Source organism: Vigna umbellata, chromosome 8 (genome assembly GCF_029865625.1).
Source record: "Vigna umbellata cultivar VRB3 chromosome 8, Vumbellata_1.0, whole genome shotgun sequence".
Classification (NCBI taxonomy): Eukaryota; Viridiplantae; Streptophyta; class Magnoliopsida; order Fabales; family Fabaceae; genus Vigna; species Vigna umbellata.
In genome coordinates this window covers 21,926,540-21,998,628 of record NC_142172.1, presented here as the reverse complement: position 1 = coordinate 21,998,628, position 72,089 = coordinate 21,926,540, and the positions used below count along the sequence as shown (strand labels likewise).

At 34.9% G+C, this 72,089-nt stretch overlaps 5 protein-coding genes across 7 annotated transcripts; 3 read left to right on the top strand and 2 right to left on the bottom strand.

The window, feature by feature from the left end:
- The first annotated feature begins 15,968 nt into the window (after positions 1-15,968).
- Positions 15,969-18,601, top strand: LOC148194268 (uncharacterized). The gene is made up of 6 exons (XM_088097429.1): positions 15,969-16,235; positions 17,160-17,251; positions 17,327-17,405; positions 17,503-17,597; positions 17,761-17,856; positions 18,121-18,601. Exons 1-6 carry the CDS (start codon positions 16,061-16,063, stop codon positions 18,196-18,198), a joined length of 615 nt encoding a protein of 204 aa, XP_087953555.1. The 5' UTR covers positions 15,969-16,060; the 3' UTR covers positions 18,199-18,601.
- A 10,982-nt stretch (positions 18,602-29,583) lies between these two features.
- Positions 29,584-30,416, top strand: LOC148194267 (uncharacterized). Its single transcript, XM_088096041.1, has 5 exons — positions 29,584-29,747; positions 29,822-29,926; positions 30,027-30,075; positions 30,158-30,253; positions 30,339-30,416. The coding sequence occupies exons 1-5, from the start codon at positions 29,584-29,586 to the stop codon at positions 30,414-30,416; spliced, it is 492 nt and encodes a 163-aa protein (XP_087952167.1).
- Positions 30,417-32,889: 2,473 nt separating this feature from the next.
- On the bottom strand, positions 32,890-35,912 carry LOC148194266 (ras-related protein RABC2a-like). The gene is made up of 7 exons (XM_088097631.1): positions 35,776-35,912; positions 35,438-35,652; positions 34,976-35,044; positions 34,778-34,843; positions 34,540-34,661; positions 33,268-33,396; positions 32,890-33,179 (listed from the first exon to the last, which is right to left on the bottom strand). The coding sequence occupies exons 1-7, from the start codon at positions 35,808-35,810 to the stop codon at positions 33,069-33,071; spliced, it is 747 nt and encodes a 248-aa protein (XP_087953757.1). The 5' UTR covers positions 35,811-35,912; the 3' UTR covers positions 32,890-33,068.
- A 10,508-nt stretch (positions 35,913-46,420) lies between these two features.
- LOC124820675 (phosphatidylinositol 4-phosphate 5-kinase 9-like) lies at positions 46,421-66,926 on the bottom strand. Of its 3 annotated transcripts, none has more exons than XM_088097538.1 (9): positions 66,683-66,926; positions 64,282-65,663; positions 63,367-63,534; positions 56,991-57,156; positions 56,195-56,305; positions 53,855-54,042; positions 53,275-53,423; positions 47,553-47,718; positions 46,421-46,845 (listed from the first exon to the last, which is right to left on the bottom strand). In XM_088097538.1, the coding sequence occupies exons 2-9, from the start codon at positions 65,529-65,531 to the stop codon at positions 46,569-46,571; spliced, it is 2,475 nt and encodes an 824-aa protein (XP_087953664.1). In that variant the 5' UTR covers positions 65,532-65,663; positions 66,683-66,926; the 3' UTR covers positions 46,421-46,568. The 3 variants fall into 3 exon arrangements, with proteins under 3 accessions (XP_087953664.1, XP_087953665.1, XP_087953666.1); XM_088097539.1 differs by lacking the exon at positions 66,683-66,926 and adding an exon at positions 66,567-66,583; XM_088097540.1 differs by lacking the exon at positions 66,683-66,926 and having other exon boundaries at positions 64,282-65,476; positions 65,627-66,407.
- On the top strand, positions 57,217-61,111 carry LOC148194265 (uncharacterized). Its single transcript, XM_088097541.1, has one exon. The coding sequence runs from the start codon at positions 58,797-58,799 to the stop codon at positions 59,799-59,801; it is 1,005 nt and encodes a 334-aa protein (XP_087953667.1). The 5' UTR covers positions 57,217-58,796; the 3' UTR covers positions 59,802-61,111.
- Positions 66,927-72,089: the final 5,163 nt, after the last annotated feature.

Genomic DNA, 72,089 nt, shown 5'->3' with positions numbered 1-72,089 from the left:
AAACAAGATGTATCTCAATCTTCCACCAATCCATACAATGATTCACCACATTCAAAACTCTTTCTTTCAAAACAAGTAATTACTTAAATCAGCTCATCACAAAGAATTTAGTCAAGATGCACACATGCTTTGGTGTTCACATAATCACATAATATCCAACAAATTATATTCTCATGAATGATCAATTAACTAAGCATAGATGTAATCATGTGCTCATGGAATCTTACCTTACCAGATAAAGTGTTTCACTCAAACACACAAGTGTATAAGAGGTCACTCATTCACTCTACTATCACAATGTCACATGAATCAACTTTGCCTTTCATTTAACCACAATCAAACACACTCACAAACAAGTATCATCACATGGGCTTTTCTGTGGCTTATAATGTGGCTGGGCTAACAAGAAAATTTGTTTTTCTGGATCACAAAATCCTTGAGTTAAGTGAATCATCTAAACACAACCATTCTTCCTTCTTCCCAACTTTCTTTTGCATTGAGCCTTTCTTTTTCTTTCTTTTCTTTCCTTTTTATTTTACTTTTCACATGCTTAGCTTAATGCTTTTTATTTTCCCCTTTTAGACCTTCCAACAACCCCAAACTTGAACATTTATCAATACCACCAGATATCTTCAACTCAACTCAAGGTAAAGCTTTTCACAAAGGGTTTTCTATCATGTTCAAGGCTAAGGGTTCAAAAGATAGAACACATTGTGCTCTCTTTTATTGGGCTAAAATCATGCATTTGGCTAATAAAGGGTTACCAACAAATGGCCTTGATCATATGACACACACAAGCAAGTGATTCAACCATAGAAACCTGGGCAAAGTCATTCATGCTTTCAATGTAATAACACTCAATCACAAAAACTCTAGATTTCAAAACCTCACACATAAGCTCATTCAATCATTCTACCTACACATCCTTCTGAGCATCATAATCACAATCACAACATCATGCATCTGTTCACATAGCTTGTGAACACCCACCTGTATATCAGCATATAGTGCACAATCTCAACATCAGTCAATATCTAAGCATCATCAAGCAATACTCATCATGCATAAATCACAAGCAAATCATCATAGCAGATAAAGTTTCACACTGAGTACATCGCACCCTATTCTAAAAACATAAGCAAATGAGTAAAAGAGTTTAGAACACTAGGATGTCTCCCAGTAAGCGCTTGTTTAACGTCACGAGCCTGACCCAATAAGCTCAAGGATCAACCAACTTCATCACTGTGGACAAACGCTCCACTTCTCCTTCCAGATAATGCTTGAGACATTGACCATTCACTACCTAGCTTCTCTGTGGATCACTAGCAGCTTGATCAACCAATTCAATTGCTCCATGTGGACGCACACTTTTCACTATGAATGCTCCTGACCATTTTGACTTCAACTTTCCAGGAAAAAGCTTCAATCGTGAATTGAACAATAGCACCTGTTGCCCTGGATTAAAGACTTTTTTTATCAACTTCCTGTCATGATAGAATTTTACCTTTTCTTTGTAATTCCTGGATGAATCATATGCATGCAACCGCATCTCTTCAAGCTCCAGCATCTGCCTTCTACGCTTGTGCTAAGTTTCAGAAGGATCAAAATTCAAAAATTTAAGAGCCCACAAAGCTTTATGCTCCATTTCCACTGGCAAATGACATGTTTTCCCATAGACTAGCTGATAAGGTGATAAACCCATAGATGTCTTCATTGCAGTCTTGTATGCCCAGAGAGCATCATCCATTTTCTATGACTAGTTCTTTCTTGATGCAGCAACTATTTTCTCCAAGATGCTCTTGATCTCTCTGTTAGACACCTCAGCTTGCCCATTGGTCTGTGGATGATAAGGTGCAGCTACCTTATGTCCCACACCATAATGTTTGAGTACTTTTGTCAGCTAATAATTGGAGAAATGAGATCCTCCATCACTAATAAGTACTCTTGGAGTTCCAAAACGTGAGAAGATCTGGCTCTTTAGAAATTTAATCACAGTGCTGGCATCATTCTTGGGACACGCCAATGCTTCCACCCATTTACTCACATAGTCCACCGCCACCAATATATATTCATTGTTGAAAGATGGTGGAAAAGGTCCTAGAAAATCAATACCCCAGCAATCAAAAACTTCAACCTCTAGAATGCCCTGTAATGGCATCTCATGACGTCTTGAAATAGTCCCAATTCTTTGACACTTATCATAATTCCTGGCATGGTTATGAGCATCTTTAAACAAGGTAGGCCAATAAAATCCTAATTAGAGAACTTTTGTTGCTGTTCTTTCTCCATTGAAATGTCCTCCATAAGGTGAGTCATGACAGTGCCAGAAAATTCCTTCTACTTCTTCATTTGTCACACACCGCCTCAGAAGATTATCTGCTCCAATTTTGAACAAATAAGGATAATCCCAGATAAATTGCTTGGCATCATGCAAAAATTTCTTTCTTTGTTGCCAATTAAGATCTTCTGGAATTACTCCTGCAGCTTTAAAATTGGTCATATCAACAAACCACGACCTTTGTTGAATGTACATGAGTGTTTCATCTGAAAAAGATTCCCAGATTTATGCTTCCTTGCTAGTAACCTCAATGTTAACCAACCGAGATAAATGATCAGCAATCAAATTCTCACTCCCCTTCTTATCACGGATTTCCACATCAAATTCATGCAATAGAAGCACCCATCTAATTAGACGTGGCTTAGAATCTGGCTTTGTCAACAAATATTTTATAGCTACATGATATGTGTAGATAATCACCTTAGACCCACTGAGATAAGGTTTAAATTTCTCCAAAGCATAAACTATGGCCAGGAACCCCTTCTCAGTAGTAGCATAATTCAACTGGGCATCATTCAAGACTTTGCTAGCATAATAAATTGTGTGAAATACCTTCTCTTTTTTCTGACCAAGCACAACTCCTATTGCATAATCGCTATAATCACACATTAATTCAAAATTTTGATTCCAATCTGGAGCTACAATTACTAGAGCCGACACCAATTTGCTTTTCATGATGTCAAAGGCTTTCAAACATTCTTCATCCATCACAAAGGGCTGGATGAAGAATCTTTAACAAGCACATTAGTCAATGACTTAGCAATTTTTGAGAAGTCTTTAATGAATCTTCTATAAAATCCACCATGGCCTAAAAAACTTCTGATTCCCTTCACATTTGCTGGTGGAAGAAGTTTCTCAATGACCTCTACTTTGGCTTTATCCACTTAAATCGCCTTAGTAGAAATCTTGTGACCCAACACAATTCCTTATATTACCATGAAATGACATTTCTCATCTACCACAATTTGATTGTATGCAGAGTATCCATCCAGAAAGCAATAGAAAGCCTGACCTGCCAATCTCTCCAACATCTGATCCTTGAAAGGAAGAGGAAAATGATCCTTCCTAGTGGCTTTATTTAACTTCCTGTAATCAATGCACATTCGTCATCCAATAACAGTCCGAGTAGGAATAAGCTCATTCTTCTCATTATAAATTATTGTCATCCCACCTTTCTTTGGAACTACCTGTACTGGACTCACCCATTCACTGTCAGAGATTGGATAAATAATGCCAGCTTCTAAGAGCTTCAATACTTCTTTTTTAACCACCTCCTTCATTATTGGATTTAGCCTTCTCTATGGTTGAGCACTCGGCCTATAGTCATCCTCCATAAAGATTTTGTGCATGCAATAAGTTGGACTTATACCTTTGAGATCTGAGATTGACCACCTAATAGCTTCTTTGTTGGCTTTCAATATTTCTACCAACTTTTCTTCTTCTTCAGGAATCAAAGAATTACTAATGATGACTGGCTTTGTTCCATCTTCTTCTAAGAAAACATATTTCAAATGTGATGGTAACATCTTTAATTCTAACTTCTTTTCTTTGACTTCTTTGGTATCAATCGTCTCAAACTTAGCATCCTCCACTGGAATCTCCTTCAATGTCTCCAAATCCGTCATACATTCATCAATTAATTTTTCTTCTTCTTCACTCAAGTCTTCACAAGCATCAATAAGAGTTTTCTCTAATAGAGAAGAATAACGTATCATCCTTTCTTGTACCATACAAAATTCATCAAGTATAACAAATTGAAAACATGTTTTATCATCTTTAGGATGTGTCATGGCTTTGAATACATCAAAATTCACTTCTTCATCTTGAACTCTTACTTTAAGCTTACCAATCTCCACTTCAATTAAAACTCTAGCAATCTTCATAAATGATCTCCCAAGAATGAGAGACACATCTCCATTCTCTTCCATCTCCATTATAACAAAATCCATTGGGAATACAAATTTGTCAACCTTTACCAGCACATCTTCAACTACCCCATACGAATATTTAAGAGACCTATCTGCCAATTGAAGTGCCATTCTAGTAGGTTTGAGTTCCAAACCCTCAATTCTTTTGAACATAGAAAGCGGCATTAAATTAATGCTAGCTCCCAAATCAATCAAAGCCCTTCCAACTTCCAACTCTCATATGGTGCATGGAATAGTGAAGCTCCCTTGATCTTTAAACTTAGGAGGTAATTTTTGTATGATTGCACTGCAGTTACCTTGCACTTCAATGGTCTCCTTCTCAATATATTTTCTTTTATTTGTAAGGTGTTCCTTAAAAAATTTTGCATATGATGACATCTGTTCCAATGTTTCAGAGAAAGGTATGGTAATCTCCAGTTTTTTAAACATCTCCATGAACCGCTCCAGCTATTTTTCTTTCTCATTCCTTGAATAAGTCTTTGGATAAGGAAGTGGCTTTCCAAAATCTCTTTCTTTTTTTCTCTCATCTACCTCTTCTTTCTCTTTTTCTTTTTTCTCTCATCTACCTCTTCTCTCTTTTTTTCTTTCTCAACCCTCTCTTTCCACTCAAGTGTTTCTTTCTCACTCTCATTTTCTCTCTTTTTTCTCTCTATTTTTCTTTCCTATATCACTTTACCACTTCTTGTAACAATGGTTTTACATTCTTCTCTCAAATTACCTTTTGCATTCTTCACACAACCCTCCATCTTGTTGACCAATTGTCCAATATGCATCTTCATACTATCAAACGACGCCTCTACATTCCTGTAATAAGAAACACTTATTTTCATGAATTGTTGGAAAGTCTCCTCAAGCTTTGTAGTCTTCTCAATTGGAGTAGGTGGTTGATGCCACTGTTTTTGCTGCTTTTGAACCATTGAAATATTATATATCTCTTGTGGTAATAAAGAAAGCTTCTTTGTCACTTCTTCCAACTGTTGAGTAATGATTTTGTTTTGCGCAAGAAAGGCATCATTTGATTGCAATTGTAGAACTCCCTTATGTTGAATTGGAGCTCCTCTCTCATTATGCATCTCATTATCATTAGTAGCCATGTTGTCAATCAATTCAGTGGCTTCCTCTGGAGTCTTGCATTTAATATTACCTCCAACTGAGGCATCAAGCATTAACTTGGTTTGTGAACCAAGACCTCTAAGGAAAAGAAGGACTACTGATGCTTCGTCAAAGCCATGAGTGGGCGTCTTTCTCAACAAGCTCTTGTACCTATCACATGCTTGACCTAGCGTCTCCTCCATGCCTTGTCTAAAAGAAGAAATCTCTTGCTTCCCTTTGTTGATTTTGGACTGCGGGAAGTACTTGTTTAAGAACTTTGAAACCACAGCTTCCCATTCAGTAAAGCTATCCTCCGAGAAAGAATTCAGCCATAGCTTTGCATTGCCTCCCAATGAGAAAGGAAACAAGCTAAGCTTTATTGCATCATCTGGCACACCATTGATCTTCACAGTGTTACAAATCTCGTTGAATGTGGTTAGATGCTCATATGGACTTTCATGTGATAGCCCATTAAATTGGTTGCTCTTTACCAATTGTATCAACGCCGGTTTCACCTCCATGTTTGCAGCATTGAGCCTCGGCCTAGAATTGCAATTAAAGTGATGAGGGCCAACAACTGTGGTATAATCCGCCAGACTACGTCTAACATTGTTCTCTTCGGCCATATCTTCCGTGCTCTGGTTAGACCTTTGTGGTTAAGGTTGTAGAAGTGTTTATGGAGAAGGAAATAATTCTCTAGAAGTTCGGATCCTCCTTCTCCTCCTACTTTCGCCCAATCCTTCAAGAAGAGGTTCTGAAATTTTCTTGCTCCTAGTCCGAATTATGTCCTGCATACACAAGAACACAAAACCCTAGAAACAATTGTTAGCACAAAAAGATAAAAAAGATAAACTAAAAAGATAATAAGATAAAAACAAAAAGATAGAAAGATAACAAGATAAAAAGATAAACAAAAAGATAAAAAGATAAAAAAAAATCAAGTCAAAGTTAATCAATAATCACACAAATAGAATAGTTAAACCACGAGTCCCCGATAACGGTGCCAAAAACTTGTTAACACTCGGCAAGTGTACCGAATCGTATCAAGTAATAACAAAATGGTAAGACCAAGTATCATTTCCCAAAGGACTCACGGCCTAAACAGTTATGTGATTTGTTGATTAAATTGGACTTGTAAACGAAATCTTGTACGTTTAGATGCAAATATGGAAAAGTAAATATGAATGCATGTGTTGATCAATTGGATCGAAAGAAGCAAAAGTGATTGATGTAAAATATGAATGATTATGTTGTTGGAGTTTCCGATTCATCCTATCCACTCTCATGTATTCAAGAATTCATCTTTCTTCATTAATGTTAATTCCACTTTCTAATTTACCTTAAACCCGATGTCTCGGTGAAGAAAGCCTACTCCTAATCACTAGTTTACAATGTCTTGTCTCCCTAGCAATTATTCATGCATTACATTCGCACAAAAGCTTAAAGGCAACCAATCCTCATATCCCTATGTCTAGGTAATATTGCTCTTGGGAGAATTTCCTCAGTTCTAGATGTACCTATATGTGTCCATATAGATAACATCAATGATCATGCAATTTTGAATGAGTTAAACAAAGCATGGATAGAGTATAGAAGAAAAACCTTAACAATTAATGAAGAAAAGCATATAGAATATAGAACCAATTCAATACATGAGAGTTTTAAAGGATTACATCGGTTCCCCAACAACAATAAAGGTTTACTTCACCATAGCCATGGTGAAACTAGATGAAAAACAATGAAAGAATGAAAGATATAACCCTAGAAGTTGAAGAATAGAGCTTGAGCATCCAAAATCCTCCTCGAAGGGGTGAAGAAAGTGTGATTTCGCCTCTTTCTATTCAAAGATACTAACCCTAATTCGACTAAAACCTTATATAATTTCCTAAGGATTACAAAAAATAGGGCCAAGCCCAAATTAATGGCGCTCAGCAGCACTTTTACCGCTCAACGGTAAGTGTGGGTCTTTAGAATTGACGCTCAGCTGCAGTTTTGGCCCTCAATGGTGACTGCGAGACTCCAAAGTGCCGCTCAGCGGTAATATTGGCGCTCAGCGGTGACTGCAGCTCTTCTTTTAAGCACTTTCAATTTCTTTCTTGACTCCAGCTCCTTACTACTTCAACTTATTTCATCTAATTCATCTCAATTCCTGCAAAACAAGGAAAACTAAACATAAAACCCATCCAACTCTCTTATTTCCAAAACATAAGCAAAAGCATGATTCCAAGCTAGTTTCCAAATCATAAAGGTTGTTTTTGATGTCAAAATTAAGTATAAAAATAAATTTTTTTCAACTGTTATCATAACTATAACAAAATTCTTTCATTCATCATAAGTATTTGTATGATTGATTGTAAAATGCATATTTGCTGTGAACTTATCTGTTTGGATGAACTGTGTGAAATTCTGGTTATGCGACTTTTAATCGATTGTATTAAGTGTTGAGTCGAATATTTTACGGGTATGTGTTTCTCTATTTTTGGTAACACATTGTTAACACATTAAGTCGACTTTCTTTTTAATGAAACCGATTAATAGTCTCTATTTTGGGCTTTATTTTCTTTCAAAACTTAAGTGGGCCTGATTGTATGTGATGCTTGTTCGTGCCCTCATACCTATCAAACTTTTAAATATGTGTTAAAATTTAGTGTGTTCAGTCTGTGTAATCTTCATAACCCTAGAATGGAAGAAGAGTGTTCAAGAGTTCAATATCATATGGCATCCTCTAATCGTCGCTCAGGAGAAAGCAGTGGCAACTGCCAGAGATCCCGATCCCTCAGCCTGGATCAGTGATGATGAGACAAGAATAAGATTTTTGAATGGAAGAAACAAGATTGTAGTTTCCCCCAAGTATCTAAACTTATGTCTGTTCGAAAGAGAAGGCTTTATGTTTCCGGGATGGATGGAAACTTAAGAACTCTCTACACTGATTGAAATGAAGGGTGACTGGTACCCTGATCTAGTTAGGGTGTTCTATCACAATTTGGAAATCGTGAATGGTGATATTCGGTCAAAGGTGAAATGTTTGAGTATATGCATTGATAATAATGTATAACAACAAGTTGTTGGGCTAAAAGCTAAGGGAATATTCTCTCATTTACCAAACTCATAAACAAATCTTTGGCTAAAGAAAGAGATCTTTACAGAAGATGGCTGAGATTTCCGGGAAAATACACTATTGAAAGACTATTTGTACATGAAGGCTTAAACATGGAAGAAAAGATAATAACATATCTTCTTGCATGGGTGATTCTGCCTGGAAGATTGCTGCAGGATAGAATGACCACAAAAGATGTTTATCTGTTACATGATATTAATAATGATATTCCCACCAACTGGGTGGAGGTTTTAAAAGATCACATGACTGAAGCTACCCTAAGTCAATCACATTATCTGCCATATGCAGTTCTGGTCAGTAGGATATTAATTCTTCAAGGTGTGAATGTTGATGGAGAGAAGAAATGCTCATGTAACTGCACAAATGTGGTTAACCGAAACACTGTTGCATCTCTTGGGTTAGTAAAGACAATGAGAAGATGGTGCTTCAAAGGGGAAGAAGACTTGGTCCATAGTTCAGGTAGCTCACCTATTGTAAATGAAGACATAACCAACTTTCTTCCTGAAACTAATTTTGAGAGGTTTGTGGCTAACCAGTTCATAAATCTAAATGAAAGGGTGACAAACCTTGAGAGAAAACTTGACAATGCTCAACATCAGAAAGAAGATGTATCTTCTAATAAAGACTCTAAGAACTCTTTTGATTCGAAATAGGGCTCTGGGATTACACATCTTGAGTCTTGTGTTTTTGTTTTAAGTCTTTTAGTTCTTTAGTGTTCTGATTGTAATGTTTTAGTTTGTGCTGGTTGTATTGATGACTCCATAAGTCATCATTGTCTTTTGTTTTTATCTGATTGTACTTTTGATTTAATATCAATGAAATCAGAATTTATGGTTAAATAAATCTGTGATTGAATAAATCTGATAACATGAAATCAATTACTTTGTGCTTGTATGCCAATGAATTATTGATTATTGTTACTTCCATACATTTGCATACTCACACATTAATTCCTGTATAACATTGATTCTAAAATGCTTGATCTGGAAAGACTTTGAAAGGTTTTGCAGGAATATCACTTGCGGACTGGATGGAACTGGATAATCTGAAATATGCTACAGTAAGAAATCGAATTTGGCTGAGATCAAATCGATTAAACATCAATAGGGGTTTAAAGATTCCAAAACTGGAATATTTGATATCTTTAGATCTTGTTTTTTTGATGATTGATTGTTTATTCTTATATCTCTATGCTTATCTGCTGCATAAAATATCTGAGATGATATGAGATTAAAATGTGTTGTTTGATTGAATAAGTATCACCATGTTATTAGTGTGATATATCTGATCTGATACAATGTTATTACATGTTGATAAATGCTCTAACATATTCTGATTACTGCATTGTGCATCTGTATTTTGAGATTGAAATATGAATAATGACAGGGGGAGCATTACATATCATTGATATATTTCACATATCTTCATTTAAGGGAGAAAAATATCTCATTTTCTTATGAATATCTTTGACATGGGGAGCATCATTACTTGTTTTATGATTATCTGATGCATCTATATATGCTTGATTATCTGTATATCAATATCATTGTGCTTACCTTTTTTGCTAATGCCCAAAGGGTAAGAATTATTGGCTGGTAATTGATTGAGTTGTGCAATATGGTTGATTATTAATCATGGTTGTGCATCATCAAAAAAGGGGGAGATTGTTGAGATTGTTGATAGGGGGAGCACTGGTTTAGCTGAACCCACAATCCAGTAATATCTGAGTTTTTGATGATGACAACACATAATTAATAACACATGTGTATCTTGTGTTACATGTTCTGTGCTTACATGTTATATGAGTATATGAGAACATGATTGTGTTGATTGTTGTGTTGTTCATTGCATTTCACTGAGTTATATATGTGATTTTATACATGAATGCATGACACATTTTTTGGATGAAAAACCACAAGCACTAATGTTGAACTTTAAAATGTGTGGCAAAACAACAATTTGAAATTGATTACATTATGGGGTGAATCGATTAAAACTCGTGTATTTGCACAGACTTTTTCAAGTGTGCTGCGAGAGTTTTTCAAAGAGAAAAGTTTTCAAAACTTTGCACAACAATGTTGCATAATATGCGATATGTATTCAATTAAGTTTGTTACTGTTTTGAAATCTATTAATGCTTGATATAACTGTTACAACGACTATATTTTTTAAATAGGTTGACCAAGCATTAAATGTTATTCGACTGCATTAATTGTGAATTCAATTAAGTGCTTTGACTGCTATTATCTGTTATAACTAAATTGGTGTATTCGACTACATTAGTAGCAAAGTCGATTATGTTGCGTCTGATAAGAGTTCATCTATATATTGACGCAAATTTGATTTCTGTAAGAGACTTTTGTGATTCTAACATTTTGATATTCTTTTACAGAAAAGTGCAAAGCTTGCAAAAGGAGAAAGACCTCCAAGAAACTAGTTTAACCATGGTGACTAGGTGTGATTTCTTGAAGAGCAAGATTGTTGAGTTTTCAAAGTCTAATTTATCTGCACACTTAGGTGTCTATTGCAAGATCAAGTTCAAAAATCTGCTGAAGATTGGGTTGAGTTCCCTGTTGTGATTACAAGATGAAGGACGTGTTGCGTTCTTGACTTTGAGAGTGCCTCAAAGGGGTTGAACTACAGGAGAGGGGATTTTTGCTGCTAGTATGTTTGTATACTGCCTATATTTTGATTAGAGGGTTATAGAAGTGTTATATATTTTTGACGTCAGGTCTCTATAAAATCTTGTTGTAAAAACCTTGATCATTATAGTGCATTGGCTTCCTGTGGTTGGAAGGACACTGGATGTAGGCTTAGCCAAACCAATATAAAAACTCAGTGTTTGTTCTTTCTTATCCGTACTCTATTACATTCAATCAATTATATTTTTTACGCATTCGATTAAATTTTCGCTGCATTGAAAATCTTTTAACTTGCGTTTCAAGAAAATTATAAAGACATATCTTTTGGTGAAAAACGTTTTGAAAGTTTTAAATTTTATACTTCACCAATTCAACCCCCTCTTTGTGTGAGAATTTGAGTCATTCTTTTTTAATATTTTTCTTCTTCTTCTAATCTTCTAATTTTATAATATTCTAATCTTCTAATTTTATAATCTTATAATTTTATAATCTTATAATCTTTAATCTTATAATTGTGTAATTTTATAATTCTATAATTTTATAATTTGGTAATTTTATAATTGTATAATTTTATAATTTTATAAATTACAAATTTATAGAGTTAGAAAATTATAAAATTGCCAAATTATATTTGAAATTGTAAGACCCTTGATATTTAGCAAAGATAATTTCTGACATCCTCACCATTAATGCACGCCACATCATTTCTCAGCCATTAAAAACCCGCTACCTAATCTGATCCCCTCCCTCTCTGGCATACACGGAAAGCCACGCCCATCATTTCTCTGAAACATTAAAAACGTACCAAACACTGCATGCACACACGCAACCTGTCGCGGGAGAAGCTTCCCATTTCAGAGTTGGTGTGCAGGTGTCAACTTGGGAGACGTTCGTTCGAACGAACGTGAGTTTAACACAACTAGAACTTTTGAAGACTCTCTCTCTCACCTGCACCATTCAAGAGAAAATCCATCAGATGGGTGAGAGTGTTCTGGAACGAGAGAAGTTGAAGATTTGCAAGCAGAGACAAAGTGTTCCCGCCTACCCTTTAGTATCTCTTGATTTTCGAGGACGTGTGTCCTAGATCACTTAGGCGTCTGGGATGGAGTCTTGCCACTGGTGGAATTCGCGTACAATAATAGCTTTGAGGCTAGCATTGGAATGGCACCGTTTGAAGCTCTCTATGGTAGAAGATGTCGAACGCCACTCTGTTGGTTCAAGGAAGGAGAGAACGTGCTAACTGGACCTGAACTTATCCAACAAACGACCGAGAAAGTGAAGTTAATCCAGGAGAGGTTGAAGACGTCGAGGAGCAGGCAGAAGTCCTATGTCGACAAGAGAAGAAGGCCGTTAGAATTTCAATCTGGCGATCGCGTATTCCTTAGACTAAATCCAACCACAGGAGTCGGCAGAGCTATGCGACCAAAGAAATTATCCCCGAAGTTCGTCGGACCCTATCAAATTCTGAGGAAAATCGGACCAGTAGCTTACGAACTTGCACTGCCGCCTCAACTGTCGAACCTCCATCCAGTCTTCCACGTTTCCCAACTTCGGAAGTAGATAGCAAACCCATCACACGTGCTGGAGTTAGAAGACGTTCAACTTCGTCCGGACCAAACGCTGGAGTTGCAACCAGTCCGTATAGAAGATAGCCGCACCAAGTACTACAAAGGAAAAGACATTCGTTTGGTGAAAGTGTTATGGGACGCAAGAACTGGTGACTCAACGTGGGAAGTGGAGAGCGCCATGAGGGACTTGTATCCACACTTGTTTAAGGGTAAGTTTTTAATTTTCGAGGACGAAAATTTTTGTAGTTAGGGAGAATGTAAGACCCTTGATATTTAGCAAAGATAATTTCTGACATCCTCACCATTAATGCACGCCACATCATTTCTCAGCCATTAAAAACCCGCTACCTAATCTGATCCCCTCCCTCTCTGGCATACACGGAAAGCCACGCCCATCATTTCTCTGAAACATTAAAAACGTACCAAACACTGCATGCACACATGCAACCTGTCGCGGGAGAAGCTTCCCATTTCAGAGTTGGTGTGCAGGTGTCAACTTGGGAGACGTTCGTTCGAACGAACGTGAGTTTAACACAACTAGAATTTTTGAAGACTCTCTCTCTCACCTGCACCATTCATCTTCTTCCTCAGAACCCAACCTTTCGTTTTCTCCAACTTCTCTCTAGAAGCCTTCACCTTCTCTTTACTGTAACTCATCACCTTCTTCTCCGATCACGTTTCAGAACCGTAGAAACGTTCCTGACACCGTGAGCTTCAATCCGAACCGAACAGATCCTAGTTCTGTAACCGGTAAGTCACTCGACTCTGGACGTTGATCTGAACGTTTGTTCTGTAGTACATGCAAACTAAGATTCAGTTGCAGGCATGGGGTATAGGTCTGAGTTGTTTCTGATTTCTGGTGTTTTAGATTAAGGGAAAGTCGTTGAGCGAAACCTGAGGGTAGAACGCTATTAGAGGTAGAACAAAACCTTGCTTTTCGGGAGTACACTGCTATCCAGGTAAGGGAAGCTTAGTAATTTAATTTATACTTGTATGTTGTATGTAAACATGATATGAACTGAATGTATGAGATGTATGTCGATTGAGTATGCATGGTCGAACGTTGCTTTACTGAATGAATATGATATATGTTGGTTGAAATGTATGATATGAGTGATACGTATGAATACGAAATATACATGCTTAGGAACGAGAGAATGTAAGTGAAACTTGAATGTCAACTTCCCTATGATAACGTATATCCGACATTAAACGGTTCTCGACCGTTTGGTGTTCTAGTAAACTTCTTTGAATTGGAATACTTTCATTGGGAAGGATTCTGGTCGAGCATGAGCTATGTAGGTCTTTTACTTAGAACTTATAACCAACAGTGTCGATCCACAGTGTCGAACACCCTTATACAGATCATCCATCTGTGTCGACCGACAGTGTCGAGCATCCTTGAATTTCAGATCATTCATCTGTGTCGATCAATAGTGTCGAACACCCTTATACAGATCATCCATTTGTGTCGACCGACAGTGTCGAGCATCCTTGAATTACAGATCATTCATCTGTGTCGATCAACAGTGTCGAACACCCTTATACAGATCATCCATCTGTGTCGACCGACAGTGTCGAGCATCCTTAAATTACAGATCATTCATCTGTGTCGATCCACAGTGTCGAACACCCTTATACAGATCATCCATCTGTGTCGACCGACAGTGTCGAGCATCCTTGAATTACAGATCATTCATCTGTGTCGATCCACAGTGTCAAACACCCTTATACAGATCATCCATCTGTGTCGACCGACAGTGTCGAGCATCCTTGAATTTCAGATCATTCATCTGTGTCGATCAACAGTGTCGAACACCCTTATACAGATCATCCATCTGTGTCGACCGACAGTGTCGAGCATCCTTGAATTACAGATCATTCATCTGTGTCGATCAACAGTGTCGAACACCCTTATACAGATCATTCATCTGTATCGACCGACAGTGTCGAGCACCCTCGATCATACAGATCATTCATCTGTGTCGACCGACAGTGTCGAGCAACCTTCTTAATACAGGTCGTCCATTTGGGTCGACCGACAGTTTCGAGCACCCGTGTTAACACAGGTCGTTCATCTATCTGGTAGTCGGTATTACTTTATTTTGGAACGGGGTAAATTCTTCAGTCTCGTTCCTCACGTTTGTCCTCGTTATAAAAAGGGCTGAAAGTTCAATATTTACGTACTCGGATTGAAAGACAAAAATGAAAATAAAAGTGAAAGATTTTGAATGATGAACATTATATGAGATGAATAAACGTTTATGAATTTTTGTACGAGCGTTCCAGGGAGGAACGACTCACATATGTTGAATGTGGAATTTGGTAAAGTATGACTATGGGCATGCTAATGCTGGCTTGGTCCATCCTGATATTCCGTGACACTCGTCTTCAAGTAGAAGAGAGTAGTTCATGTGTGGGAATGGCAGGAGGTCCTTAGTCCATAAGTTAACATGGGCGACGTAAGAACGGACTAACCTCGAGTGGCAGCTGATTAGGTATATCCCGGCTACTACACCACTCGGGTGCGAGGACGCCTGTAGCTACACAGATCATACAGTCCGGACGGTCCGTCTAGAAATAGTTGATGGATATTTGTTTATTTAATTATGTTGAATCATTCTGGTATGTTTGACTTGATTGAATTGATACTTTAATGTATGAATTAAATTACATAAGCTTACCCTGTGTTCTCTTCTTTGTGTTGTCGATTGTCTTTGTACGTCCGTCTTGTCCTTGCGATGATCATCCATGTGGATGGGAGCAGATGGAAGTGAGCTGCTGGAAGAGGCGCTGGCAGAAGAAATTTCGGAAGATGTTGGACCGGTTGAAGTAGGGATTAAGGTCGAGCCCTAGAGTGCTCGACATGTAGTAGCTGATAGTAATTTTGTTTAGTCTTAGAATTTGGATACCGTCGGCTACATTACATTTTTGTATTTTAAAACGTTCGACGTTTTGGACCTCGTATCTTTTTGTAAAGACTGCACTGTTTTAATGATTAATGTAATTAATTCTGATTATGGTTATCACTATATTTTGGGATGTTACATAAATAACTAAAGAAAGTGAAAAAATTAAACCGTAAATATCTCAATAAAAAATGTAACTTTAAATGTTTAATTAATAGTAAAATTTGATGAAAATTCAATTAATTTTTTTTAAATTTATCCGAAATTCAAAACTTAATCAAACCTTTTAACAGTTAAGAAATAAAAATTCAACGGAACAAAATAAAAAATAATTTGAGCCAAAAGAATAATATTTAACCATTCACGTCTCAATTCAACAAAATATACTGTGACACAGCCCCACCACTGCGAAGCCCACGATTTTTACTTCCAAAAACTGTGTGCTGAGGGCGGAAGCAACTATCAATGGCGGTTCCAGGGAGGCGCAACGGCATGAACGACGACGAAGAGGACATAGACGATCACGCCCTTTTCGAGGAAGAAGGTTTCGTCGAAGACTACACCGATACCCCTCCTCACCTCCGCGACCTCTCCGCCGCCGCGCAGGTTGGCGACATCAACGCCCTCCGCCTCGCTCTAGGTTCTCTCACCGTCACTCTCTGTCCTCTTTTTTTTTTCTTTTTTTTTATCTATAACTCTGTAATAATTGATCTCTGACCTGCCCCTGCCTGCAACCTTTCTGTTGCTTCTACAAAGTTCAATCCAAACCCTAGCGAACTAGAGAATACGTTTTTTATATCTTATGTTTGAAAATTGATTCATGGAGAGTTACGAGTTTGGTCGACGTGAATATTTGTCACCCTCAAGTAAATTGTAAATTTGAGTGTCGTAGCTACGATTCTGTGTTTTCATCAAGGAAAAAGTGTTTGCATCCACGATTTCGGCCGCAACCATGTTGATTTTAGGGTAAAAAGGGGCTGCATCAACTGAATATTCCGCAGCATGAATAAACTGTTAATGTAGTCCTTAAAGTATTGAAAATTCATTACTTTAATCCCTACGTAATATTTTGCTAACATTGATATGCTAATTTGAGGGATTTTGGGATACTTCAAAGCTATGTAGTATGATTTATAATTCTAGGGACGACTCATATTATTTCATTACTTTAAGGACTTCTTAGAAGGGAGTCATAGGATTAAATTGACAATTTATTTCAATAGGGAGGATTCGATTGCCAATGCAATTTAATACCTTTATTCTCATGGCTTTTGAATTTGTTAGGGTCCTATGTCTGTTACATTAGCAGTAAAAATTTAAATTTTTTGAAGATTGATGTATAGTTTGTTTGCTTTCATGTCTCTCAGAAGTGGTTCTCTCTCGTACTTAGAAGCTAGTAGTTATAGCTTCTTTGATTCTTTGGTGAATGTGACGTGATTTCTTTCTTTTCAACATGTTTCCAAACATGCGTGATTTGTTGAGTTATCTTAAAAATTATCCTCACTTGGGTGCTGATACTGGGTGTCATTTCTGTTGATGCTTACCCTCTTGCTATATACTGCAGATAACCTGACTGGTAGTATTGATGAGCCAGTGGAGGATGGGGATACTGCTCTTCATTTGACATGTTTGTATGGCCATTTGGCTTGTGCCCAGGTATATTATTTTTGCTTATTCTTAGATGTTTTTACTCCAATTGTATGGACATTGATCTTGTTTGATAAACTGCAGCTGCTAATAGAAAGAGGAGCAAACATTGAGGCTAAGGATGAAGACGGTGCAATTCCTTTGCATGATGCTTGTGCTGGAGGTAGTTTGATTCTCAAATCATATTCTATAAATTGAACTTATATTTTTTTTATTGGGAGCAAGATTTCAATGTCGTTTTCTTTAAATGGTCTTAACAGGATTTACTGAGATAGTCCAACTGCTACTAAACAGAGCAAATAACGCAGAACATATGAAGAGAATGCTGGAATCAGTTGATTCTGAGGGTGATACTGTGAGTATTTATTAACCCTTCAAAAAAATTGAGTTCCTATACTTGGCTTCTTTCTTGATACCAATTTCAATAGGCATTCCTATCCCTAAATGTCTTTCTATCATGTTTGATGAATTTCTCCTGATTTGTTCTCAATCATTGTCTTGTGACTATTTTCTCTCAGCCTCTTCATCACGCAGCAAGAGGTGAGCATGTTGATGTAATTAGGTTGTTGCTGTCTAATGGGGCATCGTCCACAAAGGAAAACTTATACGGAAAGGTAACCCTTTAAAGAAATTTAGGGGATTTTGGTTTGAGAAAACATTTTTCTTTTTACTGGTAATTTAAAACTATTATCCGTCCACTTTGTTCCTCCTTTCAAAGATTTGTCTATGAAATGGTGGAAATATTTAATTGTTTTTGTTTTTAAATGACAATGTTGCAATTATTAGTGGAAGTCTAAAATGAATTTCTCAACTTAAAACAGATCACTGGGAATTGCCAATTTCTATTATTGATCAATTTCTAAAATAATTTTTGGCAGACCCCGGCAGATTTACCTGATCAGAACACAGATGCTCGGAGTTTGCTTCACGCTGCCGTCCCTGCCATGGCATGTTAATCGCCTTATGACGTTGGTCAGTAGAAGCATTTAATTTCATTTTTAGAGAGGTGCAACACTTTTTGGACCATAAAATCTGTATTACACACACTATACTCTTTCTTCGAATTCAAAATCAAAATGATTTATCAGAGGAACATCTTTGGAGTTTTAACATTGGCTAGAGGAAAAGGAGGATTCCCTTATTACTTATATTTGAAATATATTTACCCTTCAATGTCGGTGAACTATGACTGGATGGATATATTCCTCATTTCATTACTTGTTTAAGCAGTTAGTTTACTAATTTGATAAACCTGACTGAGATATATACTAATTTTACTATAAAAATACTTTTTGTCTATTTGTTATATGTATTGCTTTCGACTTTTAAAAGTCAAGGGATATTGAAATTATTTATTTATTTTGAAATATTTTTTTTTATCAAAATTTGATAGTGTTTTTAATTACTTAACACGTTGAACTCAATTATAATCAAACGGACTTGTTAAATAAATAAGTAAATACGTAAAAGGATAAATCTAATTCATTAATATAATTGATTAAAAAAAACTAAATGTTATTAATATAAGTCGTACCATTTACACTCTTTAATAAAAATATGAAGGAAAGATGCCTTTCTTTAGGGGCTTTTTTTCTTGCACTTCCAAATTTTCTTTTTGCATCTGTAAATTTTACTGTCAACTTTCGAAATATACATATAAAATATAAAATAAATTAGGTAATCCGATATTACTGCTTACCAAATATATTTATTGTGGTTCAGTCTATATTTATTGGAAGACTATATACTCCTAAGTTATTTTTCAAACGTGTTTTTTCTTGTCTTTCTTCTTTTTCAATACCTCTCTTTGTTTTACTTCATTTTCCTTTCATCTCATCATTTACATTTTCATTTTTGTTCATCTTTCGGATATACATATTATTTGTTTTTGTTGGTTAAGTTTAGTTTAAAATTTTATATTAAGTTTTATTATATTTTGTATTTATCGAATTTTAAAATTTAGTTTAAGAAACTTATTAAATTTCAAAATGTGATGAAAGTTTTTTCGGATTTCAAAATTGAGTTAATGTTTCTTTTAGATTTTGAAATTTGGAGAAGATTTTTTTATATTTCTAAATTTGGTAAACATTTTCTAATTAAAAGGATTTTTGAATTTTAAAATTTGTTTCAAATTTCAAAATTTAATGAAGATTTTTCTTGAATTTCAAAATTCCATGAATACTTCTCACGAATTTTGAAATCTACATTGATTTTACTTTTTTATATTTTTTTGTTTTAACTTTTTAAGTTATTTTAATTGTTTTATTTTAATAATTTATTGATATCTAATTATTTCTATTATTAACTAAGTGAAATATTATGCTATAAGAGATTATAGTATAAAATGAAAGTTTATTGATTCACAGATAAATTTCAGTTTAATTTCATTTTTTTTATATAATAGAATAGTGAGAAAGACAAATAATTTTATAATTAAGTAAATTCTTTTAAACATGATAAGCTAATGGACTCAGTTTATCTCTGAAAGATTATTTTTTATTTTGATTTTGTTGTTGTCATTATAAAATATGATAAAATTAAAAGTCAATCCAAAATGTTTATTTTAGTGTATCCGACACGATAAAATACAAGTATATTTTTAAATTAAAAAAAATAAATTACTAAAAATAAATTAAAATAGAATTTAAAAAATATTAAAAAAAATTAAAATATATATATATATATATATATATATATATATATATATATAAACTCTAAATCCTGTAATTCTTAATATCTAAATCATAAATTCTAAACTCTAAAAAAAACCTACAGAATAAATAAATATTCAAAAAAATAAGAAAACCATAATCAATTAAAAAGAAATTAATTTTTTTTTAAAAAAAATCAAGTTAAAATTAAAATAAAACAAGAATGAATTAATGCTCTTCAAAAAGTTCAGTTTAGGATTTATAACATTTTCTTACATGTAAAGACTATTTCAGAGCTATAAGTGATTAGATTTATCATTAAAGATTGCGTTTTCTAAAACAAATCCAGTTTAGGATTTGTTATGGAATAGTCTTTACAAAATGAAAATGCTTATTAAGTTTTATGTGGATGATAAATTTGAAAATTTTTAATTGAATTTCTATTAAATTTTTATGATTTATTGAGTCTTCAAAAATTTAAAATTTCTTCCTTTGAAATTCGTGTTAATTAGGTGATATGATTATTAATTAAGTGATGTGATTGATATTTGTTCTTGTCAATTTCTTAGTTTTCACAATATGTAATTTTATAGGATTTGTGAATAATTAACTTTTGACACCAATTTTTGACAATATTTTGATACAATCACGTGCCGCATTTTGATTGGTTCATGTGGAAGAGATTTTAAAAATTGAAAATGACGTGGAAATAGAAATAAGATGGAGTTAAGAGATTTTGATTGAGCAAAATTCCTTTTGTGATTTCAAAAATTAGAAATCTCATTTTCCCGAGAGAACCCTATAGAGAGCTCTTCATAGCCACAAGTGTCGCCTGAGCAGAACCGACTGTTGGCCAACTTTCCACCATTCATCGGACTCCTGTGTTAACCGGAGCCTTGTCCGCCACTGTCAGTCATTCCGAAGCACCAACAAAGGGCGAAACCACCATTGACGGGGTTTTTTAAGCTTCTCGTCGTTCCTTTTGCCAATTATTTGTTGTTGTTCAGTGTGTTTGATTTCTTTTTTAATTTTTTTTTACCATTTAGGGGTTGTTGTGTTTTTTTGGTGTTATTATGATATTTTTGGACCTTATTTGGTAATTTAGGTATTGTTGCAATGAAGGAAGTTGTTCAAGAGGGTGAAGTTTATCAAGGTAGGAAAAAGGTATGTTGGGTTATATTATATTTCCATAAATTTAGGGTTTTTATGTGTTTAAATAGAAACCATATTTTTGAGCTTGATTATATTGATATTGTTGATCTGAAATTTGTGAAAGAAGAGAGATCTTGATTTCCAATATATGATATGCTACAAGTTCTTCTCTAAAATTGTCATGTTGTTGTGATACCTCTCTGTTAGCCCAAAGAGAAGTGAAGGGAATTGTCTTTCTCATGTTTTATTACTCATTAGATGTGCATCTTTTGTTAGAAGATAGATATGACCTGTTGATATCTTGAATTATTATATGAATATTGTAAGGGTAAATTAGGTTTTCTAATACTTTAGTGATTCACCAAAGTTGAAATATTCTTGGCGTTATTCACGTTGCTATATGAATCATAAGTTTTCAAGGGAATTATTTATTCATTGGATCATACCTCTTCATATGTATTCTAAAGCTCCTGCAAACGTGTTGGAATTTAAGAGTATTAGAGACAGTTTTCAGATTCATGAAGAGTTACAATAGTCATGAAGAGTTACAACCATTTATGAAAAGTTACAATCAAGAAATGTAACTAATCAGAATCTGGTATCTCTTGGATTTGAAAGATGCCTGATCAACATCTATATAAAGGGATCATGTGCTCTACTGAAATTTAATTCGCTCATTCTCTTAGCACACAAATCAATTCCTGAGAATCATATTCTTGTTTAACGTTAATACTAAGAGTGAGTATCATCGTTGTATTTCTTCTTTGTATCTCAAAAGTGGATTTTGTGGTCCCCTTCACTCTTATAAGGGACGAAATATTGCTTTTAGGAAAGTGTGTGTTCAAGCCTAGAAGATTATATCAAGCCTACATTGTTGTTCATCTTGTTTCTCTAATTTATTGGAAAATTGTTCCAACAGTCTAAAAGCAATATTTTCTCTAAGATGACAACAATTCATGAGATGTATGCAAACTTTCACAAATTAGACAAGTTTGAAGGCGTTGGTTTCCGACGATGGCAAAAGAAGATGCATTTCCTTCTCTCGGCTCTAAACGTGGCATATGTTCTAAGTTCTCCCCAACCCAAAGAAAGCGAAAACGAGACATTGGAGGAACAACGGAAAAGGAACAAATGGGAGAATGATGATTATGTTTGTCGTGGTCACATTCTGAACGGTATGTCTGATCCTTTATTTGACATATATCAATATGTGGATTATGCAAAAGAACTTTGGGATCAACTTGAAAGCAAATACATTTCTGAAGATGCATCAAGCAAGAAATTCCTGGTTAGTAATTTTAATAATTACAAAATGATTGATGTTAGACCAATAATGGAACAATTTCATGAAATCCAAAGAATCCTAGGAAGTTTCAAGCAACATAATATTGCAATGGATGAGACATTCATTGTTTCTTCTATAGTTGACAAACTACCACCAAATTGGAAAGATGTTAGAAATTCTCTAAAACATAATAAAGATGATATGAATGTTGAACAATTGGCTGCTCATCTTCGGATAGAAGAAGGGATCCGTCTGCAAGATGGTCAAAAGGATTCAAATCATCCTAATTCTTCTACTGTTAATATGGTGGAAGATGAAAAAACAAAAACAATACCAAATAACAAGAAAAGGCCTCATAATTTCCATAAAGGAAAGATGAACAAAAAGCCAAAATTTGGTAAAGAAAGTCAACAAGTAAATTGTTGGGAATGTGGCAAGCCTGGTCATTTAAAGAGGGATTGCACAATCTGGAAAAAGAAGATGGCCAAGAATGGCAGTAAGCAAGGTCAAGGCGAGTCTAGCCAAGGCCAACTGAAAAAAGGTAATTGTACACAAATTGCACATAATTCTGTTTTGAATTTTGTGGAGATGGTTTCTGAAATCTTCTGTGTGCAGACTGATGATTCATGGTGGATCGATTCAGGGGCTTCAAGACATGTTTGTAAAGAATGTTGTTTATTCAAAACTTTTAAAGAAGATGACAATGGAGAAGTTCTTTACATGGGAAATGATTCTATGGCTAAAGTCCTTGGTGTTGGACAAGTAGAATTATTACTTAGTTTTGGAAAATCACTTGTTTTAAGAGATGTTTTATATGCTCCAGAATTAAGAAGAAATTTAGTGTCTGGAGTAATCTTGAATCGGTTGGGATTTAAATTGGTATTTGAATCTGATAAATTCATATTATCCAAGGGTGGTGTATTTGTTGGACTAGGATCTTTGTAATAATATGTTCAAACTAAGTGTAATAAATAATGTGAAAGACTCTATTTATGTTGTGAATCATGATTCTTCTTTATGGCATTTTCGTCTTGGGCATGTTAATTATAGTAAATTGGATGACAACGGTAATGGTGTCATAATCTGCTTATATGTTGATGATATACTAATTTTTGGAACAAATTTAGACCAAGTTAATTTGACCAAAACATTTTTATCATCTTATTTCTCTATGAAGGATATGGGAGAAGCAGATGTTATACTGGGTATAAAGATTAAGAGAGAAAATGAGAAATTAATTTTGTCTCAATCTCATTACATTCATTCAACAATTATGAATGCTCTCTTGCTTCAACCCCTATGGATCCTAGTTTAAATATATTACCTAATGGTGATAAAGCAGTTTCACAACTGGAATATGCAAGGGTAATAGGATGTTTAATGTATGCAATGACAAGTACAAGGCCAGATATTGCTTTTGCAGTAAGCAAATTGAGTAGATATACTAGTAACCCTAGTCTATCACATTGGCAAGCAGTACGTCGAGTACTTAAGTATTTAAAGAAAACTATTAATTATGGATTAACATATAGTGGTTATCCTTCAGTTATGGAAGGATATTCTGATGTAAGTTGGATTACAAATGTAGAAGATCACTCTTCAACTAGTGGTTGGATTTTCCTCCTTAGGGGAGGTGCAATTTCTTGGTCGTCCAAGAAACAAACTTGAATTACAGATTCCACTATGGCTTCAGAGTTTATAGCTCTAGCCTCGGCAGGAAAGGAAGCCGAATGGTTGAGGAATCTCATGTTCGAGATATCATTATTACCAAAACCAATATCACCAATAGCAATACATTGTGACAATGTTGCAACATTGGCAAAGGCTTATAGTCAAATATACAATGGCAAATCAAGACATATTGCTGTGAGACATAGTTATGTCCAAGGACTCATCAAAGATGGAATTATTACAGTAGATTTCGTACGAATGAAGTTTAATTTGGCTGATGGATTTACTAAGGCATTGGCCAAAGATTCCATTTTTAGAATGACAATTAGAATAGGAATAGAGCCCACAATTAATCACAAGTAAGGGAATCTTAACTTAACACTTAATATGACATTGAGTCTTAAGTTCAATAAGATTAAATCTCTTATTTGATGATTGAAAGCACAAATAATTATTTAAAGAGTGCTTTAGATCTGTGATGCTTAAGAGGTTGAGTAATTCTTAATTGATTTCTTGAATTTATGTTTTGTCACAGAAACATGTTTAGCTAAGAAATCAACCTATGTAAGTGCGAAGTTTGGCCGCTTCAAGAAGTCAAGGGGGCATGACTTTGTTGCACTTATGAATAGATATGGACGCATGACCCTATTGTGTCAAGTATAACAAGAATATGTAATTTATCTTATATGTAGAGTATCTTCAAGATTTCATTATGTATTATGTTGGTTCAATCGTTTCGACACGAATAAAATTCGAATTCCTGGAATGTGTATTCTACTAAGTGAAAGTTCAAGTCTATGTACACTTTCATTTAAGTGTAAGATTGCAATTATTAAATTGATGTTTGTGTTAAGTAATTATACAATACTCTCAAATGGTGGAAGATTGTTGGAATTTAAGAGTATTAGAGACAATTTTCAGATTCATGAAGAGTTACAATAGTCATGAAGAGTTACAACCATTCATGAAAAGTTACAATCAAGAAATGTAACTAGTCAGAAAAGTTGTTATTCATGAAGAGTTACAACCATTCATGAAAAGTTACAATCAAGAAATGTAACTAATCAGAATCTGGTATCTCTTGGATTTGAAAGATGCCTGATCAACATCTATATAAAGGGATCCTGTGCTCTACTGAAATTTAATTCGCTCATTCTCTTAACACACAAATCAATTCCTGAGAATCATATTCTTGTTTAACGTTAATGCTAAGAGTGAATATCATCGTTGTATTCCTTCTTTGTATCTCAAAAGCAGATTTCGTGGTCCCCTTCACTCTTATAAGGGACGAAATATTGCTTTTAGGAAAGTGTGTATTCACGCCTAGAAGATTATATCAAGTCTACATTGTTGTTCATCTTGTTTCTCTAAGTTATTGGAAAATTGTTCCAACAAAACGTACCCCACATCTGTTATGTTTGGGAAATATAATTGATATGCAAGGTGTTAGCTAGGAAAATCATGTGAAAAGCCTTGATGCAGATGAATACTCTAAGGTGTCCATACTTTTTCATTATGGTGTACATTATTCCCATCAAATATTGTCCCTTGTTAGGCTACACCATTTATTTTTGCTACTGAATGAAATCTAGCCGTGAGTGTAATATGCCTAAACCTTTTAAACTTAATTCACGGTTATCAAATATAGATGTCCCATGTCAAAAGATGTTTTTCCGTTACTTGACTAATTTATGTGCATACGTGGGAAAACTTTAGTATATAAAGTATTTGATGGCTTCAAGTGCTTACACCTACTGAATGAATGAGTTATTTACAATACTTACTTGCTAATGACTTTAATTATACTTTTATATACAAGAACTGAACCATGGCCATCTATTCCTCTTTTGTTATATTACTCCAAAACCAAGATAAATGGTTGAGTGATTAACCGTTAAAATAATTCAAACGTTGGTTGGTTGGTTGTCGAGTGGTTAACCTTTAATGTACCTCTCATGGTTGCTATAGCTTTTTATATTTTTTTAACTACTGAATTAGACCATGTATCTTTTGTTTAAAAGTTTCCTTTGCTGTAGTCTAAGTATTTACGCTTTAATCTATGCACAACATAAAACTTAAAAGAGAGATCACTAGTGCAAAAAAAGGATTTAATGTCACGTGTATAATGTCTGACTAACAAAAATCCAACATTAAAAATGACCGGTGGCAGAACCGTAAATAAAATAAGCATTTAGACGCTGGTCATGGAGGGGCACCCACGTCTAAATACATATACACATCGAACCCAAACATTGGACGCCAAAGATGTGCAAGAAAATAAGAAAATAGAATTTTTTATTGGGTTTAGACGTACGGAGGTAGGGGGTCGACGTCTAAAGCCTATTTACATGTTGGTCCCCAATATTGGACGCTAAATGGTCTGCCACAGAAACCCAAAAGTCACTTTATGGTTTGATTTAGACATCTGACCCCAAGACCTCGACGTCTAAAGCCTATTTAGACATCGGCCCCCCACCCTATACGCCAAATGGCCTGCAAAAGCAACCCAAAAGGCACTATTTCATCGCCCTTAGATGTTCGTCCGACAACCCCGACGTCTAAATAGGCTTTAGACATCGGCCCCCCCGTCCCCACATCCCGGACGCCAAATGATTCCGCCAAAATTAATATTTTAAACCCCTTACACATCAGCTTGAGAGGGGGGCCGACGTTTAATAGCATTTAGACGTCAGTTGGGGGGAGGAGCCGACGTCTAAAGATCTGGTATTACCAACCCGCCAATGCGAGCCAACAGTTACGCGCATTCCCTGTTCATCGTCATCTCGCGAATTCTCTCCTCCGCCATTGCTCTTAAGGTACGATTTTCTCCCATTTGCACCATTTTTTAAAATCATTTTTACTCCGATTACATTACTTTTTGATGAATTATCTTCCATTTGAGTCGATTAAAATTTGTTTTCGTTGCATTTTGGTACAGTTCTGGGCGTCTTCTTAGGCTGCGAATTTAGGGCCATATTTTACGCTTTCCCACTCCTCCATTTCCCTCCACTACATTTTTAACTCGTTAAGAAGGTTATTTTTTTTGTTAGTTTTTGTGTATGCATGTTATTGGGTTTTGGATATGCATGTGATTGGGTTGTTAGTTATAACATATATGAATTTTAGTTTTGGGAGATATGATTATTTGATATGTGATTTTGCATTATTTGATAAAGTTTGTTGTGTTATTATGATTGGCATGTTAAGTTAACTTTTTAGATTGATTTTTCATAATATATTGTTAAGTTAGTTTTGAATATATTATGAGTATGAAATCATTGAGTGAAACTTATAGTATACCAAAAAATATTTTTTATACCTATTAAAAAAGGCTTTTTATACCGGTTTTTGAGCATGTATAGACAGAAGATATAGAAAGTTTTCAATTTTTAACACTGGTTCTAAAACCAGTATAAAAGTCATACTTTCACACCAGTTATTTTTAAACCAGGTATAAATTTTTTTTTCACTTTACACCTGTTGTTATCAAAACAAGTATAAAAAATCTCACTTTTATATCAATTAAGGCTCCAACAGGTATAAAAGTTAGATTTTTTATACCTGTTTAAACAATAACCAATATAAAAATGATTTTTTTTATAGAGGATTAATTCTAGAAACACTCCAGTTTTGCATATTAAACCACTATCCACAACATCAACATTCAAAATTTTTCCGGTACAACCCACCTCTTAAGTTGGGTACATACTCAAAAAACAACATAAACTTACTACATTTCAACGCTCCCCCTCAAGCTGGTCATATGCACCAAACTTGGAACATATAAACTGAATCCTAGGCCCTCTTAAAGACTTAGTTAGAATATCTGCAAATTGTTCATTAGAATTGACAAATTTTGTAATGAGATCCTTGGACAACAACTTCTCTCTGATGAAATGACAATCAATTTCTATACGTTTTGTTCTCTCATGGAACACTGGATTAGAGGCAATGTGAAGAGCTGTTTGGTTATCACAATACAACTTCATAGGCTTATTTTCACAAAATTTTAATTCTTGAAGGAGTTGTTTGATCCATATAAGTTCACATGTAGCTATGGCCATAGATCGGTATTCAGCTTCTGCACTAGATTGAGCAACAACACTTTGTTTCTTGCTTTTCCATGATACAAGGTTCCCTCCAAGGAGTACACAATATCATGTGGTAGATCTTCGATCATTCGGACAACCAACCCAATTTGCATCACAATATCCTTCTAACTCAGTACTTCCCTTGTTCTCATACAACAATTCATGACCTGGATTCCCTTTTACATATCTAAGGATGCGTACCACGACATTCCAATAATCAATATGAGGATTTTGCATAAATTGGCTCACAACTCTCACTGGATAAGAAAGATCAAGTCTTGTTATAGTGAGATAGATTAGTTTTCCAACTAACCTTCTGTATCTTTCTGGATCTGAGAAAGGTTCACCATGGTCTCTCATTAATTTTTTATTTGAGTCCATAGGACTATCAATGGGCTTGCAATCTGTCAGACCTGTTTCCTCCAAAATATCAAGGGCATATTTTCTTTGTGAAATGATGACTCCTTCTTTTGATTGTGCCACTTCAATACCAAGGAAGTATTTCAAACGACCTAAGTCTTTGGTTTGGAAGTGATTGAACAAATGAACCTTTAATTGAGCAATTCTCCACAAAATCTTCCTTCCATGCATCCATCGTTGATAACGAAGATCGAAGTTTCCTCCACGCAATGCGTAGCTACACGTATTTAAGTTAAGGTGATGGAATGAATCTCAATGTTTCTCTATGATTTCCAGGTCGAAACGAAACTTATTAGGGTTTGGCTCGGAGAATGAAGGAGAATGGAGAAGAAGGAAGAAGGGAGAAGGAAGGAGGGAGAAAAAAAATTGCACAATAAAGGGACTGGTGCGAGAAAAAGAAATGGAATATGTAAAGTAAGCCACAACGGTTATAATATTTAACCGGTACATAGATTTATACCTTGTTTTAGGGTGATTAGGTATAAAAGATAGATTTTTTATACCTATTGTAATTGGTATAAAGTAATTTGTACTTTATTACAATATTATCACTACATCACTTTTTATACTTATTTTCATTATAACCGGTGTAAAAAAGTTTTTATATTTACAAAACTGCTACCGCGTCATTTTCTATACCTGATAGATTTTAACAAGTATAAAAAATCGGTATAAAAAGTATATTTTACACTAGTGTTAGTTCTCGTTTGAGATTTAACACAAACTTAGTTCATACGTCCTCATAAGCAGCCCATGCATGAGCCAGTCATATATGAAGATGATGAGATAGCTGAAGCAGAGGATGATCCTCTAACAAAGCTCATGACAAAATTACCCAGATTATCTAAAGGACGAGTAGAATTGTACTGGGATTTGAGAGTATTTGGCCTCTAGTGCCATGTATTAGTATATATCACATTAAAAGATGCACTAGAGGTCATTTGGGGAGACAAGTTGTTGAATATTTTAATCCTTCAACTATGATGCATGTAAGATAGTCAATTTTGTCTTCCAAATTAGTTACATTTAGATTGTTAGTTTCTAACAACTTAAATTTGTTATTTTAGGTACATGGACATAGTCATTGTGGACCAAGGTCGGTCTTCCATGTATGGATTTTTTGAATCTCAAATCATTCAATATTCTGGTAACACAGTTGAGAGCAAACAAAATTATTTGCAAACATGGATGACTGAGTCAAATAGAGACATATACTTTGTTCCATACATTGATGGGTATGGGTTGCAAAATGTAAAATTTCATTAAAGTTTACTTAATTAGTTTACGAACTATTTATGATTCATGATAGGTCTCACTGGCAGTTGATGATCATAATTCTCAGACAATGCAAAATTCTATGGTTTTGTTCACTACGCAGGAAGATGAAAAATGACATGAAAAACATTCTTCAAGGGTAAATATTTCTCTTTTTATGTTTCAAGTTCATGTTGACCTTCAATTTTTATGATGAATATAGTTATATTAATCTTACCTTGTGTTTTCAATATAAATAGAGTTATGGGTAAACTCCGAGGTCAGCTAGTTTCAATCTTGTATCCAAAGGTATTAAGTCATTTATAGTTCTTATTCATTTTCTATGTTATTGAATGATCTAAATGTTTGACTATTTAGTTTGTCATTTTAGTGTACCAAGCTGCTAGATTCATGGGAATGTGGCTACTATGTCATATCTTGGATTAAAACCAGCATTCGAGCTGGCATTACAGATGACTGGATTGAGGTAATGATGTTTACCTTTAATACATTACAAATCAAATTCATCTTTGAACATATGCAAACATAATGAATTTTTCTTCATTTTGCAGTGCTTCAAGAATACATCACTTATACCAGAGGACACAATTAAAAAGATAAGACAAGAGTGGACATCTTATCTTCTCTAGAGATGCACTTAGGAAGACTTTTATTGTTGTTGAACATTAATTAGCTTTAGTTTAAGTTTAAGTTTTGGATTGTTTTTTAGATTTTTTATTATCATGTTAACTTCAAATGCATAGAATATATTATATTATGATGTGCTAGGATCATTTTCTGCTTTTCAGGTGTGGTTTTATTGTAAAAATAAATTAAATTTAAAAAAAAACACAATGGACATCTGTCAGTGCATTGACAAATGTCAAATGGCTTCTAGTGGTTATCCAGGGCTTTTCTCGCTCAACGTGAGCCAGTGGTGCTCAACGCTGATAGACGTCGGATCCCCCTCCTGTCCGACGTCTCATATGACTTTTGATGGGGGAACACCCAACATCTACTAACATTCGATAAAGGATCCGATGTCCAATTGACGTCACCCAATATGACATCGGGAAGGGATCAGACGCCAAAAGCCTAAAATAACAAATGTTAAAAGCCTTTTCTACAGTAGTGGATTGAGAGTAACCATCTAGGAAATAAAGATAAAATAGTGATCTTGAAAAATTATCTGCGACTAGCATAGAGGTCTAAAAGTTATGAGTTAGTAGTCCTTGGAAAGTTCTTTGAGTTATGTTCCAACAAAACAAAAATCGTCTCGGTAGAGAGAGTTATGAGCAAAATAGTCAACAAAGAGGGAAGTTGAAAATTACATGAGCATGATTAAAATGTCGATTTTATAATTATTGCAGTTAATGTTGTTGTCCAAAAATTAAAAATTAGTAGTCATTGGAAATATTTTTTAGTCTATTTTCTAATAAAAAAATAATCATCCCATTTGGAGGTCTGTCGAAAAAGTTGTACTTAAAATATTGAGCAAAGGTCAGAGTTGACAATACGTTATTTTATACGTGTATCTTGTTCTCTTGATTAAGAGATCTAAGTATCATGTCTTCTCTTAAACTGCTTTTAAAATATGATTTCGCATTTTGATTAGATTGTGGAAAAATGATTAAAGACATTGTTAAGTTGTTATTAAAGCATGCTCAACTAATTAAAGATGATATAGTTATTGTGATATTATGAACTTAATTATTAACTCTTATTCCTATCCAGCTCCTACATATCTTATTTGATTTTTTTAATTTATATTCATTTCATTATCGTAGGAATAGAGTAAATGTGAAGGGATATTATGTGTGGTCCTTTTTCTACAATTTTGAATGGTCTTCGGGATATACATCACGATTCGGAATGATCTTCATAGATTACAAAAATGGTTTGAAAAGATATCTAAAACTATCAACAATGTGGTACAAGAACTTCCTCAAGAAAGAAACCAGACTTTCTTCTCATTCTTTCATTATTCTTTCATTGTAATTAAAGTCCTGTATATATTTTATTGGACTTCGGTCGATAAAAAAAAATACAGATATGTTGTAAATCTGTTGATACTGCTATTACAGTTAGAATGAAAAAGACATTGTTATGGTAATAAAGTTTTCATTTTCCATATCCATCATCTATATAGCCAACAACATTTGACGTTCATTGCTTTCGTGTATGAACAACATAATCGTTTGAATAATAATAATTTATAAATTATTATATTTTAGAGCAAACATCCTGTTTCCACTCATATGTACCTCCATAATCAACCCTTTCTCTAAGTGAACAATATTACATTTATTGTTCTGAGTTGTGATGCTTAAACCCTTTTCTTGCAGCTACCTTATACTCAATAGGTTATTTTTGAGTTCTGGAACATCATATACATGTGTAATGACATGTTTAATTCCATTCACCATCATCTGAACACCTCCTTTTCCCCTTACAGCTATGTGGGTATCATTTTCCAACTTTACTTTGTGTCAAAAATTCTCATCTAGTGTTGTGAATCGCTCCTTGTTACCACTCGTGGTTACCACATCCTGAGTCTAAGAATCATTTTCTTTCTTTCCTTTTTCACATTCTATTGAGGTCATGAGCAAGACCTCTTCCTCTTATTCCTTTTTATCCTCCATTTCAGCATGATGTGTCTTCTTTTCCCACAAGGGACATTCATATTGAAAATGTCCAAACTTGTGGCACTTGAAGCATTCAACTTCAGCCTTATTGAATGCTTGTCTTCCTCTTCCTCTACCTCAAAAATCCTCATCTACTTCTTCCTCTCCCTCTTCCTCTTCCACCTTTCTCATCTACCAGGTTTGCATAACTTGTTCTTTAGTTGTTGGAAATATCATTATTTGTTCATGACCTAATAGACTACTTTGTAGTTCATTTATTGTCATTTTTTTGAATTTCCCTTGTTTTTTCGTCTATAATCTATTTAGTTGCTTACTCCCGACACTTGTTTTCCAGCACTTAACCAACAGTGGCAGAGAAGTTGTTAATTCCTATTCTCACAAGTTTCTAGTTTTCAATAAATTTTCAATACCGTATCCATTCCAATCGGAGCATTAAAATGAGAGAGAATTTTGATATGATAGATGATGTAAAATGAAGTACACACAAAGCAGCAATTGCATAATATCGGGATATAGATAATTGTTTTTTAGGGCAGAAACAATAACAAAATACAGAAATTTACACAAGCTACTGGGCAATATTTTTTCCAATTGCCCAATAATTCAGTAAAGAAAATACAAGAATAGGAGAAATTACATAAGAATCTGAGAGACCAATTAAGAGCAACAGCCTCCAATTTCGGATGTTTGGGGTTGCGGTTGTTGCTTTAAAACATTCCTTTTCACTGCTGTAGATCCTTCTTCCAGAAGACTAGGAACTTCCATTATCTATCAAATGGAGCAATAATATTGTCACTGTAGCAAATGAAAAACCAATGCAAAACAAATAATTTTACAATACAATTTTTATTCAAACCTTTTGTGCAAGTTCCTCGAAGCATCGATCCACATTTTCTCTAGTTTTGGCACTACATTCAAAAAACAGACATCCTAACTCTTGGGCAAGTGTTAAACCCTCTTCTTTACTCACAACCCTTTCAGAATCCTTACAAAGAAATCAAATATTAAAGATATTATTCAGCATAATACATCATAGCAAAAACTGAAATCATGTCAACTATATCTTCTTAAAGTTTATTGCTCCAGAAAGTATCAAGTTTTTGTATGTAAGGAAGCTCATATTTGAGAATTGACATACCAGAGTTTGTCCAAGTTCTTACTCCTACCACTACACCACATTCATCTAAGCTTTTGTAACAAGTAGGTAAACTTCTTCATTAGCATTTATAGTTGAAGAAAATTAAGGGTAAAATTAAATTGAACCCCTTTCTTAAGTGAAAATCAATTTATGTCTCTCCATTTATAGATAACTTAAATCAGACAACTTCTACGAAAGTTAAGTGCATATAGTTGATTATAATGTGTAAAACAAGTTCAATTTATTTACCTAATTTTTTTCCATGAAAAAAGTTTATCAAAATAAGAGTGTTTCCAGTAAAATCGCTGTTAATGACAGGTTCATGTTGCTTTGACTACAAGAAAGGCTCCACATGACATTTTTTTTTTCTTTGAATCTAAATTTTCATACGAGGAATTGTTTTATCAAATTTTCGTACAATTTTGTTCTTAAACATTAAAAATTAATAAATATAATCTTCCTAATTCAATTAGATTAAATTTGGTTAATACATCAAATGACATTTTAGATTTGACATTGAACTCTTTATATCATTCGATACGGGTCAATTCAAATGTCAAACTAAAATACCTTAAGACATAAGAAAAAATTAACACGGTTAAGTTAAGATAACTATATGAGATAAAAATATATTAAAATTTAAAATAGAAACAAATTATTTTAATGTTGCATCAAGTTTAGAAACTATAAATATATTTAATTATTGTGGAATTCAGGAAAAGACACGGTAGTTGCAGATATAAGTGATAGACTCACTTGAGATGTCAATTTTCAACTAAGCTGGCTAAAAGATGTGAGGATCATATTTTCAACTCCGTTATTCACAGTCATTTTCTTAATGCAGAGTGCAGAGCAGAGCAGAGCCACACATTTCATTGTATTTCATAATTTTTATTTTCAAACACTTAATTGTGAAAAGATTTCACAGTAGTCACCGGCCGATTCATTCATTGGATCATATATTTCCAACAAGAATAAAACACAACTTACTCTGTCAACTTTATTTCCAACTAACATCTTCACGCAATTCTGATTAGTTGAATAGAGTTCCACTTCTTTAGACCACACTTCTGATAAATTTGTGAAGGTGTCTCTTCTCGTTACATCATAAACTACAAAAAAAAACGAAATATATACATATATGATTTGAAAGCTTGGATTAAACATGTTGTAACGACTAAAGTGAGTCCAATACAGACAAAAATGTACATAAACCATTTTAACATACCAAGAATGATTCCTTGCGCTCCTCTATAGTAAGAACTAGTTAGCGTTCTGAACCTTTCTTGTCCAGCTGCAACATATATGTAATATTACCACTTCAATCAAACCATATATGTCAATGGACAAATGATTCAACAGAAGGTCAATAGAAGGAACAATTTCACATACTAGTTTGCATCAATTCACATGAAGAAATTATTACCTGTGTCCCAAATAGTCAATTTCAATCTCTTCCCACCTACTTCGAACACCTTGATCTTAAAATCAACACCTACGTAAGACAGAACAACACAAGATAAGAACAAATAGCATTACATCAAATCATGCCTGTCATATCTGATAAAACCAGATAGAAAAAACAAAATATTCAAGTTATTTTGTACAGAATGATATCAGATAACCAAAGTATTAAGAACTGATTCCATAGTAACAAACAATGAAAACATAGTACATAGAAAAACTCTGACTCAAAAAGGTAAAAAAAAAACAGCTACTCAAAACGTTCACAAGTGGTCCCCAATAGCACTCTTGAAACCCACATAATTCTCCGTTTTTTATCCTTTTAAACATAACAAAAAATCGTGATATTTTCATGATTAAGTCCTAAATCGTAGGTGGGAGGAAGCGTGAGAAAGAATGGGTTTCAGAGGCTACGATGAATTACCGATTGTGGGGGCAATATCTTCAACAGAGTTGGAGATGAAGCTAACAAGGAGGCTACTTTTTCCCACAGCAGAGTCACCGATCAACAAGATCTTGAACGAGAGATCATAGCCACTGCTCTGACCAGAAGAAGAACTCATTCTCTGCTCTCTCTCTCTCTCTCTCAATGATGATGATGACAACAACGAAGTGCTTCTCAAAAAAGTGTTTGTGTTTCTATATATGTATATATATTTGTGAGTGAAAAGTACAAAAGAAAGAAAGCTATGTTATGGAAGTGGGTAGAGAGAGAGAGAGAGAACAGAATGGGGTGAGAGAAAAGAAAGCAGAAAAGGTAACCTGTAATGATAAACGGGGTATAACTTTAGCAGCATTTTTCATCGCTCATGAGAGAGAGAGAGAGTGAAAGAGAAGCTAAAGAAAACGGCTACCTTTGCCTGAGTTAACGAACAATAATCAGCTTACACGCCACAGGAACAACCCAACAACACAACAACGTATATATTCTTTTCTTAATTTCTTTTTATATGACAACCTTTTTGTTTTTCGAATTATTCTTCTATCACTTTTCATAATGCTGACGTAAATTGTATACACAAAGTGTTTATTACAATTCATTTAACGGAAGTTAATTAATTAATCAATTGTCAAATTAATTTAGTAGGTATTGTTGATTGACATATTTTTAGGTTGTGATATTGGGCAACTTTAGTTCGTCGACCGTGTGAATGCTACGATTTTAATTCCTCAAATTTAAAGGTATCAATTAAGTATTTTTAGATATTTTAAGTTTATTTTATGTTTCGGGTAGTTTTTATACGTAGTTTTTATGCGTACACATGGTTTTTTTTGTTTTGTTAATAATTGTTTTCATGTTATTATAGAATAAGCGCTGTTAGGAAAACATTCACTAGTACAAAAAAGGTCTTCTAACGCGGCTAATACGTCTCAGTTCAGACAAACTCGAAACATTTAAATTTATAGGCCTCAGTTCAACAGGAACCGAGGCATAATAACTATATTATCTCGGTTAGAAATCACCTGAAACGTATAATTTGTGTATAGACATCGGTTGGAGGAAGGAACCGAGGCCGTATAAACGTATTACTTCGGTTAACAGTATAACCGAGTCAGTATTACTTCATTGCTTTCATTGCTTCCAGTTCGCGAGACATTTCCATTCTCACACAAAAGCCTCTCCTGAAACCCTATCTTCGGCCTCTGCTAGGGTTCATCATCACTGATCCAGTTTTCTCCATTTTTGGCCGTTTAAACCACTGATTTCTTTCATTCCTACCGGTTGAATGCATCTTGCCTCTGAACTCACCGATTGAAACTTCGATTAAAACCATTTTTATCGTTCTCACACCTTCTCCTTCGTTTTTGACCGAACAAAACACCTTCTCGTTCCATTTCACCGATTCAATCGGTGAATCCTTCTCTTTCCTCCATTACAGCAGCTTGTGCTCTGGCGAGGATGACGATGGTGACCGGCGTCGAAAGCAGTGGGGAGGCGCGATGGTAGAGATGAGTACCGCGACGGCGATGATGGGAGGCTCGCCGATCGAAGGCGTTTGGCGAGCAGAGAAGATGGTGCCACGGTGCGAAGAGAAGAGTTAAACTGAGTTTCTTGATTTAGGGTTTGACGACGTGATTTGGAGTTTGGGGGAAACTTTTTGATTTAGGGTTGATGACGGCGGTGCTTTGTGGTGCGAAGGAGAGGGAGAGATTGGTAGAGTCGCAGTGGTTCGGTGCGAAGGAGAGAGAGAGATTGGGGGAAATATTGCAGGTTGTGTGAAGGAGAGAGAGAGCTTTCGCGGTGGTTTTGTGGTGGTCCGATGAATGGAGTGTTGAAGATTGGTGGAGTCGCGGCGGCATCCTGGTTCTCTGGTGGTTCGGTGGTGGTCCGACAATGATGGTGGTTCGGTGGTGGTCCGGTGGAGTCGCGGCGTCCTGCTTCAGGTTTGATAGTTAATTGGTGAATGAGAAATATTTTGTTTCTTCACCCATGAATGAGGAATATTTTGTTTCTTGGTGAACAGAAAGGAGTTGGCAAGGAGACATTGAGAAGGTCTGTGGAATGGGGCCAATAAGAGAATTCCAACTCAAGTTTGCAAATGACCAAATTCTCCGGAATGCTTCCCGTTATTCTGTTTGCCGAAAGATCTAAGATATTGAGACAAACTAGGAATTTCAAAGATGAAGGAATGGTTCCTTCCAACACATTGTTATGCAAGTCCAGCAATTCTAGATGAGCACGGTTTCCTATCTAAGAGGGAATATCTCCACTGAGTTGATTATTTGATAACTCAAGGAAGCTCAAGAATTTAATATTTGATAAATTGTTCTGCCACAGCAACACCCTCCTCAGGTTTTGCATGGAGCCAATTCATAAGGAATGTTTCCAGAAAGCTGGTTTTCATACAGAAACAAATCCTCCAAGGCTGAGCAGTTCTTGATTGCTGGAATTTCTGCTTGAGAGAAACTGCCTCGGTTCAATAGGAACCGAGGCGAAACGTTCTTCCAGAAAAAATATAAAAAAGTATGTACGGCTTCGGTTATTGGTGAACCGAGGCAAAATCTTATTTTTTTTTTGACTCGGTTAAGAACCGAGGCATAAAGTTTATCCTTTTTACCTCGCCTGTATATGCCTCGGTTGCAAAACTGGTGCCTATAAGCGAAAGGAACCGGTGCCATTTCTCTTTACTGCTCTAGTGATTGTACAAAATATATCATATGTCTGTTAGAAAAATGCTTCATGTGGCTGTTAAAAAATCGCTGCACATTAAAAATATATCATATTGCACTGAACTTGATGTGGTCATTCATTTCATTAAGCTGAGTTGTTATTAATAGTCGTGTTACAATGCGTCAATGTTCAAATAAAATCAAAACCACACGTCGAGTTCTAGGTGGCATAACAACCAACCCGGTGAAATCTCAACAATGCTAGCAACTAGAGTGAATAGTTTTGGTGACAATTTTGACACTTTTGATATTATGTTATTGCGTTTGCTTGTTGTTGTTAACCTGCAGAGTGAATAGTTCGGTCACAGTTTTGACACTTTGAAGCACGGTTTTTCTTCTTTTGGTTTCTTTCATGTAGAGCACCCCCGTTAAGGCTAGAAATAAAGAGAAAAAGCGCGGTTATAGGATGCTTAAAAAGACCTAAAAACACTTTCTGTCTTAAAATGTGACTATTAATTTATGATGATCGGCCTTGGAGGAGGTTGACCTTAGAGAGCTCAATTGAAAGAAATCGACCTATTGAGGCCATGAATGAAGGGTATTTTAGGTTCGGAAACCAAGGGTTAACTGTTGTTTTTGTTCTTGGAGGTAGAATTATTGGTGCTTGAGTGGTCACGTTTTCTTTGGTTCAAAGTTTTCCATTTGGTGTATTAAAAGGTGTTAAGTTCTTGAATTTTCCTTTTAGATAGTGTGAGTTGGAATTGTAAGTGTAATGGTTGCTTTCAGTGTTATTGGTTGGTGTATTCAATATTTTAAGTGCTAAATAATTTTAATATGGAAACTTGGAGTCCGGAGAACTTTCTAGTGTAATGTGTGCTTTAAGCTTGAAACTGAGTTGTTAGACGTATTGGGTCTATCGAGAAGGAGGTTCACCAAAGAAACAAAAATATCAATGAGATATAAGTCCAAGCATATAAGGGATTGACACCACTATCTACCAAAAACCTTAAGGCAATGGGTTAATGGGTCTTTCACCTTTATATAGTGTTCTACTTTCTCATTTTTATCCAACAATCCCCCCTCAATGGTGAGTCCCTTCCACATTGGTACACTCTCCCTCTAGCGAAAACATTCCCAACCACGAGTACCCCTCTGTATCGTTGTTCATCTTAACGGGACACGATTATCTCGAACCCTTCCTCAGGAAGACTTTTGATACAAGGATCATCGTACTCGTCTAAGCCGGTCACCAAGACAAACTATCGGCTCTGATACCATTGTTGGGTCCATCGAGGAGGAGGTTCATCGGGGAGACATAAATACCAATGAGATATAAGCCTAACGATAGAAGCCCAACGATATAAAGGATTGACACCACTCTCTACCCAAAACCTTAAGGCAATGGGTTAATGGGTCTTTCACCTTTATATAGTGTTCTATTTTCTCATTTCTATCCAATTTAGACTCACACTTGGATTCCCAACAAGACGATGGATTGTTTGGGAGTATACCTAAGTTTTTAAACGATGTGGATGGATCGTTTAGGGATGTACCTAAGTGGTTAGATGCATTTGAGGTGTACTTGAGTGGCAAACCATGTGGATGGGTTGTTTATGCATGTACATGAGTTTTTAGACATGTTTGGGGGTGTACCCGAGTGGTTAGAGGCATCTGGTACACACTAGACATGTCTAAGACCCTAGACGGTCTAACATCCCAGATGCGTTTAACACCTAGACGATCTTACACCCCAAACGGTCTTACACCTCAGATTGTTGATAAGTGTGATAATTACTTATTATTCACACTTATTTTACTCTTTAATTTTTATTTTTTCATGTTTTGTGATGCAATATTTTCCTGTTTTGTTTAGGTTTTAGGTTTAGTTAGTCCTTTTGAAGCTTGATTTGCTAAAGCTTCAATATCTCTTGATTGGTCTTCCATGATGAGAAAGCATGATTGATTTCTTTGCTTTGATTGAAGTTTTTTGCTTGAGTCACTAAACCATGGTAGTTAAACTATTTTATCTAGGCTAAGTTTACCTTTTGCTTTTCATGAGGACATGAAAAAGTTCAAGTTTGAGGGAGTTGATAAGTATGATAATTAACTATTATTCACACTTATTAGAACACCTTATTTATCCTTATATCATGTATTTTATGTTGAAATCCATGAAAAGATGTAAGATTTGTATATAGTCTACATAGATATATTTAATTATCTATTTTTGGTTTATTTTTTAGGAAATTGGAAGGTTGGAGAAGAATAGAGAATTGATGCCAGAAGTTGCTAGTCTAGCCAACAAGCACCGCTAGCCCAACTAGTAGAGTAACTCTAGCTCAACCAGAAAGTTTTGCTAGCTCAGCCAGCAAAGCACCTCTAGCCCAATGAGAGGATCTTGTAGTCCAGCGAGCACAACACCTTTAACCCAACAAGAGGTATTTGTGACCCAACAATAATGCACTTTTTGGAGAGGGTTTTAAAGTGGTGAGAATGGAAGAAAAAAAAGGTGATTTTGGATGTAGGAACAGAGTTGAAGCTTAGGAACGTGGTGTGGAGGCATAGTTTTACTTCTAGAGCTCAAGGAGGCTGCTTGGGGCATGTGGGAACACCCTATTGTCCCTCTTTGAGTCTCATTCTTCTTCCATCATCCATTTTTGTAAGCTTTGAGGCTCTCCATCTTGTTTAGGATAGATATAACTATTGGACTCTTTTGTACCTTATAAATACTTTGATTATATATATGCATTTTCATTTAAATGTTAATTTCTTGTTTATATTCTTAATGCTTGCGGGGATGAGGACGTTCTTAATTTAATTTTTTATTTGTTAGGTTTTGGAAAGAATCTAGTGAACCCTAGACTTTGAGAAATCTAGTGGGGGCTAGTGTTTAAGAATGGAGCTTGACCTATTGGTTGTCTTAAACCCTCCTAATGCAGGTTGGCTTGTTGAGTGATCAAGGGATTGACGCTTTGCTAGAAAACCTAGGCTCTCTCACCTAAGAGATTAGGATTTGAGTGTTTTAGAGGGTTGACATTATTATTTGATGGAGATGAGATGATTTCGTGTGTGCAGAGAGTGAAGTCAATGAAATCTACCTCTAACATTGCTATTCCATACGATTTCTACCTTTTTCCCAATCCTAAGTGCCTCCAATTACCAAATTCCACCATTCTTTGTAAATCTTTATTTACATGCGTATAGTTGTAAATTCATGAATTATTCATTAGTCTAAATGAGTTACTAATCGTACAATTAACTAGTATTACATTACTTTCTTGAGAAAATGATATCTGGTCTTACCATGGTTTTATTACTTGAACGATTTAGTATACTTGTCAAATAGTTTAACAATGGTTCAGCTTGTGATTTATCTAACTAGTACTTTTGACTAAGCTCATCTAATCTTCACTTTTGATTATATTTACTCCAAACTTAGAAGCATAATTTACTTTGTGTTATTTGTGTTTTTGTTATACTTTGCTTATGCTCATTGAACACACATTATATGGACAAAAACATATATTCATAATAAAGAATGTGGGTCGTCTAATGGTTATATATAAGTGTTTAATACCTTAAGTTCTCTTAGTTCGTTTGACGCCTTGAGTAGCTTGTGACTCGTCTAGCTAACATTTTTTATTGAACTCATCTAATATTCATTTTTTATTACGTTTACTCCAATCTTCAAGCGTGTTATTTGTGTTTTTGTTATAATTTGCTTACACTCATTGAACACAAATTAGATGAACAAAAATATATATTCATAATAAAGAACATGAGTTGTCTAATGATTATATATTAACATGTAATGAGATCTTTGACTTACCTAACCTTTTCTATGTTTAGTGCTTATCTAAGAGTATGATCTAATCAACTTTAGCTATCCTGAAAGAAAATTTTACTTGACTTTCTTGTTTCATTATATATTTTATTATATATTTTATTCTCATTGATTGACTTAAGAAGAGAAAGTAATTAAGTTAAAACAAAATGATGGTAATAAAACGCGTTGTGCAAATGAATGTCTTCATTAATTTAATATTATCTATTCCTCCTATTTTAACTTTAGTTGAATTAGGAAAAAGAACATATATGAATAATCTATATGAATGATATAATTCTTTATTACAACAGATACAAGAAGTTGTTACAACAGAGTCAATTACCCATATATGAGAATAATCAAATGTATTAGGATGTGAAGTAGTGTTGATATAAAACTATATATATTATAGAAGCCAAAGGTAAAAACATATAAAACAAAAAAGATAACTAGACTAACTAACAAATTAAACTATAAGAAAACAAAACTAACTGAGAATAAAATATTTAACTTAACTAAATACAATACACACGGCTTTAAGAGATAACAATGGAGCATCACATTTGCGAGTTTGATTATACTTATTTTTATTTTTAAAGTAAAAACTTATATTTATTTTATTCCTACCTCTATTGTCAGAACCAGTAAAAAAAAAGTCACGCACGTATCGTTTTAGTGGGGTTCACGTGTCAAAAAGGGGGATCGACACTCAGATGACAGACGCTAGGTGTCAGGCGAAGAGGATCCGAAGATCAGTTAGTGGAAAGCAGGTGTCAACAGAAGATGGGACGTTCGTTTTGAAGGGTGAAGCAAAACTTGGATTTTCAGAAAATCCACTCCACTCTCTGCATGCACCCTCTTTCCAGATTTCTGAAGAATCCCATTTTCTCCTCCTTCTCTCTACCTCCTCTTCATCTTCTCTCTGAGAAAACACTCACTTTCACTCCTCCGATCACTATTCCGGCACCGTAGAAGCACTTCCGGCGTCAAGAGCTTCCAGATAAACCGTTCGGTTTGTGAAGCTGGGCTGTTGAATTTGTCGAGCGTTGACTGTAGAAGAACCTGTAGTGGTGAAATTGTATTTCTGCGTCTGGGAACGTTCAGTCACGCTCAGAGGTAAGGGAAGCTTATTTAATTTAATTTGTATGTTGTTGTACTGAATGAACGTCCGTTATTTGACTGAATGATTTTGATGCATGATGGTTGATATGATTGGATTGAATGAACGTTCGTTTATTTAATGAGTGGAAATGAAATATGGTTGAGTTATGTGATAATGTATGAAGTATATGAAACTTATATGATATGGATTGTATGAAGTATGAAAGTTGATTTTGATATGAATGTATAAAGTTATGAAACTATATGTTAGGAAATGAGTTGGAAAAGAAATGATTTTAGTATGAAATTTCTCATATAAAAGTGTACGTTCGTTACTGAGCAGTCATTGATCGTTCGGTTTTCCTGGTGAACATAGTTGAAATGGGATTCTTTCATTTGGAGAGAATCCTAGTTGAGGACGAGCGTCCTCGTGTGATAATACTATGCTTGAGCGTTCGGCCAAGCACAGTTGTATCTAGGTATCCTTTGATAAACTCAATTTTTATATATATGTAATGGTATATTTTCGTCGTTCGTAAACACTACTTCGATAGTATCTTATTTTATTTATCAAGCCTTTTATTATAAGTTTATAAGTGCTTGGTCTTACACCAAGCGCTCGTACTGAGGAGTGCTCGGTCTTACACCAAGTGCTCGTACTGAATAGTGCTCGGTCTTACACCAAGCGCTCGTACTCATTTCTTGTATAATCTATTTTGATGAAAAATAGTGTTCGTCTAACTTAATAGATTTGTCTTCTGGACCGTACTCGGTCATTGACTGGCATTCGGATTTCGTGATGTAAATTCGAATAAACTAAATATTCATAAACGTTCGATTTCTTCATGTGAATTCTTCTAAGTATTATTATTGGAATGTCATAAAGTGTCTGTATCGATTGGTTCCGGCCTAGATTCGTAGCACTTGGCGAGGTCTTTTCAGCGTTCGGTTAGAACTCTCAAGGGTCAGTTCATCTAATTGACTCACTTTGTAAATAACGTCCGTTCTAGTCATTCTTGCGATATGCAGTTGACCTCGGTTTCTTTCGTAATCCGATAGTAACCCCCTCGGTCTTATTCTATTATGGAACTGGAGACCTCTCTGTCTCGTTCCAAGTGTTCGTCCTCGTTCTGAGAGAGGATTGAACGTTCGGTATCTGATGTCTTTATAAATCTTTGAATAAGGAGGAAATTGACATGATTAATAATGAAAGGTGAAATTGAGATGAGGAATAATGAAAGATGAAACTGAGATGATTGATAATGAACGATGAAGAGAATATGATATGAATGAAATGTGTTGGAATTATGAACGAGCGTTCCGGGGAGGAACGACTCATGTATGAATATTGAATTGGTAAAGTATGACTGTGGTAATGCTAAGTTATCGATTCATCCTGATGTTCCGTGAGTACTCGTCCTCACGTAGAGGAGGGTAGGTCATGTGTGGGAACGGCAGGAGGTCCTAGTCCTTAAGGGTACTTTGGACATATAGGACTAACCTCGGGAGGCAACTGATGAGAGTATTCCAGTTACTACATCACTCGGGTGCACGAACGTCGTAGCTACACAGATGTCATACAGTCCGGACGGTCAGTCTAGTGATAGGCTTTGTATGATACGTACGTTGGAATTTATCTGGTGTTGGATTATTTGAAATGTATGTTTATGCATGAATTAAATTACATAAGCTTACCCTATTTCCTGTCTTGTCATGTATTCCCGTTCGTTCGTCTTTGTCTTTGCGATGATCACCCTGTGGGTGGGAGCAGAACCAGAAGAGTTGCTAAAGGAAGCATTAGAAGAAGCACTGGAGGAAGAAGCTTATCCGAGTTAGAAGTTAAGACCGAGCCATAGAATCATTCGGTCAATAGTGGTCTGATAGTAAGGTGACCGTTCGCTTACTTTTTCTCTTTCGTTTTTGTTTTGACCGTTCGGTATAGGCTTTTTGTAACCCGTTCGGTCAGACTTTCTTTTGGCGTTCGGTTTTAATTTTCGAGTCTTTCTGTAAAGCCGTTCGGCCATAGTCGTACGTGCTCTTTTATTGTATGAATGAGCTGTAATATTACTAAATGTGATTATTCTATTATATAGTTTTAGACTGTATTTTTGGGATGTTACATCTATTGAGTACCATACATAATTGTAGTTGTGTCTATATGTTTTAAATATTTAAATGACTTTTTTTAAAAATAAAAATTACAACAAATAAAATATGATATTTAACGAGTTCAACTGTTGAGCAACGAAAAAGAGTTATTATTTAAATAAAACAAAATTGAAGATTAAAGAAAAAAGATAAGATCAATTTTCTAAGTTACTAATATATTAAATATATTTTTTTATTGAATTCTCAAAAGCGAACTGTTAGACATTCTTACATGACAAAAAAAACTATAAATAAAAATATTATAAACAAGTAAAAATGTTTAAATGTGTGTATTAGTAATGATTTAGTTTGATAAAATTAAAATTTATTATTTTTTTAAATGCAATACATTATTTGAAAAAAGCCACACAAAAGGAAAAAAAAATATGCAATTGAAGTTGTAATGAAAAATAAAGTATATGGGAGATTTGACAGAACTTAATAATATTGAATGAGTTAAACAATTGATAGGGATAATAAAATATTGTCTAAAGGGTTCTTCAAATAAAACAAAATAAAAGAAAAAAAAATAGTGAAAATCAGTTTTGTAGATTACTTAAAAAATTAAGAATGTAATAATTTAAATGGAAATTGGTCTGAGAATGGAAATCAGTACTCATGTCCAATTAATGTAATATTTCTCATTAAAATTGAGGCAGATTCAAATTATACTCACACGATAGATTTATTTATCGTCACTAATAAGACGTTACTATGTAACTCAAACCATTTAATTTTAAAACACAAGGCAATGATCATATATGATAATATGTTATTAAAACATCTCTAGTAATGTTTCTTACAAAAACACATAAATATTAACATATTTCATTTTTATTACTATAAAAAATATTTCAGTTTTGATATAAAGAATTTAATTTGATTAATTTTGTTTGACCTCTTATGGTGATTAAAGTAGTTGAACACATGTTTAGTTTTTAGTAAAGATCACATTTATTTATTAAAAAAATTAACATTGATATAATTAACCTTGAAGGAAGGAATTATTTTTTTTTTACATTGTAAATTTAAGTCATTGGTAATTACTTAAATGTTAATTATATAACATCAATTTTCTCTTTAATAAAACAACTTCTTATAAGACACACCTTTTGTTAAGCAACGGGTTAAACATCATGTACTTGAGATACTCTTGGATCATATAACACTGAATCGCTGTAAGGAATCAAACTAAAAAGACTAAATGAAAAATTAAAAGAATAAAAGATCAAATTTAAAACTTGACATACTTATAATAAACATATTCAAGTGAATTATACATACTAAAAAAAAAAAGTCAATTATAGAGCATGCACAAATGGTGGAAATGTGACAATTGTTCACTCTTTAAATCGATTGGTTACAGCACTTATCCTGCCATTTCATGAGGTGGGAACACTTTCTGAATAAAATCTAGGAAGCGACGTGAGTAGAATGTAGGGTCCACCGCCGAGATAGATAAAGAATCAAACTGAATAGATTTATATGCATGTTCAATCTTCTTAGTCATGTTGTACTCTTGCAATATGTCAATTATACCCAGGTAAAGTACGACGTCGTAAGCTTCATGGAACATTTCCATTTCCTCTTTCCCTGGAATCTGCTCTGCCCTCGCAGGCATGTTCACACCAAGCTGGATTTGTAGTCTGCATAACAAGTTCAAAAGTATGAAAAACCCTGATCAGCCTTTAAAATTCTAGTCCATCAATGTCAAATGAGCATGACAGAGGTTTAGGACGAATAAAGATTCCATCCGAGTATGTTAATAAAGATCAAGAATTCCAAATACTTTAATTTGTGGCATGACATTTATCAATCAGCTTTTAGCTTTTCAAATCACTTTTCGAACGCGATTGAGATAGATATTTGTTCCAAGCTGGGACTGCTTAATATTCATTCCCAGCTTGAGGGAGACTCTTAAGTATAGTTTTTTGTTATTTTTTCTGTTAGACCTCTGTTACAGATCTGTTATTCTTTTTCTTTTCGTTACTCTACATTGTATATATATATATATATACCTTCTATTATCTCACAATAACATAAAGAGCCTTCATTGATCATTCTTATTATTTCTTTTCTCTCTCCCGATTGCTATATTTGTTATTAATTAATTTTGAAACAGGAGCACGCATGCATCCTTTGGCAATGGCTTCATCATCCCAGTCCCACCACAATTATCCTTGAAGGTTGAAGTGTCAAACATCCCAAATTTTTCTATATTTTATGAAAATACAAGTGATAACGAATTGGGAGGTGTATGGATCAAACGAAAAATATAATAGAAGGACCACTACGATGTTGAAAATGATACATAACATTAGATAAACCAGTAAATCTCTTGAAGAAACCATACCTTGCAGTACCAGGTAGAAGTAGATCCACCTCCTCGTCACCAGCAGCTGAAGCTCTCAATCTGCTACCCCTAATGTGTGACCCTACAACAACGCTATCATCATCTGCACCTCGAGGGACCAGAACAAGACCTTGCGGATAATTGGATGCTTCATCCTCTAGAGGGTCTGTTAGTTGATCATCAATGAAAATTTGAAATTAGTCAGTTCCATTATTAATAACTCTAGTAGAAAGCAAGAATATAAATCATGTTGAAACTTGAAAGCATAACGACAAGACAAGACAAACAAATAGATAAGCTTATAAGGCTTTTTAAAATGGCGCGGTGCCTAACCATAGTACAGTAAAACTGTGATCATATGTCAACCAAATGAAGCACCTGGAAAGAACCACAATGTTGAAGGAAAAAAGAAGGAAGAAACAGTCACTGGGTTAAGAGTTGACTGAAAACGAGTCAGCGTGTTCAACTGGAATGACCAAGGACCTGGTTCCTTTCAGATGAACAAATCCAGGCCTAGTTTTAATACACTGGTCCAAATAATCGTGACTAACAGTTTAAGAAGAAAATCTAGACATAAGCCAAACCTATTATTGTAAATAGGGGATTATTTGGATAACAGTATCCATAATACCTCTATAATGATTACGATAAAATATTTTTAGAATCTTTAAATTCAGCATATTTTTGTTTCATTTAAGAGTTTGAGTGCCTCACGCTGGCAATCACGTCAACAATTGCATTGTCAATAGAATTGTCATGCACGGTCATCCGCCACCACTAGTATTGGCGCATATAGCCCACGCCCAAGCTTTAGTGAAGCCCACTTGCAGTTGCCGCCATGAACAGTGTCATCAGGACCTCCTAATTCAAGGGGTATTAATGTCCCATTTGGCTCCAATTTCAGTAGATCTAAGTCTTTTTATTCTTTTTCCAAACAGGTTCTTTTTGTTACTTCTTTGTTTCGTATATATTTTTTTCAATGTCTAGTATGAAGCCTATAAAGAGGAATGTGGTCGTTTGAAAACAATGGTTGAATCAATGAGTAAACCCTCTTATTGTATATCCTACTCATGAAAGGTAACAGTACATTCGACATTGTTAGTCCTGTATCTTAGTGTTTGGAAACATGACTCCAATCTTTTATGCCTTCAATTTGAATGTAAAAATCACTAGACAACAACTCGTTACAATTGCAAATGGTGATATTGCATCCATATGCAGATATGATAATATAACTTTAAAATTATCTATTGTCTTAAATAATGTTTTATATATCCCACAACTGTCCAATAATTTTATTTATGTACAAAAGCTAATAGAAGATTTGAATATTTTAGTAATTTTCTTTTTTCTTCTTATTGTGTGTTTCAAGATTTTATAATGAGACGATGATTTTAATTACTAAGGAGTGGGTTATATCTATTAGAGCCTTTACAATTGTACAGGTTCTCAATGAATTGTGTTTAATGCAGATCACACAGCACGTAATTATAGCATAATACAAAATGAATTATAATAAATCCACCTAATAATTAGGAATTATCATCCTAATTTCTCAAATTTATGTAACGCCTAATTTCCTAAAAATTTGTAACCGCTAATTTTATTCTAACACTCCCTTAATATGGAACATATGTACCAAGATTGTTACAAATAAAACATATGTACCAAGCTTGTTACAAATGTACTCAATCTGAGGGCCTCTAAGGAACTTGGTGAACATGTCAGCCAATTGATTGTATGAAGACGAAGACAATACTAAGATCACTTGTTACTCTGATCCAGATTAGGAAGGATCATCATCTTGAAGCACGGTCTGCCAGGTTGGAGCCCATCTGCCAAGTTGGAGCACGGTCTGCCAGGTTGGAGCCCATCTTCCAAGTTGGAGCACGGTCTGCCAGGTTGGAGCCCATCTGCCAAGTTGGAGCACGATCTGCCAGGTTGGAGCACCGAGTTGGAGTACACTCGGCCGGTTCGGATCACGATCGGCCGGGTTGGAGCACGGTCGGCCAAGTTGGAGCATGGTCAACCAAGTTGTTGCTCGGTCAACTGGGTTGGAGCACGATTGGTCGGGTTGGAATGATGAATGAAGTGCGGTGTTCGCCGAAGGAAGCCGGTCTTGATCACGGTGGTCATCGGAGGAAAAGGATGCTCGGTGACAGAGAAAAGGGGCACACAGTGGCCGATGGTGGACAGAGGCAGCGGACAGTGGACAATAGTGAAAGAGGGATTGTAGAGAACTGAAATTAGGAGAACGGAACTCAGATATTTAGACACAAGTGTTGAAAGACAAATTTTATGGTCACCAGTGGCACTGGCCATCGGCAGGCAGCAATGACAGTGGTTGAAGAAACTCAAAGAACCTACTCTTATACCACATAGAATTGTATATGTTTTAAATGAATTGTGTGTCTAATGCAGACCACACATGTATTTATAGCATAATACATAATCAATTATAATAAATACACTTAATTAAAAATCAATCATCCTAATTTTCTAAATTATGTAACACCTAATTCTCTAAAAATCTGTACCAGCTGATTTTATTCTAACAGAGCCCAAGGAACAAAACAAAACAAAGGCTACAAACCAACAAGCAATATTTAAAACATGGACATGTTCCCAAATGTGGCTTAATCATAGAAGACATAGATATCCCTCATTCAACCTTAATAAATCCTTGTTCCCTTGTTTGTTTACCAAAGAGATTGTTGAGTCTCTTAAATGTGACATCTATCAATAGTCAAAGCATCATCATGAAACATATCCCATTTTGGGGTAATAAGAGTAATTTCCCATTGACTTAACTCACTCTAATGTATGAGGACCTATTTAGAATACAATTTTAGAGAAAAATGGTTTGTTACTTTTATTGGTGATGGTACTCATCACATGGACACACTATGAAAAGTTTCAAGGTCTTTAAAATCTGTCAATTTTTTCCTTCTTGTCCAAAATCAATTTGGAAAAACTATCAATTTGTGAATCATGAATTTTTCAAATTTTTGGCTCATATGGTAATATTAATGAACTAACATGTGTAAACACTATAACAAAACGGGGTTACAAAAGGGAAAAATCATTATCTTTTAGAAGTAGCTAGAGCCTTGCTTTTTTTTTCCAAATGTTTGTTTCCAAAACCTATTGGGGAGAAGTTGTGTTAACTGTAATACCTTCTCAACAAGTTACTTTCCTATTTCTTAAATGACATTGGTCTTCATTCCTTCTTCTCCTCTAATGTCAAGTTTACCTTGTCTAGTTTTTGGATGTGTTATTTTTTATAACTCTCAATCCTAATTGCAATAAATTAGATCCTAGAGTTCTTAAATGTGTATTTATTAGTTATCCTTCTAACAAAAAGGGATGTCAATATTATCATCACTAGACTAATGATGGATGTCTCTTTCATGAAACAAAAGTTTTTTTTGCCAACCTTTGCTTCAGGGTGAGAAAGCACTTGAAGCAGATAAGTTCTTCTTATCATTATAATAATTGTCTTTGCAGAATGCACAAGATTTAAGTGATGACTACCACAGATGAGACCAAACCAACCCATGGTGAGGAAGAAGATCACAAACTCTGACAAAAAATTGTCAAAAAAAGGTAAGAAGAACACACTTTGAATTAGAAGCAAGAAGAGTTGTTTAGCTTGGAGGTTAGGAAAAAGATATTACAAAATGAGGATTCATCTCTTCCAAAGTAATTGATCTCCTCAAAGAATTAGATAAGTTAAGATGTATTAAGAAGTGGATTTAAGTCTAACTCAACCCCACAAAACCGGCTTGTATGGTGAGGTTTGCACCCCACTTATATATTATAATTTGACCTTATCTTTAGTCGATGTGGGACTTCCAACACACCCCCTTCACGCTGAGGTATAGACATCTCGAGCGTGAGAGTATAATTAATGGGTGGTCCGATATTGGCCCGACAACGGGTGGAACAGAATGCCCACATAAATCTTGCTATGAAAGGCTCCAACCTTGCTCTGATACCATATTAGAAAGTGGTTTTAAGCCTAATTCAACCCCATAAAACCGGCTTGTAAGGAGAGGTTTGCACCCTACTTATATATTATAATTTGGCCTTATCTTTAGTCGATGTAGGACTTCCAACAAGATGTGAACCTCAAGAGTTCCTATTGAACAAAATCATAAAATTGGAAGTAAAGAGATTTCTCCTATAGAAAAGATCCAACACGAGATATTAGTAGGAAGACTTATTTATTATGAGAACACATTGTTAATGCAATTAGTGTGATAAGTCAATTTATGCATGATCTAAGAGAAAGACATGCAACTAGTCGATAAATTCCTCACTACTTGAAGTCAAACCTTGGAGAAGAACTATTGTTCAAGAAAGAAGAAACTTTAACCCTAATGATAGATATTGATGTAGACCATGCAGGTTCTATTATTGATAGAAAATTAACCTTTTGGTATGTATGTTTCTTGGAGAAAGTATGGTAACCTTGAGAAGCAAAATAACTGATACAGTTATCTTGTTCTAGTGCAAGAATTAAATTTCGAGCCCTTGCTCAAGGTGTGCCTTCTCTAGATGAAAATCATACTAGATAAACTTAATAAAAATTGACATCCCTATGCAATTATATTGTACTTACAAATCATCCATGAGCATAGTATATAATCCAATACAACATGATAGGAGGAAACATATTGAAATTAACACACGCTTTATCAAAGACAATATTGACAAAGGTGTTGTAATTACAACCCTTGTTCCTATAGGACTTCATAAATCAAACATTTTCATTAAGGGGCTTCATCAAGTCAGTCTATAGGATCTTGTAATCAAGTTTGGAATGATCAATATTTAATTACCAACTTGAGGGAGAGTATTATAACTAGCAAATTATTAGGATAAAAATATCACCATAGTGATTACAAGAAAATATCTTTAGAATCTTCTCATCCATGGTAATATATTTTTATTTACTCGTTTTAAAAAGTTTGATTGTTACAAATAGTGTTAACGAAAATGTAATTGGTGGAATTGTTATCTATAAAATAATTATTTATTTCCTTACATAGCTCAAGTTCCCCTCAGGGCTCTTCCACATTAAGATATCCTCAAGTGGAAACAATTTTTAACCACAAGAATCTTAGCAGTGACTCTTGTACCATAGACTCTTGTCCCTATCACAACGAGACACGCTTTCTTGAGATCCCTATCAAAAAGACTTTTGATGCAAGGGATCCACAAACATAGGATCTATCACCCATTACATATTTTAGGTAGTCACCAAGACAAACTATCAACTCAAATACTACTTGCGCAATTTGATGGGGGGAAACAATGGGGGAGATTTTCAGCAATAAGCATAAGATAAAAAACACTAGAGAATTTTACACCACCTTCAACTTAAAACCTTTAGACTATAAAATTGTCAATAACAAGGTAGATGGACATTAGCCAATTTGGGATAAGAAAAGGAAGTTTCCAGAAATTGCCCTCATTTTCATCAGTTACCCTACCAAATGAAACTAGCCAATTTGGGATAAGAAAAGGAAGTTTATATCGTCTACTAGCCACATCAATAATTAGGGGAATAGAGCTATCTTTTTAGTCTCTCCGTTTCAGGTCATTAGTTTCATTCTGATGCATGAAAACAAAACTATCAACCCAAAAAAAGTATCAACCATACAAAGGAAAATAAAAAAAAAAACCATTTGCTTCTCAGATTGGATCAAACACCCACCTTCCTCTGCAAGAATTGCCAATCCATCTACAGTTCTACTTTGGTTGTGTGGACGTAGCTGCTGGGGTGCCCGATAATGAACACCAAGAAGGAGGCTGTAATCCATTATCTGTTGTAATTCCAAGAACTTGCTGTCAATTTCAATCTGCCTGCAATGAGTATGACCAACACTGTAAGGTATATTCCATTTTGAAACAAAGCGTGGCACATAATAATATTCTGGAAAACTCACTAGACAAAATTTTGGAATTCAAACAAACACAAGCAGTTCCTATTTTTATTAAGCTACAATACATCTATATGGGAAGGGAGGACAAAAAAACACCTGTTCCTTAAAAGTTGTATATATTCACTCTACAATATCAGAATGTGTCAACGATTCAACTGCACCGAAAGAGACATTTGCTTTATAAACCTACATGTACAAATTTAGAGATATACAATTTTTTTTTCTTTGCTTTTTAAACAAAGAGTAATTTATCCTCCTTTATCTTCATATTCCTAGCAATAAAAAATCTTTTATATAAAGAAGAAACATCAAGAAAATGAAAAATTAAAGAAAATAAATAGTATCACTTACTTCAATAAAGACTCCCGCCAAGATGGTTCCAAGTAAAAGCAGTAATTCAGATCCAAATCTTTAAGGGTAGTGTTCTCATCAATTTCTATCTTATCAGAAGAACGTCCACACGATGAACCTTTCAAATCATATCTCCTATGGATCCTTAATTCTGTGCAGAACATATTTCCCATCACAACAAAGCGAAACTGCAAAAGAGAGAATTATGTATCAATATTAGCATTCTAATTAAATAAAATGTAGATTATTAAGTCATTTAGAATGAGAGATGTTAAGTCATGACAGGTTCAAATATTTGATGAGGTGTATTTTCTTTGTGAAAATCTTGTCCTTATGGCATTTCAGAATTGGAAGTATTAAAATACAAGTTTGTTAAGAACATGAGGCCTATTACTGAAGTGTAGTAAAGAAGAAATACAAACAAAATAAACCCAACTGACTGAGCACTCAAACAACTAGACAGTTTGTGTATAAATAGCAATGTTATTACTGTAGTAGCAGGTTTCTTGAAACTCATTTTGGGAGAGTGTTGAGACTCCTAAATTCTTGAAACTCCTGTGTTTTTTCACTCTATTCTCTTTATCTCTACCTCTGTATTGTGTTGTAAATTCTTTTAATTTTTGGTACCAGTTGTCTCAATTGGTATCAAAGCTCCAATCTTGGAGTTGTGTTCATCAAGAATTAACACAAGTGAGGCATGTAGAGGACTTCAATAAGTGAAAAGAAAATGGAAGGAAGAATGGAAATTGTAGAGAAAATGCTGGAATCTGAATCAGAATCGAGATTCTAACAGAGACATTGTGAGGGATATAAAAATGATGGAAAACATAGTTCAGAAGATGGATAATCAGATGCAGAGGGTAAGGAGGCTTGAAGAACAACAAATCAAAGACAAGAAGTGATAAAACAGAGTCAGAAGCAGAGAGGGTTTAGATTGGAGTTCCAAGATCACTGGAAAAGATTGGAGATACCTTCCTCTAGCAGAAAGGAAGGTGTGCATGGATGAGCCCATAAATTGGAGGGATACTTCCAAATTAGAGGAGCATCAGAGAAAGACAAGACGGAGGCAGTATTGGTTTATTTGGAAGGATGGCACTTAGTTTGTTCCATGATGAGAATCTTGCAACCCAAGTTCAATTTGAGAGGTTTTCAAGAATTCCGATATGGACAGAGGTGGACCGTGTGTTGCAGCAATTTCAAGAAGTGTTCCAACCCTCTGAAGGACTCCCACCAAAAAGGAGGCCAGATTATGCAATCCACTTGAAGGAGGGATCAACAATTCCTAACTTGCAATCATATAGGAATCAATGGCTTATTTATGTTGTACTGCAGGAACTAAACCAAAGGTTTGGCCAGATGTATTAAGTTGGGAAGAGTTTTGTTTTGGTTCAACACTACATACAATGTGTCCAGTTCAATGACAACTTTCAAGCATTGTATGGACACACTCCACCTTGTTGAAAGGGACAACCATTCCTTCAAAAGTGAAAGAGGTCAACAAGTTAACTCAACGATGTGATGAGTTGTCAAATGATTTTAAGTCACCATTTTTTAAGGGCCCTAGACAGTATGAGAATGCAAGCTAATAAGCATAGGAGAAGTAAAAAGTATACTGTGGGAGATTGGGTGTTTCCCAAGTTATAGCCCTATAAGATGCTCAGGCTGGCTAAAAGACCTAACTAAAAGATGTGTCCTCGCTTTTATGGCCCTTTTCAGATTTTGGATAGAATTGGTCAAGTAACCTATAAGCTAAATTTACCGGGTGATAGCAGGATTCACCTGGTTTTTAATGTGTCTCTCCCAAAGAAGGCAGTCAGCTCACTGCAGCTTATTCAAACTCTACCCCTGACCTTAGCAGATGATATGGAGCTCCAGGTTCAACCATCAAATGTGTTGGATATCAGACAGGAAGCAATGGGTGATTTAAAAGTTTTGATCAAATAACACAACCTCCCTCCTTGTGAAGATACTTGGGAGGCAGCATCTACTCTACAAGGTGGATCCTTTTCGGGAGGTATTGTTGTCGGGAACATGAGGCCTATTACTGAACTGTACTCTAGAATAAATTATAACAAAGCAAACCTAACTGATCCTCAAGTCAACCAGTTAGGCAATTATAGAAGCAGGTTTTAGAAACTCATTGAATAATGAGATTCTCAAACTATCAGTAATCAATACAATTCACAGTTCATTCTCTATCTATATTCTCTCTTGACAGCTACCTCTGTATTGTGGAGTTAATTCTTTTAATTTTTGGTACCAGTTGTATCAAAGTAGATGTGATAGTAAGTAATTGAAAAATACTAAAAATTGATTCAGGTGCAGAAAAATGTATATTACCTTTTGACCACTGGAAGGTATAATCCTGTGCAGACCAAAAAATTTTGTGATAAGCGTATTATCATACGTCTTCACATGATGATGATAGTCAGGAAGCATTCTAAGAAGAACCTACATTTCAAAATTTAATCAATACAATCTGTATTCTATAGTCAAAAAGAATAGTAGAGAAGAGCAAGTGAACACTAAAATATCATTATTAAGCAAGAAAGCATATGCTCCAAGACTTTATTCAACATTCAATAAGTGTTTGGACAAGCATAAAATATCATACACAAATCAAACAAAAAAGAGAGAATTCTTCAGGAAAAAGTACAAAAAATCAAGAATGAGGTAAAGATGTCAAGTTTCTCGGCGTATCAGAAACTCGGACTCCTTTGAAACAGTCACAATTAAATTAATCAGACTGTGTTATGTAACTTACGTTTTACGAGTGCTTATGTGTGTATAGATGTAATATTGTTTTATTTGAACCCTATTATTGATATTTAATCCTGCGTTTAGCATACTTTTATAATTTGTCACATTTTAACCATCTAGTGATGATGTCATCATCAGCCCTTGTTCCAAGAGCGTCACTGATAAGAGATAACAATCCCAAAGCCAAACAGGTTTATTATGGCTATTAGATGCAGATTTCCACTAATGGCAACCTGAATATTTGTATAGGTACAAACTGTATAATGTATTTTGAACTACAAAATAGAGCCAGTAGAAACAAGCCCCCAAAACAATTATAGATATCTGTAACTGTAATAAATGCTAACAAAGAAGATCCAGATAAAATTAAAATTACCTTCACTTCAGATCTACGCAGTGTCTTAATCATGAATCGATCATCCTGAGACAGGAAAAAGACACTACCACTTTTTCCTGGGGAAGAAAGTTCCCTCAGAGCATCATTTCCACAAATGGACATCATATAGTCAGCAGCATCAATCTTGAACAACTCTCTCAAATTCCTGCAATAGCCACAAGGTCATATATAACAATCACAAGTAAAGTGAAAGGAAAACAGAAAGGAGAAAAAGAAAGTTGTTAACAGTGGTTCCAAACTACGTATACAAACTGTTGTTAGTAAGATATTAAGTATACTACTAGAAACTTTTAGAAGCTGTTAGAAGAGTTTAGAAATCTCAATGTAATTATTACTACAGGATTAGAGTTCTCTATATATAAAAGTTGATGTTTTGTTTTAATGAATCAATTGAATAAGAATCTTCTTTCATTCAGATTAATCCTTTCAAGTTGATATCAAAACTCCCAATCTTAGGAGTTCTACTTCTGCATTTCTTCTTTACCATCTTAGTTGCAGTTCCTTTTAGGGTTGCCTAAGGTGCACCCATTTCCTCCAATTATTGGGGTTACTTGAAATTCACCCAACTTGCGGTTTTGTCACTCCTGCTCCCCGTTGTTGCCATCCACCAGAGCCATTGCTATCGGAGTTGTTGCTGCAGCTGTCTCCAGAACCATTGTTGGACCTTTTGCCACAGCTAGCAGTGCTGCTGTCATTGCTGCCATTGTCAGAGCTTTCTGTCTTACTGTTCTGTTTTTATTTAGGATGGGGCTAAGGAATCCCTATGTTTTTTAGCATGACAGCTCCATTAAGCAATGTTGATCTTCTGAGTTTAGATTCTTAAAATCCTAGCAAGACTCCTTCATCCTCTTCAATTGAACAAGGAATACAAGCACTGCATGCTGAAATTGAACATCTAAAATCCCTCATGGTGACTATCAGTAAGCCACCTTTTGGTACTTGCTCTATCTCTTTTAATGTTTCTAAAACTTTATGTAAGGACTCTTTGGGTTCTGGACTCTAGTGCGACAGACCATATGACTCCTCCTTCATCTCTTTTAACTCATTTGTTTCTCTTCCTACTAACCACATTACTGTTGCCAATGAGACTCATATCCCAATAACTTGACATGGTAAGGTTTGTCTTTTGTCATCTCTCACCCTTAAAGATGTCTTTTATGTTCCTAAACTTTCAAATAATCTTATTTCTATTCAAAATTACCTAGGACCTAAGTCATTTTGGAACCTTTCTTTCCACTCATTGTGTTTTTTAGGATCCTGCTACAATGGGACGATTGTGGATGTCAAGAAAGAGGGAGGGTTCTATTGCTTTAATAACTAGGGAACTAAGGATAGTATCAGTACACAAACAGGTACCTCTTGTCTCCAATTTGAGTCTTGTTAGGACTTAGAGAGTATAGGAAAGGAGAAAGGGAAACAGAACACTTAACTGTTAATTAGTTAAGTGAGGGGGCAGGAAAAGGCCTATATATTAGGACCCTTTATTGTTTCAGTTAGCCAGTTGAGTAGTTTGTATGTGTAGACCGGTCTTGGCACCAGGTGAAGGAGATTAAGCTCCTAAGATACAGTGTAATCTTGATTCTTTTGTTGTGAATACCAATCATACTCTTCTTTCTTTTCCAATTCTCGACTGTGGTGTTTGAGTAGAGATAAAGCTGGTTAGGAATTCCTTTCAGAATCCCTAACAAAGTGGTCCGACCTGCCGGTGAAGGATCAAGAAGTAATCGAGAAACTGCCGAATTCCCATTTGGAGAGGGGTGTCGGATTCTTGGGGAAAGGAGCGTGATGGAAGGAAGAGACAATTCTTGGGAAAGGAGGATCAGCGAACAGAAAAGGGAGCTAGCAGAATGGAAAAACAATATGCAAGAAATGCGGCAGGAAACTAGAGAACTCTTGCGAGTTCTTGGAGGAAGGGTGTGGACCCAGGAAAAGGGATTAGAAGGCAGTCCAGGGTCTGTAGATGAAGATCAACATTCTGTTAACGAGAATCAGAGGAGAAGGGAATGCTCGGAGGAGGAACTGGATGAAGACCGAAGAGACGTCCAACCTAACCGGGGAAAAAGGGTAGAACTACCCACTTTCGAAGGGTTTGATCCGTTGGGGTGGGTCTCTAAGGCAGAGACGTTCTTCGAGTTGCAAGGGGTGGCAGAGGAGGAAAAGGTGCGCCTAGCTGACATCGGTATGGAGGGGAGCGCTGGCTACTGGTTCAGAGCCTGGAAGGAGAAAGCCAAGAATCGTTCTTGGGAAGGTCTGAAGGGGGCAGTGGTGGTGCTATTTGGAGAACGGAACGGGGGTACCATCTTTGAAAGGGTGGCGGCCAATAAGCAGTCGGGAACTGCGGAAGAATACTTCCCAGCATCGAACGTGAACGATCGTACAATCAAAACGGTCTACCAGTCATTGGCCGAGCAATCCGAGGCCATAGAAGACCAGTCGTCTTGGGGACGAACAAGCGGTGAGGTGACACGGTCGGAGGCTGAGGCCAATCACCCAAGCCGATCGGGAGCTGCCAAGAGTGTGGGGTCAGTTTGGAATAGGCACGGTCTGCCAGGGAACCGAACGGTATTGGTCATTAAAGAACGAACGGTTGCATGCAGGGGGGAGGAGCCAAACGGCATAAAGATATGGAGAAGAGAACCGCACGGTAGAGGACTATTGGATCCGAACGTGAGAAGACCGGAACCGAACGTGAGGGAACAGCTGGAACCGAACGGTCTGCCAGGGAACCGAACGATATTGTTCAATAAAGAACGAACGGTTGCATGCAGGGGGAGGAGCCGAACGGCATAAAGATATGGAGAAGAGAACCGCACGGTAGAGGACTGCTGGATCCGAACGTGAGAAGACCGGAACCGAACGTGAGGAAACTAATGGAACCGAACGGTCGAGGACTGCCAGAACCGAACGGGAGAGGATTGCCGGATCCGCACGGGAGAGGACTGCCGGACCAGAATGGAAGAGGACGAGAGGAACCGAACGGTCTTATAGCTACAGTAAAAGGCCGAACGGTTTTACACTCAAAACGGTCTCCTAGTCAATGGTCGAACGGTCTTACAATTAGATTCAAAGGCCGAACGGTCTTACAGTCCAAACAACCTCTCAGTAATTGGCCGAACGGCCTTACCATTAGAATGAAGGATGAGGAGGGAAAGGTGGATGGAAGAATCAATGCCCGGCAGAGAAGGACAGACTTGGTGAAGAGGTGGACCAGCGAACAAAAGAAGGGTCTTGCCGTTCGTAAGGCACCTGCACAGAGGAGAGAACTTTTTGAAGCTTTGAAAGACATCGAAGACCATTTCCTCACAGCTTATAATTCTGGAAATGAGGTGACCAGAATGCTGGAAGCTAATAAAATCCAAGAAGGATGGAAGTTATTGGAGGAAGAATTGCCACCACCCAAACCTCCAGACCTGAATTGGAGGGCAGTTGCCAAAGGATTCCATTCATATGAGTACACGATGATGAAGCGGATCAAGGAAATCAAATCTCACGTTTCCAACCTTGAGGACAAGGTTGATCTTCAAGGAGGGAATAATGTTAGGACTTCGAGAGTATAGGAAAGGAGAAAAGGGAAACAGAACACTTAACTGTTAATCAGTTAAGTGAGGGGGCGGGAAAATGCCTATATATTAGGACCCTTTATTGTTTCAGTTAGCCAGTTGAGTAGTTTGCATGTGTAGACCGGTCTTGGCACCAGGTGAAGGAGGTTAAGCTCCTAAGATACAGTGTAATCTTGATTCTTTTATTGTGAATACCAATCATACTCTTCTTTCTTTTCCAATTCTCGACTGTGGTGTTTGAGTAGAGATAGAGCTGGTTAGGAATTCCTTTTAGAATCCCTAACAAGTCTTCTCAAATTTGGCTTCCTCATTGTGATCTAGGACATACCTACTTTTATGTTGTAAAGTCTATGTTTCCTTCCTTATTTTCGGAAGAGTTTGTTGAGTAATTTAAATGTGATGTATGTCAACTTGCAAAAACACCATTGTACCACATATACTACTAGCAATACAAAGAGTGTTCATCCTTTAGACTTAGTTCACTATGATGTTTGGGGGCCCTGCATCAAACTCAAACTCTAGTATATTGGTTCTAAATTATTCATAAATTTTATAGATTATTGTACCCATGTTACATGGATTTTCTTCGTGAAAGAAAAATCTAAAGTTTGTAACTTATTCATCAAATTCTTCCATATGATAAAAACACAATTTCTAAAGTTAATTAAACGTTTGTGTTCTAATAATGGGAGAGAATAAGTAAATGATTATATGTCTAAATTCCTTTTCGAAAATGATGTTGTTCATGAATTCACATGTGTTAATACACCACTAATGGCATTGCTGAAAGAAAATTAGACATCTTGACACGAGCACTTCTTTCCCAAATGAATATTCCTAAATCATATTGAGGAGAGGTTGTCCTCATTGTTGATTAACTAATTAACCAATTACCTTCTCGAGTCCTAGATGGTCTAATAAACCAATTACACTTGGAGCCCACTGTTAGGTTACTAGATCGAGGAATCCAAGAACACCACTGCAAAACATCCAAACTCACTGAAAAGATCTTGTATTATTGATTATAGGCACCAAGAACAGCAAGAATGCCTCCAAGGAACAATGTTCCTTTCACACGGATGCCAATGATCCTGTCAACAATTCTCTAAAACATCCAAAAACATCCCCTACCTAAAAAGACCCATCCTACTATATCAAGGAAGTATCACTCAACCTAACAACCCAACTAACAACTAATTTTTAATTTGTTTCCTCCTATCATACACACTATATCCTATCATTACACACCGCTGCAGAACAACCTTGTCCTCAAGGTTGGAATAGTGAAGCTTGATCCAATGGCTCATCTTCATCATGGCTCATCTTCGTCAACTTGTAATCATAAGAAGGAAACCCACTGGCTACTGCCCGCCAATTCAGGTCTAAAGGCTTGGGTGGTGGTCGATATGACTCCTTTTGTTCCCTTAATGATAAGAACTGCTTAGATCCAAAAGACTTGGAAAACTGACTTCTTGCACGGCTCAAAAATTCTCTAGCATATCTTTGCGACAGCTCTCGTTTTCTCATTTCTACTTCTAAATCTTCCAGAATTACTTGGCCATATCCATAAAGCACAAGTGTCGCAGTATGCTCTGAAACTGTTTGCATTGCTTCCATTATTGAAGTTTCTTTCCTACCATCTTTACGTTCCTCCATTGTGAGTAATTCAAGACGGCTAGTTAAAAACAACTCTACAAGAAAACCAAAAATTCCTTTGTGGCCATTGATAGAAGCAAGATCTATAGGTGTTATAACATCAGGAAATTCAAGATATGGATTTGTAACTGCTATAGTGGATGAACCCCTGGACACCAGGGCCTCAACTGGATTGCTCCCTGACCCCACTATTTTAACCCCAGGCCTCAACAATTTTGCTCCCTCCTCATCTGGTTTACTACTCTGCAGATCTATCTTCCTTCTTCTCTTCATCATTACCTACGTACTCTCCTTCTTCAGAGAATTTCATGCCTTTCTTGCTATTTTGCAGACTATCTTTCTTAGCATCCAATCCCGTTTTTCCCTCTTTCTTTCCTTTCATGACAAATTTCTCACTTCCTTTTGATCCCCTTTCATGTTTTATGCATTCCTGCAGCATGTCTTTCTTTTCTTGGACGATTTCTCTTATTTCTTGCACATTGTCTTTTTTTTCTGTCATGGCTCTTCCTTGTTTGTTGGCCCCTTTCTCCAAAGTATTTACTCTTTCTTCCATCACCTCCTCAGACTCGTCCTTCCTTCCCCTTCTTTCCTCATTCACCGACCCTTGACTGCCCTCTGAATTCTTGTCTAAATCCTTGGAGTTTTTCATAAAATCTCTGAACATCTCCTTGAGTTCTTGATGACCCTCTTTTAGTTCCTCTATCACCCTTTCTACTGCGCTAATTCTTCCTTCCATTATTTTCCCTTTTCTGGATCTAGTAGGTCAGACCAAATTAATAGAACCTAGCAACCCAACTAACAACTAATTTTAATTTGTTTCCTCCTATCATACACATTATATCCTATCACCCACCCTAAAAAAGAAGTATTAAAAAACATCAAGTATCATATACTTCTCGATATGACATTTAGGCATCCCATAATACTCAAATCCCTATCAGATTATTGAACTAGGTGCTCGAGATATGAATATTATAAACACATCTTCAATAGATACACAATACACTAATAATAGAGTAATTCTAGACCCAAAAGCTGCATATAAAAAACAAAATTTTGTTATATGCATGCCTAGGGAATACAAGAAGGATACATTGGCCTCGAAAAAGAAATAAGCATAAACAAGTGTCAATACTTACCTGAACACCATAGGGCAGTAATCTTTCCATTTAAAACCCTCTGACTGATGAGGAGGTGTCAATTGAGAACCTTCTTTAGGAAAATTCATCCAAAAGCTTGCTCTAGGACCAAAATCTGATGCTCGAACTTCTCGCCTCTGTATTGGTGTAATCTTTCCCACAGTATACCTAGCCATATTGAACCCGTTTAGACATTAATTATTTTAAAATCCAAGCAAAAGCAATAGTGGGTAGTGCAGTGTAACATTTTTTCTACTAAAGTAGGTAGATTAAGTGCTTTTATTGTTTAAGGTTACCGCTTGAGCCATCATGCATCGATAGAAGTAGGAAATAATATTCGTCTAAGTTCTAGAAAAAATTTGTGAAATATAACTAAGAAGCAAACATTTGTTACTGAGGTAAAATCTTTCAATTGTCAAGTAATTCCCAATATCAATGGAATTCCTTTTCTCTGGTATGTGGGAAAATTCCGAAAAATAATTATTTATTTAGACAAGTACTAAAAAAATTTGTCACTTGACTAGTAATAATTACAGATGTACAAAGAGTATTTGGTTTTGATGATTAACCACTTCAGCATTTCATCGTTTCTAAACTGAAATATTTTACCAAAATGACATTTGTAATTTTATCTATTTTCAATAATCACGTTTATTTTCAGAGGAAAAACTGACCACTAACATGATTGATAAATACAAAACCCCGTCCATTTGAAAATTCTCACTTACAACAAAATGAAAATTCTAATCAGACATCTCCGTGCCTGCCTCGACTTCTTCCAACATGGATCCAGCTTTTTTGGTTTTTTTGTGGAGTAGCAAAAAGAATTTCAGCAATAAAAACAACAGAGCATTCTTAAATTTATTACAACTAAACATTCATGCGAGTGCAAAAAGTCAAGGTAGTGCCCTTTACCTTATTCCAAGCTGCAAACTAAGCATCAGATCATAGCTCCTGTGACCTTTAATGATCGCTTCACCAGGTCTTTTAATTTCTTTGGCAAGTTTTTTCTGAAGCTGTTTTGCCTTTCTAGACATTGATGAAAATTTATTATTTAAAACTAACTCGCTTATTAACACACCTTGCATGTACTCGCGTTCCAAAATTGGGACTTTATCTCCATTTTCAGCGATAGAATCTGTTGATCCTAGTTTTGAATCGTTTCCAATCACTTTCTCAATAGATACCTCAAGACTCCAGCGCCTTTCAAGAGAAATATTTTTGCTGCGAGATTGTTCCAGATTTAACAGGTTTCCTTTGGCCAGCTTATCAGATGAAACACTACTCAATCTCCGACTCTCACCAACCTTGACATCTCCCATATCAACTGAAGCAGCATGATGAATATGTACCTGTTTCTGTTTTCTCAGATCTGGCAACAGCCCTCTTTTTCTCAATGCATTGAGATATATTTCTTGTGCAGATGGAAGACAGCTACCTTTTGGATAGAAGGTTCCTTTGCCATCTTTTAGACCCCGTGTCCAAGTCCCAACATAGCAGCCTCCATCACTCCATGTATATACCCCAAGCCCGTGCATCATCCCATTTAGCCAGCTCCCTTCAAATGAGTCCCCACTTACCCAGGTGAGAGTTCCTTTCCCTGACATTCTCCCACCTTTCATATTTCCCAAATATACATTCCCATTGGCCCACGTATACTTGCCTGGACCCTCCGGTGTTCCTTGGATCCAAGAGCCTTCAAAGATATCTCCATTTGGATAAACTTGATAACCCAACCCATGTTTAAGATTTAATCGCCACCGACCATTGTAGGTCAGATTATCCGGACCAATATACGTTCCCGTACCATGAATATAGCCACCTGAGAACTCACCTTCATACATTACTCCAGAAGGCCATTGTATTTTCCCAAATCCATTTCTCATCCCCCGTCTCCACTCACCATCATATACACAACCATCTGACCATACATACTTACCCTGACCCTCTGGAATGTTACCAAGAAGGGACCCACAATATGACTCTCCATTAGGAAGTGCGAGTTCCCCAACTCTAAATCCAGCAACTTCAGAGGAATGACCAGCTTCACCGTTTGTCAATATAGATACACGGTCTATTTCAGAAATGGCATCAAGAGATTTTGTTCTCTCTGCACAAGAAAGTGCTCCATCCAAATTATCAACTGTGGCCACAGGGCCAGACATGCATAATGATCAAAAGGAATATTTCCTTATAGAATTATAACTATCCCGAATTCTCAACAGCTACAAGACAAGAGGTTGCATATAGGAAATCTTACCAAGAGTTTGACCCTTGAAACTCTTCGTCCTTTTTGACTAGTGAAGAGGAGTCAGACAAATAAAACAAATTAGATATATGTCAATAAACAAACAAACCTGAAAAGATCCACATTCATGTCAGGTAAAAAAGGGGACAAACAATAGTTATAAAGAGCCTAGGAGAGAACTTAATAGAGTATAGAAAGAGGCAAATTTAAATCTAAAAAAGCAGGGACAAATACCCTACTTCCTTCAAAAAAATTGCCATTAAACAGACACCACAACTACAACAATATAATTTCAAAAGAAGAATTCGAAGTTGATAAAAGTTAAAAGAACCAAAGAAAAATGAAATGCAAAATATGCATACATAAGATGGAAGGACAAACCTTAGCATAGGAAACTAAACTTTCAAACTGCAGAAAGTCTTAAAATTGAACATTTTACCACATTCAGTTTATTTTGCAAATTAAAACAATACTAAGTACAACAACAAAATAGAGTAGGTGTAAGTAGATGAGTTAAAAAAAACAGCAGAGAAAATGCCCAAAAAACAAAAAGAGTTGTTGAAATTAGACTCTGTTCATGTCCATCAGGATTGAAAAACCTAAACTTTAAACATCATCGCAAAGTCAATTAATAAGTGCTATTTCCAATTTCTTATGACAACCCTACTATAACATCCAAACTCATAGCTCAACCAACCAGTTTCTGAAAAATTATGCACACCTTCAATTTCAAAACATACAAACAAACACTCCCAAGATAATAGAGAAATAGTTAACAAAATCAAACTATTAGACGATTAATTCCAAGGTCCTTATTTCTTATGGGAAAAAAAAAACCTTTTATCACATAATAACATACTTAATTTCCTTGAAATCAATATAGCAACCTGAACTGAACACTGGAAAAAAGCCACAAGCAACAAACAAGCAGAAGATAATAACCAATTCTCACTTGTCACACACTAATGACGATAAGCGATTCCACATTACGCACAGACACATCAAACATCCATAACAGAATTTAATAGAAACAGAGAGAGAGAGAGAGAGAGAAAAAAAAAAGAGTACCTTGAAAGTGAAAGAATAGGAAAGAAAATGAAGTCAAGTGTGTAGGTGATGAAGACAAGGAAAATTAAAGAAGTGGCAGATAAGGGTTGTTTGGTCCAATAATTTAAGCTTAGTTTCCACTCTCCAAAACTTGGTTTTCTGAGAAACGCGATGGGTAGAAAAGTAACACTGTTGATTGATCGGATCTCTAACACAAACTCTTTATTTTTTAACGCTGACGCTTTGTCTTATGTTCAGGCAAAGAGATGATGAGATGGGAAGCACTTTATTCTAATTCCAAGCTAACATTTTTGTGCAATTAAATATCCCTATAAGTTGCTGTATGATATCGTAGTTGAATGCGATGTATCCCATATGGCGTGGCTGGTAAAAAGACAAAATTGTCCGCGCTGGGTTGGAGGGTAGTTAATTAGTGGATATTAAACGGATATTTGTGTACAGTAATAATTGAGTTTGTTACTCACAAACAGAAGCTTTTGAACAAAAAGATTCTCTCAAGTGTTTAAAATTCAAATTTTCTTATCCAGAACCTATTTTCCAAAGTTATACTTCTTTTACTTTTTATAATATAATTATTTTAAAAACATAATTGTTAAGTGATTTTTTTTAGAAAGAACCGTATTTTTAAATATTTTCTATAAAAGGTCATTCTTATTTATTTTTATTTATTTATTATATTTATAATTTCTACAGAGTCTTTCTTATTATTTTTATTATTTTTCTCTTATATATTAATTTAATCAATTTATATATTATTAACCTATTATATACTTATATATAAAAAAAAACTAACCATTTTTATATACAATTTTTATTTTTATTTTATCTTTTATAATATAATTATTAACTGGTTTTTTTAAACATATAATTGTTAAATGATTTTTTAGAAATAACCATTATTTTGAAATATTTTGTATAAAACTTTCACATATTTTTCTTTTTTTTTTTGTTTCTTTATTCTATTTGTAACTTATACTACTAACATTGACATACTCTTACTATTCTGATTGTTCTTTTCTTATATATTAACTTAATTAATTTATATAGATTATTAACTTATAATATAATATAAATATTTAGAAAATACAAACACATTGGCGCAATAATGTTTGTGTTTACCTTAATTTATAATAATAAAAAAAATTATGAATCATTTTTTTATTTTAACACCACTCAAAATAATATAATTAGAATTAATCATGAAATATTGTCTATTTTAAAGTATAAAATTCTCTTTATTTAAAGATTAAATTAATAATTTATTTAATTCAAAAATAAAAATACAATAGAGTAAAAACAAATATAAAAAAAAACAAAAACGAAGATCTAAATATAAAAATCAAATTATTAATTAAGAAATTTTGAAATAATATTTGAGAAAATTAAAAAAATGGATTTAAATTAATTTTACTCTTGTGTACAGGATAGAAATTCTGAATTAAGAATCGAGACTTGAATTCATCAGTTAGAATTTGATATAAAAAATAAAAAATTTGGTTGCGCATGTCCTTGTCTCCACCTCCCCTGATACCATATTACAAATGTATATCTTAATTTTTTCTTTGGTCTGTAAACTAGTCATTATATTAGTTAATATAATAATGTTGAAACAAACAATAATGAAATAATATTATAATTAGGGTTCGTAAATTTGATCCAATTGGCATGGTTTCGATGGCAAGAGCGTAATAAAATTTTTCTCTCCTTGCGTTTTGAATCAGCGAGATGGTTTTGATGAAACACGATTTGAAAAGGTCTAAGTTTGTAATAACTTTTTTGTCCCTAAGATATTTCTTCAATATTGAGCACATGAAAATTGACATTCATAGGAATGCAAAGAAGAACTTTGCAATCTTTATAGTGGTAACATCTTCTGTCTAGTTTTCAGTGCTGTGGGTCCAATTGCCCTTTTCCATTCCATCCAATCTTCCACTTTCCCCTTTTCTTCAAAACATATTTCTCTCCTATTTACATTATAATATAATATCAACTACCTCTTGTACATCCAAGTTTCTCTAACTATCTTTATTAACCTTACCCGGTTGAACTTGCATACATCAATTTACGTCACTCCTTAGGATGAATCTTATTGTGTCAAAACCTTTTTTAGAATAGTACGAGCAGTGATTGTTGATGTTGTTAGTTAAAAGACTTGTCTCATATATAGTTATATAATATAAAAGATATAAAGTAAGAGTATAGTTTTAGATTAAATAGACTAGTTTGTTAGTAAGAGTGTTTATTAACTTAATTTGGATCATTTGTGAATTAGTTATTGATGTAAATATTGTGTTATGTTATTTTAGTTAGTTATAATTATCTATTTTTAATTATTTTGTAACCTTAAATTTTTATTTGTTTTAGAATACAGTTAAATGTACTAAGTAACAATAAAATAGCTTTTAGTAAATTTATTTGTTTTTCATTTTTTTTTTGCTGTGATTCACCTTTTGTATTGCATTATTTCTTTTTTATTGTTATTTGGACTTGTTTCGACACTCGATGCTCAACAAACCAATATCAAAGCTAATTTTGATTTTGTTTTGCATATGTGATCAAGATTTTTGAAATAAAGGTCAACATCACAACTCAAATTGCAAAAGTTTAATGGGAAGGACAATTTCAACCTATGAAGAATCAAGATGGAGTCTTATTATGGAACAAGAGGTGTGGACACTCCTTACCAAAAGTATGTCACACATAGAGAGTAAATAAAAAAAAAAAACTCATTTTATGATCCGTTGTTATCACATGAGGTTCTTTATGAAGTTGTGAAGGAGAATACTTTGGGACATTACTGGTGAAGTTGGAAAAGTTGTTTATAATAAAGTCAATTTCCAATAAGCTATTATTGAAGAAGAGGTTGTTTGGATTGTGTATGAAGGAGGGTATCCCCACTAAAGGCTCATCTTGAGAGCTCAATTATATCTTGATGGAGCTTTTGACATAGGCATCAAGGTAGAAGATGAAGACGCAATAATAATTATCCTAACCTCTCTCTTTCATTGTCCTACAAGTGCTTAGTGAGTTCTTTGAACATGAAAAAAGAAAAATTTACATTACACTTGAAGATGTTAAGTTTAGCCTCTTTAGGGAGTTTCACCCTAAGACATTTGAGAGTGTTGAAAATGCATCATCTTTAGGATAAATTATCTTCAAGTACGACAAGAAGTCAAAGAAGATGAAGGTTGATCCTAAATATGTTTGACAAGTTGGTCATGGATTATATATACTCCTTTCACATACGTCCTAGGAAGGACTTACTTACCGTGTTTGGTGAATTGGACAATGATAACATTTTGATAGGCAATTATGCTTCTTTCAAAATTAGTAGTATAAGCTCAATATAAATATAGATAATGGTGAGGATATGAAAGGTTATATACTTCGTGTTTGGTGAGTTGGACAATGATAACATTTTGATAGGCAATTATGCTTCTTTCAAAATTAGTAGTATAAGCTCAATATAAATATAGATAATGGTGAGGATATGAAAGGTTACATGTAGTGTAGATGGTGGAGTGAGTGTTGTGGTGATGGAGGGATTTAGGGAAGGAACCTTTATTTCCTTAAAGGTTTTTTTATTGATTTTAAGTTTATGTTTGTCTCTTTGTCTGGTAATACCTTTTTTGATATGCAACTAAACACATGTGTTAATGCTAGAAGGTTGGGTGTTTTCTCCAAATAGGGGCTGCATGAAGACTAGAAGGTGGACACTTTTCCTTTTTTGTGAAATTATATGTTTAGAAAGCAACACATATAAGGCTTCCCTATAAGTTTGTGTTAGAAAAAGAAATGTTGGTTTTGTTAAACCAAGAATGAGTTGTTGAATTGGTTTAAGCAAATTTTTTCTTGAAAGAAACCTTTTTTCTTTAAAATCTTTTTAAAAATGATGTCAAATAGAAAATGGTGGAGAATAGTGAATTGGTTTACATATTGTTATATGGAGATGATATGCTGATTGGAACTTGAAATGGGAATGAGGTTACAAGGATGAAATCACTACTTGGTAGTGAATTTAAGATAAAGGATATGTGTACAATTGAGAAGATTACAGGAATGGAGATAAACATGGAATGCACCTAGAGGAAGCTCTTTTTATATGAAGGATAGTACATCTCAAAGGTACTAAGATGTTTTGGAATAGAACATGATATGGTTATAAGTACACCTTTAACAATGCTTATACATCTTTTAGGACTCAATACTGCTCATTTTCATTAGAAGAAGAATTACACGCCTCATGTTTCTTATGATATAAGTATAGTTGAGAATTTGATGAACACAATATTGTACACTAGGTCATACCTTATTCAAACAGTTAGTCTAATGAACATACTTTAGAAAAAGCATTAATAGATTGTAAAATGGATCTTAAAATACTTTAAAGGAGTTTAGGATATTGAAATTATCTTCAATGGTGATTCACAATATACTCTAAAATAGTTATCTAACTCTAACTTGGTTATGGACTTAACGCTAGGTAGTCCATACAAGATACACATTCATGATTGATGGATTTTAGAAAGTTGTTCTTTGACCAACAATGACTTTGTAGACCATGTAGAAAAAGTATATGGGATTGGCGAAGGTAATTCGATTTATGATCAAGGGGAAGAAAATCACTTCTATGATAGTCCGAGGGCATTATGTTTAACTAAGAATCATGTCAAACATGATATTATATTACATAAAATATATTAACGAGAGAATTGAAGGAGAAAATTTTTATACCAAAAAAAAACTCACATGTGTATTAACGAATCTCATTCTTAAAAGCAAGTTTATATATTGCTTAAACTTATTAAATATATGGATCATTGACAGTACTTATAGAAAAATAAAAACAATTGTAATATAAGATAAAATTTGTAGATTATGATGTAATTAACTCTTTTCTAAAATGGTGTGTTTTGATGATGGTAAGTATCATCTACTAATTAGGCATCATATGAAATTTATGTAGATGTACCCTATATATGAATATTTAATAATTTTAGACTTGTTAGACTTGATGTACATCATTTCATTAATTAATGATCGTTGTAAATGTTGTTATATTAGTTAGTTATCGTAACATGTAACCATTTTTTTACCCTATATAAAAAATAATTTATCCTTATTATAAAACTCAATTATATATGTACGTTGGGATGCAACAAAATACTTTTTTTTATAAAATTTAGTAAATAAAACAATTTTATACATATCTATCTTACTTTATTTTATTTTTTTCGCCGTATAGTCTGTGATTCACAATTAATATTATATTGTTTATTTTATTAATTTTAAACTATTTTGTAGCACTAAATCACAACATATATTAAAGGATAGATAAAAAATTAACATAAAATGTAAATATATAAACCACATAAACTTATGGCGTGCAAAATTAATATATGTACAT

Excerpts from the sequence above, each read along its gene's own strand:
- LOC148194268 (XM_088097429.1), top strand. The coding sequence starts at position 16,061 with ATGGCGGTTCCAGGGAGGCGCAACGGCATGAACGACGACGAAGAGGAC. Across the intron at positions 17,252-17,326 it reads GCCATTTGGCTTGTGCCCAG|CTGCTAATAGAAAGAGGAGC; the intron begins GTATATTATTTT and ends GATAAACTGCAG. Across the intron at positions 17,598-17,760 it reads TTGATTCTGAGGGTGATACT|CCTCTTCATCACGCAGCAAG; the intron begins GTGAGTATTTAT and ends ATTTTCTCTCAG.
- LOC148194267 (XM_088096041.1), top strand. The coding sequence starts at position 29,584 with ATGGACATAGTCATTGTGGACCAAGGTCGGTCTTCCATGTATGGATTT. Across the intron at positions 30,076-30,157 it reads TTTCAATCTTGTATCCAAAG|TGTACCAAGCTGCTAGATTC; the intron begins GTATTAAGTCAT and ends TTGTCATTTTAG. Across the intron at positions 30,254-30,338 it reads TTACAGATGACTGGATTGAG|TGCTTCAAGAATACATCACT; the intron begins GTAATGATGTTT and ends TTCATTTTGCAG.
- LOC148194266 (XM_088097631.1), bottom strand. The coding sequence starts at position 35,810 with ATGCTGCTAAAGTTATACCCCGTTTATCATTACAG. Across the intron at positions 35,653-35,775 it reads TACCCCGTTTATCATTACAG|AAACACAAACACTTTTTTGA; the intron begins GTTACCTTTTCT and ends ATACATATATAG. Across the intron at positions 33,180-33,267 it reads TCGAGGAACTTGCACAAAAG|ATAATGGAAGTTCCTAGTCT; the intron begins GTTTGAATAAAA and ends TCCATTTGATAG.
- LOC148194265 (XM_088097541.1), top strand. The coding sequence starts at position 58,797 with ATGGAAGGAAGAGACAATTCTTGGGAAAGGAGGATCAGCGAACAGAAA.
- LOC124820675 (XM_088097538.1), bottom strand. The coding sequence starts at position 65,531 with ATGTCTGGCCCTGTGGCCACAGTTGATAATTTGGATGGAGCACTTTCT. Across the intron at positions 63,535-64,281 it reads AGTTTGCAGCTTGGAATAAG|GTATACTGTGGGAAAGATTA; the intron begins GTAAAGGGCACT and ends CAATATGGCTAG. Across the intron at positions 56,306-56,990 it reads TGCGTAGATCTGAAGTGAAG|GTTCTTCTTAGAATGCTTCC; the intron begins GTAATTTTAATT and ends TTTGAAATGTAG.